We start from the raw sequence: 72,089 nt of genomic DNA, 5'->3' as shown, positions 1-72,089 counted from the left end.
ATTTTAAAATAAGCCAAAAAAAAAAAAATTAAATAGAAAAGAAAAAAAATTAAATAGAAAAGAAAACATATTCTTTTGCTTGCTTTCATACTTCTCTACCTATTTATTGGCCCCCCCACCCCACCCCCACGCCATCCCCAAAAAAAAATAAGAGAAAGAAATCTCCATATTGCACTATTTTCCTCCTCCCTGATTCCCCTTTACCTTTTTTAACCGGTCGATCACTCCTTTATATTAAATAATACTTGTTTGATATAATCATCAAATTGTACTAATTGCAATATATATGTCAATTACTTTAATAGTATCAAAGAGGGATGACTACGATGAGAGAATCTATAAAAACTTAAACGAAATTTGCAAGTTTCAATCTCTTTAATTAAGAAAAATTATACAATGAGAAGGAAAAAATAGATTGTGCAAGAAATATATTTGGGCAATTTTTTTATTCTAATAAGTTCATAAAAAAATGTATTTTGTAATTTTTGATCTAACTGTTTAGTTTGTGGCATTATTCTTCCTTTTCCTTTTCTACTCGTCTTTATCTTCTTTCTTAGATTCTTCATTTTTTTCCGTTCATCAACCTACTATTATTTTTAATGTTTTCGGGTACACAAAATCTGTATGTTATATAGTATACACTTCAACTAAGTTCAAGACAAACTTGTCAAGAGCAACTTGAAGTTTCTAACATCTTCAACACAAGATAAAAAATGATCTAAATAAGATGAAATAGAAAGTTAAAGACAAGTCTTCCGAATTCACGGAGTGTCCTTAAGGAAATAATTTCCCTCAAGTACCCAAAGTTATGGAATTTTCCTCAAAGTTATGGAATTTTCCTTTCAGGATAAAATGTCTATATCTGAGGAATATGTCAGGTAGCGCCCAGTTGCGCCCGAACTGCGGCCGCAGGTGACACTGTCCCAATTTCAGTGGCTTCTGCGCTACACCTGCATCTAAAAAGATAGATCTCATTGATCAATCATTTGACGAATCCGAATTTGAGCCGAGCGACGACGACGCGAGGTATCTATTTGTTCTTTGTCTTACTATCCAAGTGGAGATGTGTTTCTCAATATAAACACGTGAAAGTTTCTTTCTCCCACCAATCTGGAAGAATTTAGTAGACTTTCTTCATGTGAGCAGACTTTCCATTTTATTAGTGTAGACTTACTTTTTCTTCACTATTTTTTCCTCCATTTTTCATTCACATACATTTACTTTGAACACAACACCTACATATAAATGATCACATCAAAATTATTAAATAAGAAAAAGAAAAACTTCACCAACGAACGATATTTTTTTTTTTAAAAGTAGCTACACTGTTATTAAGAAGTGGAGACATAGGGTAATACAAATTAATGACATGTGACATAAAGAACTGAAATTGAAATGGAAAAAAAAATTAAGTTTATTCCAACTTCAAGTCACTTATATATACAAATAGAAAAAGGACATTTGATATTCCAAATAAATATCATATTCATTATACATTAAATTACAATGAAATTGGAAAGTAATAAAAAGGATTAAAGTTGATTAATTTTGAAATTACTGTATGGGTAAAAGAAAGTGGGTGTAAAATAATAAATAATTCCTTGAAAACGTTAATTCCTTTGATAATAAAGAAGAAATTTGGATGCTAAAGAATACTAAATGATATTCTTTGTAAAGAATAACATGAAAACGGTGTACTAACTTTTATAAATTTTCTTTTAATAATGATTGATTTTGAGTTTCTTTTTCGATAGCACACAACTGAAAAAAATTAGGAATTTATAGAATGATTAACCATATGAATTAGGTAAATACGAGAGTTGAAAGTTGTGTAATTTAAGTAGAGAATATAAATAGATTGAGATTTTTTTGTAACTCATTAGATATGATTATTGTAATAAATATGATAGCTTTTTTAATTAATAAATAAATTGATTCATAAAAAGAAGTGAAATAGGCCTCTCTTCGTGCGATATTTACAAAATTAATAACTTTAAGTTGATGGAAATAAAATAGATGAAATTTTTATGTACATTTATATGCTAAATATTTTTTATAAGCTACTATTATATCATCAAATATAAAACTTACATGGGGCTTTGAGCTCTAGGCGATAAAAGAGTTTTAAAATGAAGTGTGGGTGACACAGTGGAGGTGACAATTACTTTATTAAGGATTAAGAAAGTAAGAAAAGTTTGAAAATAACCTACAAGTTTTTTAATTTATACTTTGATCCAATGTAAAATCTAATATAACTAGAAATGGAGGAAAAAAAGGCACGTTTCTCTCTCTTCTCATTTATTGGAGTTTTCTCTCTCTTCGTGATTTTTGCTGTTCATTGTTGTTGTTGCTCTATTCATCATCTTCTTCTTTATTATCATCATCTTCTTCTTCATTATCATCTCTTCTTGTTCATCATCATCATCTTCTTGTTGTGGAACATTGTTGTTACTGCTACTATTGCTACTTGATCAAATTTTTTTAGGTCAAATTTTATTCGTATATCACTTGGGAATTACTTATAGGTGATTTTAGTAAGTAAAATTATAATTTTTAGTTCAATTTCTCATCTGGGTGTATCTGCTACTGTTGTTTTTTCAACAGTAGATAAAACATGTAACGTGAATCCAACAGATGGGTAATCTGTTGCACTGATGAGTAATCTGTTGCAATATATTGACTAATCTGTTGCAACATATTGACTAATCTGTTGCAACATATATGACTAATCTGTTGCAATAGATTACTCATCTGTTGGATTTGTATTATAGTCTTGTAACATGAATCCAATATATGGATCATCTGTTGCAACAGATTAGTCATATGTTGTAACAGATTACTCACTTGTTGCAACAAATAACTTATATATTGGATTCATGTTGCAGGTTCTATCCATTGTAGCAGTAGCAAATATACCAAATAAAAAATTCAACAAAAATCATAATTATACTTACAAAATCACCTATGAAGTAATGTCCAAGTGATATACGAACAAAATTTGATCTAAAAAATTCTAAAAATTTCAACAAGGGCACAACGAATAAGTAAACACATGAAAAATTTCATGAAACAAGTAAAGAAGACAAAAATAGTGTATCGTACATCAAATGCAAAAGGATCGAGGGGACAAACGTTTGAGTTCTCCTAAAAATATTTAAGTTCCCTGGTATTTTAATTGCTTTCTAATGGATAACCCATCTATTATAACAGATTTTCTATTTGTTTCATAATTTTCAACAGATGAATCATTTGTTGCAACATGTTAGTCATCTGTTGATTCAAATTAAGCAATTATTAGTAATAACTAAATTGATTTAGCTAAAATGAAAGATAAGTCTTTAAGATAATGGGACAAACATTTGAGTTCTCCTAAAAATACTTGAGTTCCCTAGTATTTTAATTATTTTTCAACAGATCACCTATTTGTTGCAACAAGTTAGTCATCTATTACAATAAATGCTTATAACAGGTTAGTCATTTGTTGATTCAAATTAAGCAATTATTAATAATAACTAAATTGATTTAACTAAAATTGAAGACAAGACCTTAGACAAGGGAGAAAACGTTTGAGTTCTCCTAAAAAATATTTGAGTTTTAGTATTTTAAATTGCTTTTCAACACATATTTTGTCTATTTAGTAATTTCCAACAGATGAATCATATGTTGCAACAACTTAGTTATCTGTTGCAACAGATGTCTATATCTATTTGATAATTTTCAATAAATGAATTAGTTGTTACAACAAGTGAGTCATTTGTTGCAATAGATGTCTATATCTGTTTGGTCATTTTCAACAGATATTTTTATTTGTTTGGTCATTTCCAACAAATTACTCATCTGTTGTAACATGTTAGTCATCTATTGATTCACATTAAGTCATTATTAGTAATAACTAAATTGATTACTAAAATAAAATATGAATTAATAAGTTCAATTACAGTTTCAATTAATCTCATGGTAATTACACGATTAACTAAGTATGTTCGATCTAAGTAAAGTGATCAATTGACCAATTTCATTTGAAATGATTCAAACTTAGTCATCATTAGAAATAACTATATTGATTTAACTAAAATTAAAGATGAATTAGTAAGTTCAATTACGATTTTAATTAATTTCGTAGTAATTACATGATCAATTAAGTGTTTCGTACTGAGTAGAATGGTTAATTGATCAATTTTCTGTGAAATAATTCAAATTAAACCATTATTAGAAATAACCACATTGATTTAATTAAAACTAAAGATGAATTAGTAAGTTCAATTAATCTCAGTAATTAAATGATCAATTAAGTGTTTCATCCTTAGTAGAATAATTAATTGACCAATTTTATTTTAAATGATTCAAATTAAGCCATTATTAGTAATAACTATGTTGATTTAACTAAAATTAAACATGAATTAATGAATTCACTTACAGTTTCAATTAATCTCATCGTAATTACATGATTAACTAAGTGTATTCGTTCCGAGTAGAATGATCAATCGGCCAATTTTATTTGAAATAATTCAAATTCAGAAATTAGTAGTAATAACTAAATTGATTTTAACTAAAATTAAAGATAAACTTACAATTTCAATTAATCTCATAGTAATTAAATGATCAACTAAGTATATTCGTCATGAGTAGAGTGATCAATTGACCAATTTTATTTGAAATGGATCAAATTAAGCCATTATTCGTAATAACTAAATTGATATAACTAAAATTAAAAATGAATCTACAAGTTCACTTACAATTTCAATTAATCTCATAGTAATTACATGATCAACTATGTGTATTTGTCTCGAAGAGAGTGATCAATCGACCAATTTTATTTCAAATGATTCAAAATTAAGTCATTATTAGTAATAACTAAATTGATTTTGACTAAATTAAAGATGAATTGATAAGTCCACTTACAATTTCAATTAATGTATTCGTCCTTAATAGAATGATCAATTGATAAATTCTATTTAAAATGATTTAAATTAAACAATTATTAGTAATAACTAAATTGATTTAACTAAAATTAAAGACAAGACCTTAGACAAGGGGACAAACATTTGAGTTCTCTTAAAAATATCTGACCTTTAGTATTTTAAATTATTTTCCAACATATATCCTATATGTTTGATAATTTTCAACAGATAAGTCATCTGTTGCAACAGATGTCTATATTTGTTTCATAATTTTCAATAGATGAGTCATTTATTGCAATAGGTTAGTCATCTATTGCAACATATGTCTATATTTGTTTGGTCATTTCCAATAGATGTCTTTATCTGTTTGGTCATTTTCAATAAATGTCTTTATCTGTTTAGTCATTTTCAACAGATTACTCATCTGTTGTAACATGTTAGTCATCTATTGATTCATATTAAGCCATTATATTAGTAATAACTAAATTTATTTAACTAGAATTAAACATGAATTAATAAGTTCAATTACAGTTTCAATTAATCTCATGGTAATTACACTATCAACTAAGTGTGTTCGTCTTGAGTAAAGTGATCAATTGACCAATTTTATTTGAAATGATTAAAATCAAACCATAATTAGAAATAACTATATTGATTTAACTAGAATTAAAGATGAATTAGTAAGTTGACTTACAATTTCAATTAATTCTATAGTAATTACATGATCAACTAAGTGTTTCGTCTTAAGTAGAATGATCAATTGACCAATTTTATTTGAAATAATTAAAACCAAGCAATTACTAGTAATAATTAAAATAATTTAACTAAAATTAAAGATGAATTGATAATTTTAATTACGATTTCAATTAATCTCATAGTTATTACATAATCATCTAAGTGTATTCGTCTTGAGTAAAGTGTTAATTGATCAATTTTATTTGAAATGATTCAAATTAAGATATTATTAGTAATAACTACATTGATATAACTAAAATTAAAGATGAATTGATAGGTTCAATTACGATTTCAATTTTTCTCATATTAATTACACGATCATCTTAGTGTGTTCGTTCTGAATAGAGTGATCAATTGACTAATTTTATTTGAAATGATTCAAATTAAGCCATATTAGTAATAGCTAAATTAATTTAATAATTACAATTTCAATTAATCTCATAGTAATTACATGATCATTTAAGTGTATAACATATTGCAACAGATTTAATCTGTTGCAACAGATGAGTCATCTGTTGAAAATTATCAAATAGATATACATATATGTTGCAATATATTAGTCATCTGTTGTAACAAATGTCTTTATCTGTTGGTCATTTCCAACAGATGACCAATCCGTTGCAACATATGACTATATCTATTTGTTATTTCCAACAGATTACTAATCTGTTGTAATAGATGACTAATTTGTTGCAATAGATGTCTTTATCTATTTGATCATTTTCAACAGATTACTCATCTTTTACAACATCTTAGTCATCTATTGATTCATATTAAGCCATTATATAAGTAATAACTAAATTGATTTAACTAGTATTAATAAGTTCAATTACTATTTCGATTAATCTCATGGTAATTACATGATCAACTAAGTGTGTTCGTCCTGAGTAGAGTGATCAATTGACCAATTTCATTTGAAATGATTCAAGCCAAGCCATAATTAGAAATAACTATATTGATTTAGCTAAAATTAAAGATGAATTAGTAAGTTCACTTACAATTTCAATTAATTTTATAGTTATTACATGATCAACTAAGTGTTTCGTCTTAAGTAGAATGATCAATTGACCAATTTGATTTGAAATAATTAAAATTAAGTAATTATTAGTAATAACTAAATTGATTTAACTAAAATTAAAGATGAATTGAAAATTTAATTACGATTTCAATTAATCTCATAGTAATTACTTGATCATCTAAGTGTATTCGTTTTGAGTAAAGTGTTAATTGATCAATTTTATTTGAAATGATTCAAATTAAGACATTATTAGTAATAACAACATTGATTTAACTAAAATTAAAGATGAATTGATAAGTTCAATTACGATTTTAATTATTTTCATATTAATTACACGATCATCCTAGTGTATTCGTTTTGAGTAGAGTGATGAATTGACTAATTTTATTTAAAATGGTTCAAATTATGCCATTATTAGTAATAACTAAATTGATTTAATAATTATAATTTCAATTAATCTCATAGTAATTACATGATCATTTAAGTGTATAACCTATTGCAATAGATTTAACCTATTGCAACAGACGAGTCATCTGTTGAAAATTATCAAACAGATATATACATATGTTGCAATAGCTTGGTCATCTGTTGTAACAAATGTCTTTATCTGTTGGTCATTTCCAACAGATGACCAATCTGTTGCAATATATGACTTTATTTGTTTGTCATTTCCAACAGATTACTAATTTGTTGCAATAGATGACTAATCTATTGCAACAGATATCTTTATCTATCTGGTTATTTTTAATATCTTACTAATTTATTGCGACAGACGATCAATCTGTTGCAATAGATGTCTTTAACTACTTGGTCATTTCTAATAGATTACCCATCTGTTGCAATAGATGAGCCATCTGTTATCAATCTATGTTTAATTTTGTTGTAATAGTAAATAATCTTGTGTTGTTATTTAATTTTAGTCTATGACCTTGCTCTCAACCAAGCACTTTTTTTCTTGTAATTGACTCTTTTCACTCCTGAATGCTCAAAAATCTACACCTCTCAGCATCTTAAAAAAATAGGCAGAATGAAAAAAAATAAAAATAAACTCAGTCGACCAAATAAAGATTTTCTCATTCATTACATAAAAAAAATTTACAACATTAGGTAGATCCAATAAAATAAATTACAAATGATAAAAAAATATATAACCTTATTATTATTATTATTATTATTAATATTATTATTATTATTATTATTATTATTATTGTCAATCAAAAATCCATTGGACAGTAGACCCCTCAGCCTTCGAATCTCACGAAGCACCCTTGCTGTCGTGGCGCCCAACTCTCACTCGAGTTCATGACCAGCCTTTCAAGTTCCTACACGGTGTCAAATAGAATCGCCATGTACCAAATCAGATCAGTCATATCTAGAATATGCATGAACAAATAACGTAAAACACTAAACCACATATAGTACGAACTGGTAGTTTAACAAAAAAAATGTAAAACTTAACTAGAAAATAGATGCATGTTAATAATTTTCATATTAGAATAAGAAAATAAAACATACCTCAACAGACGAACAAGAAATTTATTTTTGAAAGAGAAGTGATTGAAGATATAATGACGGTTTTATGCAAGACAAGATGCAAGAGATAGAGCTAAGGAGACCTATTTATAAAAGATTGAATGAGTGAGTAGTGCAGTGTGTTACGTAAAAAATCACGATCGTTCACCTATTTTTTTTTTAATAATTATATCTCTTAATTAAATCGAACTTGGTGACTTTTCGATTATTTAAATTAAAAAATAGATTTAAATACAAAAAAGGTGAAAAGTCATAACTTTTCATCTTTTTGGTATTTTAGTTATTTAAATTAACTAGCTACAAAATTGTGTTTATCATAATTTTTTCATATTATTTATTTACGAATCATTTTCTTAATTAAATGATCGAAAAGTCATGACCCTTGAGTTCTTCCAACAGATGATCTGTTTGTTGCAATATATGATCCATCTATTACAAAATATGACCCTTCTGTTGCAACATATGACTCATCTATTGGAGTAATTGATTCATTTTTGCAACATATAGTTCATCTGTTGCAACAGATTGTTGATTGTTGAAAAAATAAATCAGTAGTAAGATTTATTCAATAGAAATAATAAAAAATCATCATTTATCAATACACCATTTTTACCATGAGATTAATTGAAATCATAATTGAACTTACTAGTTCATCTTTAATTTTAGTTAAATCAATATTTTTATTTCTAATGATGGATTAGTTTGAATCATTTCAAATAAAATTGGTCAATTGATCACTCTACTCAGGACGAACATACTTAGCTGATTGTGTAATTACCATGAGATTAATTGAAACTATAATTGAACTTATTAATTCATATTTTATTTTAGTTAAATCAATTAGTTATTACTAATAATGGCTTATAGATGAATAACATGCTGTAATAGATGAGTAATCTGTTGGAAAAGACCAAACAGTTAAAGACATTTATTGAAAATGACCAAACAGATATAGACATCTGTTGCAATAAATGACTAACCTGTTGCAATAGCTAACTCCCCTGTTGAAAATTATCAAACAAATAAAGACATCTGTTGCAACATATGACTCATCTATTGGAAATTATTAAATAGATAAGACATATGTTGAAAAGCAATTCTTGTCTAAGGTCTTGTATTTAAAGACTTGTCTTCAATTTTAATTAAATTAATTTAGTTATTATTAATAATTGCTTAATTTGAATACACAAATGACTTACCTGTTATAAATATCTGTTGCAACAGATGACTAACTTTTTGCAACAAATAGATAATCAGTTGGAAAATAATTAAAATACTAGGGAACTCAAATATTTTTAGGAGAACACAAATGTTTGTCCCATTGTCGTAGAGACGTCTTTAATTTTAGCTAAATCAATTTAGTTATTACTAATAATTACTTAATTTGAATCAACAGATGACTAACATATTGCATCAGATGATTCATCTGTTGGAAATTATCAAACAGATAGAAAATCTGTTGTAACAGATGGGTCAACTATTAGAAAGTAATTAAAATACTAGGAAACTTAAATTTTTTTAGGAGAACTCAAACGTTTGTCCCCTTGATCCTTTTGCATTTTAATGTATGGTATATTATTTTTGTCTTCTTTACCTATTTCATGAAATTTGTCATGTGTTTTACTTATTCGTTGTGCCCCTGTTGAAATTTTTAAATTTTTTTTAGGTCAAATTTTGTTCGTATATCACTTGGACATTACTTCATAGCTTATTTTGTAAGTAAAATTATGATTTTTTATTGAATTTCTTATTTGATGTATCTGCTACTGCTACAATGGATAGAACCTACAACATGAATCCAACATATGAGTCATCTATTGCAACAAGTGAGTAATCTGTTGCAATATATAACTAATTTGTTGCAACAGATGACCCATATGTTGGATTCATGTTACAACACTATAAAACGAATCCAATAGATGAGTAATTTGTTGTAACAGATTAGTCATATATGTTGCAACAGATTACTCATTTGTTGCAACAAATTAGTCATATTTGTTGCAATAGATTACTCATCTGTTACAACAGATTAGTCATGTATGTTGCAAAAGATTAGTCATATATGTTGCAACAGATTAGTCATGATGTTGCAACAGATTACTAATCTGCGCAACATATTAGTCATATATGTTGCAATAGATTACTAATCTGTGCAATAGATTAGTCATATATGTTGTCATGTTACATATTTTATCCGTTGTTAAAAAACAATAGTAGCAGATACATCCAGATGAGAAATTCAACTAAAAAATAACAAGCATTAAAAAAATAACAAAAAACATAAAAAATAACAAACACCAACAAATCAAATTCCTCGTTTTCGTCATAACTTAAAAGCCCTAATTTTTTACCTGTGAAAATCGAAAAGAAATGATGAAGAACTCGAAGTTATTGTCACCGGAGAATGTTGTCACGTCGACTGATGGTTGAAAGTAAAAAAGGAACGGACAAGAACTCAAAACTATTTGTTGTCAGAGGTTGAAGTTGCATTAGATTGAAAGGAGAAATTTAGAAAGTTGTTGGTTGGGAGAAGTTAGAGAGAGAAACTATCGAGAGAAAGAGAGAAGAGAGATTGATTTGCAGAGAGAGAAAAGTTTTGTGGGTGTGGGTTAATTTGTATTTTTGAAAAGATTAAAAAGTTTGAAAAATATTAATCAAGTCCACAATTAACCTAATCAAGTTTTTTAATTATGTTTGACCCTTTAAGTTAGTTAATATCACCAATCCTTCATTCAAGGCTTAAAAGACACCTTTCCTTCAATTTTCTCAACTTACATGAACATTATTATTTATTGACATATATTAAAAAGAGACAAAAGAAAGAGAAATATGGGTGCTTGTATGACTAAAAATTGTAACAATATGTTCATTCACACTGCCTTAAATAATTTTACTAAATTCTAGCAAATGAAACAGTTACGATGTAGTAAAGTAAGCATTCATGATTATCCTTTATACTTAATCATGTATAAATATACTTGCAGTACTCTACAATTTTTACAATCCTCAACTCTAGTAATTATGATACAAAATAAAGATAGATATCTAACAACAATAATAAAAACAACACATATTCAATTTAATCCTATAACTTTGAGTTGATAGGAAACTGAATATATGAAAATTTTATGTACATTTATATGCTAAATATTTTTTATAAGCTATTATATCATCAAAATATAAAATTTACACAAACATTATTGATTATTGACATATATTAAAAAGAGACAAAAGAAAGAAAAATATGGGTGCATGTATGACTAAAAATTGTAATAATATGTCCATTAAAACTGCCTTAAATAATTTTACTAAATTCTAGCTAATGAAACGGTTACGATGTAATAAAGTAAGCATTCATGATTATCTTTTATTTGTAAAAATTTACTTACAATACTCTACAATTTTTACAATCCTCAACTCTAGTAATTATGATGCAAAATAAAGATAGATATCTGACAACAAAATAAAAACAACATATATTCAATTTAATCCTATAAATTCTATATATGTTTGTATTCAATGTAATCATCTATAGAATTTATTTGTACAAAGTAACATATTTAACTAACTGATGAATATAAGGAGGCATAAGCTTTAGAACACTCTTTATTATTATTCTAGTAAGAATTAAGAGGTGGTATGAAGTTGTTGACATCTTCATGTTTAATCGTTCACACTTAATAATTTTTTTAGTGACTTTTAATATTTTAAATTTAATGCTGAGAAGATTATTTTTAATTAAAAAGAATACACATGAAAAAATCAAACAATAAATGCATAAAAGAATGAAAGAGATTATTAGAGTAAAGATGGACGAAATAATGTCTTGACCCTAATTATGGATCCTCTTTTTAGGTTTGATACCTTCTTAATTTTGTTGTCTTTTTCGTTCATTTTATTTACATTGTTACTCTCATATTACCTTATTGATCTTCCTTCTCCCCCTACGTTAAAGGAATAATATCTTCTTTCAAAGTACGAAATAGATTTTCCCTTATTATTCTCGTAATTAGATATGAATTTTGAAAATAGATTGATTACTTCTCCAAATAATTCTTCTTGCCTTTTAACATTTTCAGCACTTTTTCTATAAATTTCAGCATTCCTCCTATTGCAATACCATCTTCAAAAACCTTTTATCTTCGAAGAAATGTTTGTCTCTTAATTTTTTTTTCATTTATTATCTAATATTCATATAAAGCCCGTCTAATTTGGATTCGCATTGGATAATAAAGCCAATTCAGGGTAGTACTCCGTATCAAAAATTTTTCTATACCTTTTAATTAAGAGAGGATAGAGGAGCAACCCCATTCATTACATCACATCTTTTGACGGTCACAACCTTTGTCATTACGCACAAATTTTGTTAGGATTTTTGTCCTGATTTTCTTACCAAATTTAAGTTTTACTTTTTCTTGAAAGGAAAATAAAAGTAATATCATAATTACTTTTACTTTTCCTGAAAGAAAAATATACAACTTTTTCATATTTGACAAACCTTTTTGTTGGAGGAAAGATTTTGGAAATTTATAAATAGAAGACCCTCTTCTCATACAATAACACAATATCATCTACAATGTAGTCATTTACGAGTCTTGTTTAGAGGGAGATTTTCTCCCAATAGTTTTATATTTTCTTTAATATTAGTTTTCATGTGTAGGCCAGTTGACCAAATTATACCAATAATATTTTATTTTTAATTTATATTTTATTATCTGAATTATCACCTTCTTAATTTGCAAACTTTAGGCTTCCTTATGACGCCTCTCGATTTCGGAAACCCAACAAATTTCTTATCAGGACCATGATGTAATATTTCTTTCTATTTTCTTAATGAAATCACATTTCAGAAGGAGAAGAGGCAAAGTAAAGAAGCCATATTCTCAAATCATCTTATTTTATATGCTAAAAAACTAAATTGTTTTGGAAAATAAAAGGCTTTTGATCTTCTCATTTTCCATTCACTCAAATGTGTACTTGTTTTAATTGATGTTTTAAAGGACATGATCCATCCGTATGAATAATGCACTTAATTGCTTCCATTTTTGAAAATGTTTTATAAAATAAATAGAAAACAAACATAAAATGTCAAACAATGAGATAAAATTTATCATTTCAGCCTCCACGTGATAGAAGATATTTATTATATATGTACCATTTCGACTTCCATGTAACTAAATTGGTAAAGTTTTGCCACAGAAAAAATGTACATTGAATATAATAATAGCAATAAGTGTTATGAACATACACAATTAATGGGTAGAGTTAAAAGGAAAAAATTAAAATGGAGCAATAGGCTAAAAAAGTATAAAAAATAAAGTGTGAATGATAGTCTTTGAAGTATGCCACACAGTGACGGATTCAAAAATTTTAAATCATGGGTGCTCAAATATTTTAATATGAAAATTGCTACATAGAGTGGGTGCTCAATCAATATATTTAAATAAATTACTATATTTTATACCTAAGTTATAGTGTTTCTCTAAAAAGCAATGGGTGCTTAAGCACCCATATTGTATACCATAGGTCCGCAGTGATGCCACATCAACAGACTTATATATATGACTATTTGTGAGAGAATTATTCATGCTTATTGGTAATTAAGACATTAACACATACGAGATTGAGAGAACTTTCACCAAAGAGGGAAGAAAGAAAAAGTTCAACTTCAGTTTTTTGCTCTCCGACCACGTTTGTCAGTTGATTACCATTAGATTGGGCTGGAATAATGACTGAGTATTTGTAACATTTTTTAATGTTTTTCTCACATGTCTTCTTATTTAACGTCTTAATTTACTTTGCTAGCTTTCACATCACACCTAATTATTTCGAGCCCAGCAACGACAAGCATAGGGAATAGTAAACAGCTCAAAATTGTCGTGAAATGATGAATATCGTCAAAACAATAAATAAACCTCATATGGTTTTAATTTGTAAGGGCCAAACAGGCACGACATTTGACAATTTATAACTAGTCATTGTGCTTGTAGAACTCATATGGTTTGAGAATTGAGATGGAAAAGGAGAAACACACGACGATTGACACAAGTTCTCCAAAACGTGGACGAGAGGTTCCATCAAGGATGTTGGAATAATAATTCAAAGTTGGAGCAGGAAACCAAGTTTATTTAGGATTTGATATTTATTTTATTCATGCCAAGTTAGAATTTGTTTCTCCTAAGTCATATTGGAATAAATTTTGTAGTCCTAGTTAAATTAGGTTTTGTACTATTATAAATAGAGGTGCCGCGTATTGAGTTTACTAGTTTAGGTGTAGGCACTTTGCGCGTTTATCTCACTTTAATGAGTTCAAACATTACACTAAATATGATATTTGTTTAAATAATAAAGATGAATTCAATAATTAAATTTAATATCTTTTGAATATGTAAAGACGGAGAATTTATTTATTAAACCTAATCTTTATCAAAAATATTTTAAAAAGTCGATCGATATTTATCTACCATCTGTAAATTGAAACAAAACAATACAATGATAGAGACATCAAAATAATACAATTAAATATAATCTTTACACACAAAAATCTTCTCAAAGTCGTCTGATACTCATCTACCACCTGTAAACAATAGCAAAATAATATGATAATAAAGATATGAAAATAATACAACTAAACTTAACCTTTATATTAAAAAATTCATCAAAGCCGACCAACATTTATCTATCACCTGTAAACTATCACAAAATAACAAACTAATTGAGATATTATGATAATACAACTAAACCTAACCTGTACCTTAAAAAAAAATTTCAAAGCTGATCCATATTCATCTAGCATCTTTAAATTAAAATAAAATAATAAGATAATAAATATATCAAAACAATACAATTAAACCTAATCTTTGCATAAGAAATTCTTCAAAGCCAACCGACATTCATCTACGACCTGTAAACTATAAAAAAAAATATAATAGTGATCATAAAACTTCAATTTTAATCCAATTAATTTTTTTCTGAGTGAAAATTTGACCCTAAAGAATGATTTTGAATGAAAATAAAGAAGATATATACATTCATACATACATACATACATGTATGTATGTATGTATGTATGTATGTATGTATGTATGTATGTAGGGTTAGAAAATCAAGCATCCACCAATCTAGACATGCAATCGAATTAAGTTAAATGAACATCAATCATATAACTAAGATAAAATATCACAGCAAAAGAGAGTCGAGGTGAAAATCTCAAAATTACAATACTTTTTATAGAAGTGAAGGAATCAGAAATTAAAAGGGACACTTGTTAATATTTAAGTAAGGTTTTTAAATTTCATATATTTTAAAATATTTTTTTTTAATTTTATTTTGGAAAAGTCACGTTTAATACAAATATACCTTTTATTTTTTTATTTTTTTGGAAGAAGTCACAAAAATAAAAAAGTACCAATATTTTTTTTAGAAAAAGTAAACCAGTCCTTTCTTTTATAAAATTTGACATAAACAAAAACAAAAACAATAAGAACCCTTTATTTGGGAAACAGTCCAAGGGTCTTCACACTTTTAGTGTATTATATATTATAGATATAGATTATAAATTATAGATATAGATTATAGATGGATAAATATTTTTCCATAGATATGGCAAATCGAATAGCAAAAATTGATTTGCTGAATGATTCAACTGAGCAACCAAAATTTCAAGCAAGAGGGATTCTCGTTGCAACCAGGGCTGGGCATATTTTGGTTTAAACCGAAAATTTTAATTTCGGTTTGATTTTTCGATTTTCAGATCGATTTCGATTTTCAATTTTTGAAATTCGATTAAACAATTTGGTTTTTATTTTTTCAAAAAAAAATAATTCGGATAAACCGATTAACCAAAATTCTATAAATAATTAATAATATATATTTTTTATTATATATATATATAATTAATATATAATAATATAATATAAATATATAATAGCAACCCTAATAATTAATAGGAATAGCACGTCACATACAACTAACGACATACATCAGTCCAATAGTCGAATAATCGATTGAACCATAGATTGCTGACGAGATCGTAGTCTGTACAACAACACCAGAGCCGCCGACCAGGCAACCATTGTGGGATGGAGCCTGCAGTGCTGACTGTGGTCTTTCTGGCAGCGACCAATCTTCCGAGTTCCGATTGTTTATGCAAACTTATACATAATGAAGTTATATATTATGTTAAACTAATGGTTATATCATTTAGTTTCATCTATGTTGAGTTATTTATATTTGGGAATGAAAAATATGTTTGAATTATTTCTTTTTAAAAAATAATAATTAATTTTTAATGCCCAGTTATAACAAAGAGAGGTTCACTACTTTAATCTTCAAAATCGAAATAAAAATTCGAAATAACCGAGCAGAATTTATTTCGATTTGGTTACGGTTGTCATTTTTGTCAATCCAAAAATCAAAAAATCAAACCAATATTAAACTATCAAACCAAAAAAACCGAATGCCCAGCCTTAATTGCAAATACTCTACAATTCAAAACAGTATTTCTGAAGGTAAAGATGATATTGGTAGTGTTGATTCAAAGAAGTTCGAGAAAATTATGAAAGAAATTGAAAGCTCTCACAATGAAGTCAAAAAGCCAAGAGAGCAAGTTGCAGATGCAGAGGCATCGTTTGATCTTACCAGAACTTTGGTGACTTTTGTTAGATCATATAATGCTGATGGTATCACACTTTCTATGTTCGTCTCCTCTTTGCTACGTGTTTATGGGTCATGAAGTGCACAGAGTCTCTCTAAGAATGCAAATACATTACGCTGGAAGAAAATTGGACTTGTTGTGTCACCCATTCTTAGTAATGGTAGTGGTTGCCACACCATGATTGGAACCATGTGTTGGGTTGAATGTATATGAAAAGTGTGAATGGAAAATGGAAGGAACCAAGTGGAAGAAAAAAATAGAGAAGAAAAACACTAAAATGAAAAGTGTACTCTAAAATGACAAGTTTACTAATTCTCCCACATTGGTGGGAGAATGTGACTTTCAAGTGTTTATATTAAGAAACACTTATTCCACTTGTAAGTGAGGCAAGAAATAAGAAATGTCTTGCGCCGTTGTCGCTCGCTCGCTCGGCTTTGAATTTGGATTTGGCAAATGATCAATGAGATCTATCTTTTTGGACAAAGTTTATTTGACAGAAATTTAATCCAAAAATAGAAAAACATAACTTTTCTGTGTTTTTTATCCTCCATTTGCCAGTGGTTGACACTGTTTCAAAATGCTATGCAAAAATGAAGTGATGCTTCGGAAGGGATGCAAGCTTTCAACGAAATGACACATTGTTTCATGAAATGGTATGCATGTTCGGAAAAGACACATTCTTTGGACGAACAGACATGATTTTCCAAAAAGGTCACACCTTTTAACTGATCCATTGCCACCTTTTCGAATAAGCATCTGATAGGCTATATAAACCTACTTTCATCCACATGTTTAGACACAAATTTTCTGAAATAAAAAACTCTCTTCTTGTCTTAAAAAAAATATTCTGTGTGATCAATCAAATCGTTGAGTGAGTTCATTGAATACAACAATTTGAGTTACCGTTATTGTTCGGATTGAAGGCCATTTTATCCTGGGAGGAAGATTCCATAACCTCGGGTACAGTGAGGAAAATTATTCCTTAAGGACACTCCGTGAAGTCGGGGGACTTGGCCTTAAAATTCTATTTCATCTCTTTTCTGAACATTAACATACTTCTTAGACAGATTATTCATAATCTAGTGTTGAAGGTGTTAAGGAACTTCATAAGTATTTTTGTCTTGGATTTGAACTAGTGTTGAAGTTTGTATTACTTATATATAGATTATTGTACCCGAATACATACTAAATAACAATCTTAAGCAATAAATTTTACTGTTTAAGAATCTGTATTGCTTGTTTATGGAGATTAAAGCTTTTAGCTTTCTACTCCGTTTGAACTTAACTAGTGATTTGAAGAAATAAAATTTTCATGACAAGTTAAAGATAATTTGGGTGACGATTGGAAGTCATAAAAACTTCACCGTTAAACTAGAAATAAGAAGAAAAGTTTAAAGTTGTTTAACTTTATTAGTAGTACTATGAAAATACTAAATTTACTGTCTTGTGGTGACAGGAAAAATGTCAAATGATAGTCAAATGCATAATGCTACGACTATGGCGGAAACTACCATTGCCACGACAAGTCGAGCAAATGCTCCGCAACCTATGGCACCTGTGGAGAAGCCCAAAAAGTTTGTGGGCATTGACTTCAAGAGATGGCAGCAAAAGATGTTCTTTTACCTCACCACTCTATGTCTTCAAAGGTTCACTAGTGAGGATGCTCCTGAGGTGCTCGAGGGAATCTCAGACAAAGAGCATTTCATAATAGTAGAGGCTTGGAAATACTCAAACTTCTACAGAAATTATATCTTGAGTGGTCTCCAAGATGACCTCTATAATGTTTATAGTGGAACTAAGACATTGAAGGAATTGTGGGGGGCACTAGAATGAAAATATAAGACAGAGGATGCGAGAATTAAGAAATTCTTCGTTGAAAGGTTCCTAGACTTTAAAATGATAGATAGCAAGTCAATTGACTCTCAAGTGCAGGAATTACAAGTAATCATCTATGATCTCCTAGCGGAAGGTATATCTTTAAAAAATACCTTTATTGAACAAATTGAAAATGTTCTTAGTACTCACATAAACTATTTTGTAGGTTTGATTGTGAATGATGCATTTCAGGTAGCAACGATAATTGAGAAACTACCACCTATGTGGAAAAACTTTAAAAACTACTTGAAGCACAAACGTAAGGAGATGACTGTCGAAGATATTATTGTCTGACTACGTATTGAAGATGATAATAAGGTTGCTGAGAGAAGGTTAAAATGGAATTCTACAATTAATGGAGCACATATTGTAGAAGATGACCAAAACAATTCTAAAAAAAGGAAGAAAGTTGAACATGGAAGAAATCAACCCAAGAAGAAATTCAAGGAAAAGTGCTTCAATTGTGGCAAGATTGGCCATAAATCTACGGATTGTCGTGCCCCTAAGAAAGGAACAAAAAGAACCAAGCAAATTTGATTGAGTCCAATAAAGAATGCGATGATCTATGTGCTATGCTTTTCGATGCAATTTAGTGGGAAATCCTCGTGAATGGTGATGGATTTTGGTGCCACCGACCATGTATGTGCTAACAAAGAGTTATTTTCGACGTTCGCTCCGGCTCAAGTAGAAGAAACGATCTACATGGCTAACTCCACTACCGCTAAAGTAGAAGGAACTGGAAAAGTTTGCTTGAAGATGACTTTCGGCAAAGTGTTGACACTTAACAATGTCTTGTATGTTCCGGAGTTAAGGAAGAACTTGATTTCTATTTCACTTCTAGACAAGAACAAATTCAAATGTGTTTTTATTTTTGAAAAAATAGTACTTAGTAAAGGAAAAGTGTATGTAGGAAAAGACTACCTCAATGAGGGCCTATTCAAAATGAATGTAATGAATATTGAAATCAATAAAAGTTTAATTTATTCTTACTTGCTTGATTCTTATGATTTGTGGCATGAATGTTTAGGCCATGTTAATTACAAAACATTACGAAAACTGATTAACTTAGCAGTTTTGCCAAGCAATAAATTAAAGTGTCAAACGTGTGTGGAATCAAAGTATGCAAAGCATCCTTATAAGTCCGTTGAAAAGAATTTCAATCCCTTAGACTTAATGCACACTGATATTTGTGATATGAAGTCAACACCATCACGTGGTAGGAAAAAGTATTTCATAACTTTTATTGACGATTGCAATAGATATTGTTATGTCTATTTGCTAAATAGTAAGGATGAAGCAATAGATGCATTTAAGCAATAAAAAACTGAAGTTGAAAATCAGTTAGAGAAAAAGATAAAAATAATAAAAAGTGATAGGGGAGGAGAATATGAATCTCCCTTCACCGAAATATGTGTAGAGAATGGAATTTTCCATCAAACTACGGCCCCGTATTCACCTCAATCTAATGGAATTGCAGAAAAAATTGAACTTTGAAGGAAATGATGAATGCCTTACTTATAAGTTCAGGTTTACGGCAGAACTTGTGAGGGGAGACTATTCTTACAGCCAATCGCATACTCAATAGAGTTCCCCATAGTAAGACACAATCAATTCCTTGTGAAAAATAGAAAGGAAGGAAACTCAACTTGAAATATTTCAAAGTATGGGGGTGTCTAGCAAAGGTCCAAGTTCGTATGCCTAAAAAGGTTAAGATAGGACATAAGACGATGGATTGTGTGTTCATAGGATATGCTAAAAGTAGTAAAGCATATCAATTTTTGGTTCATAAATCCAAACATTCGGATATTAATGAAAATACGATAATTAATTAAGATAATGCTGATTTTTTAAAAAATATTTATCCGTATAAAATTAGACATGAACAGTCTAGTGGGGGGTCTAAACGACCTCAATATGAACCAAGTGAGAATGTACACAGTGAAGAAAATCCAAGATGTAGTACACGTCAAAGAACGTCAATCGTTTGGTTCAGATTTTGTAACATTTCTCTTAAAAAATGAGCCTCAAACATTTAAAGAAACGATGTCATTATTAGCTTCATCCTTTTGGAAAGAGGCAGTCAATAGTGAGATTGATTCAATTTTAAGTAACCATACATGGGAATTGGTTGATCTTCCTCCAGGAAATAAACCTTTAGGTTCTAAATGGATCTTTAAAAGGAAAATGAAAGTGGATGGTACCATTGACAAATACAAGGCAAGACTTGTAGTAAAAGACTTCAAATAAAAAAAATGCCTTGATTACGTTGATACATACTCGTCGGTAACAAGGATAACATCGATCCGAATGTTAATTGCCTTGGCGACGGTATATTATCTTGAAATCCATCAAATGGATGTGGAAACCGTATTTCTAAATGGAGAATTAGAGAAAGAAATTTACATGGAACAACTTGAGGTTTTTGTGGTTCCAAGAAAAGAAAAATAAGGTGTGTAAACTTGTTAAGTCACTTTATAGACTAAAATAAGCACCTAAGCAATGACATGCAAAGTTTGACCAAACTATGTTGGCAAACAGATTCAAGATAAATGAATGTGATAAATGTGTTTATATTAAAGACACTTCAAATCACCAAGTCATTTTGTGTTTATGTGTGGATGATATGTTGATCATCAGTAGAGATATTTCAGACATAAATGCAATGAAACGAATGCTCGAGAGCAAGTTTGATATGAAAGATCTTAGAGTTGCGGATGTGATCTTAGGAATAAGAATCCATAGAACTCCACAAGGGTTGGCATTGTCACAGTATCATCATATCAAAAATGTACTTGACAAATTCAAGTATATGAAATTCGATATTGCCAAGACTCCATTGGATGTGAGCTTTGCACTTCGAAAGAATGAAGGTAAAAGTGACTTGCAATTGGAGTACGCAAAAGTATTGGGATGTTTAATATATATAATAAACTGTACACGATCAGACATAGCATGCACTATTAGTAAATTAAGTCGGTACATGAGTAATCCCAACAAAACTCATTGGATGGAAATGAAAAGAGTTTTGGGGTATCTTAAATAGACTCAAGACTATGCCTTGCATTATAATAAATATCCCGTGGTAATCAAAGGATATAGTGATGAAAATTGGATCACCAGATCGAACGAAGTAAAATCCATAAGTGGATATGCATTTACTATCGGTGGAGGAGAAGTCTCTTGGAAATCATCTAAACAGACTTGTATTGCTCGCTCTACAATGAAATCTGAATTTATTGTATTAGATAAAGCCGGTGAAGAAGCAGAATGACTCCGGAATTTCTTGGAAGATATTTCTTATTGGCTCAAACCAGTGGCACCAGTATGTATACACTGTGATAGCCAAGTGGCAATAGATAGGGCAGGGAGCATGATGTACAACGGTAAATCTCATCATATACGACGGAGACATAATATCGTTAGGTAACTTCTCTCTAGTGAAACTATCACTGTTTACTATGCAAATTCAAAGGATAATGTGTCGGATCCACTTACAAAAGGCCTATCTAGAGAAGGAGTGGAAAGGACATCCAAGGGAATAGGTTTAAGGCCTAGGACAAGTAGCATGATGGTAACTCTACCTAGCAGACTAGAGATCCTAAGATCTAGGTTCAAGGAGATCAAACACTAGTGTTGAAGGTGTTAAGGAACTCCATACGTGTTCTTGTCTTGGACTTGAACTAGTGTTGAAGTTTGTATTTCTTATATACAGATTCTTATACCCGAATACATACTAAATAACACCATGGACCGTGAAGTTAAGAAGTGTAAGTATACACGTAAAACAAGTGCAAAATCTGTACTTGCGTGCTCAACCAAAGGAGCTTGATGTTAACACGGAGTAGATAATAGATACAGACAAGAACATATCAACCATGTTTCAGATCATAAGGAACAAAAAGAGAGTTAAGCTTGAGAATCTCATACTACACAAAAAAGCTTTACACAAAGTATAGAGAATTTATGTTGGGTTCATAGTAGATGAAAGAAGTGTGAATGGAAATATGGAGAGTAAAAGAGTGGAGGGAAGGAGACACAAAAATGGAAAGTGTACTCCCAAATTGAAAAGTTTACTCTTTCTCCCACATTGGTGGAAGAAGAGAACTTGAGGGTGTTTATATTGAGAAACACTAACTCCACATGGATAGTGAGGTAAGAACTAAATGATGCCTAGCGCCTTCGTCGTCGTCGCTCGCTCGGCTTTGGATTTGGATTTGGATTTGTCAAATGATCGATCGATGAGATCTATCTTTTTGGACAAATTTTATTTGACAGAAATAAATAAATTCAATCTGAAAATAGTTTTTTGAAACTCCATTTATAAATGCATGCAGTGCATTGCTTCACTGGTTTGAATGAATTGGTGCCACTGTTTCATGAACTGGTGTACATTTTCGAACTGATGTTGCTGTAGAAGGTTGCACTGCTTCATGAATTGATGTACTATTTTCGAACAGATGCTACAGAAAGTTGTAATTGTTCAACAAAAATACACTCTGATTCACAAAGTGACATACCTGTTCGGAACAGATGCACTGTTTAGGATAAACAGACATGCATTTTCAGGAAAAAGTCACACCTCTAAATTGAACCAATGCCACCTTTTCGAAGAGGCATGTTATAACTATAAAAATCTACTTTCTTTCATAGGTTTTGAGTATGAAATTTTCTGAATTAAAAAATATTCTTCTTATCATCAAAATACTCTGTGTGATCATAAAAACCGTTGAGTGCATTCGTAGAATCCGACTATTTGAGGTACCGATATAGTTGGATTGTTGGCCATTTTATCTTTGGAGAAAAAATTCCACAACCTCGGGTACAGTGAGGGGAATTATTTCCTTAAGGAATCTCCGTAAATTCAGACGATTTGGTCTATTCAATTTCTGTTTCATCTTTATTTTTCTGAAAAATAAATACACCTCTTGGAAAGGTCATTTTGATTTTGTGTTGAGGGTATTTGATACTTGATTGTGTTCTTGTTTATACTTGAACTCGAGTTAAAGTTGTTGTTGTAATATACAGATTCTGCATACCTGACTATAGTATGGGAAATAACAATCTTAAGGAAATAAGACTATTATAGAATCTGTATAGCTTATTTTTGGAGATTAAAGTTTTTACTTTCTACTCCGCCTGAACTTAACTAGTGATTTGAAGTCATAAACACTTCATCACAAGTTAAATATCATTTGGTTGACAATTGGAAGTCATAAAAACTTCATTGTTAACTAGAAAAAAGAAGAAAAATTTAAAGTTGCTTAATTTTTATAAGTAGTATTCTAAAAATACTAAGTATTTTTTGTCTTGTGGTGACAGAAAAATGGCAACTGAAAGTCAAATTATGGATAAAACAACGTCTGTGGGGGCAACTAATATTGCCATATCAAGTCTCACAAATGCTTCGCCAACAATGGCACCGGCAGAGAAGTCCAAAAAATTTTCGGGCATTGACTTTAAGCGGTGGCAGCAAAAGATATTCTTTTACCTCACCACTTTATGTCTGCAACGGTTCACTAGCGAAGACGCTCCTGAGGTGCCCAAGGGAACCTCGGACAAATACCGCTTTGTTATTGTAAAAGCTTGGAAACATTCGGACTTCCTTTGCAGGAATTATATTCTGAGTGGTCTCCAAGACAACCTCTACAATGTTTAAGTGGAACCAAGACATCAAAGGAACTGTGGGGGGCACTTGAACAAAAATTTAAGACGGAGGATGCAGGAATTAAGAAATTCCTTGTTGCACGGTTCCTGGACTTCAAAATAATAGATAGCAAATCTGTTGTCTCTCAAGTACAAGAGTTGCAAGTCATCACACATGATCTCCTAGCAGAAGGTATATCTATAAAAAATACCTTAGTTGAATAAATTAAAAATGTTCTTATACTCACATAAACTATTTTGTAGGTTTAATTGTAATTGATGCTTTCCAAGCAGCAGCGATAGTAGAGAAGCTACCACATTTATGGAAAGACTTCAAAAACTACTTAAAGCAAAAACGCAAGGAGATTGACTGTTGAAGATTTTATTATTCGACTGCGTATTGAAGAGGACAATAAAGCTGCCGAGAGAAGGTCAAAAGGGAATTCTACAATTAATGGAGCACATATTGTAGAAGATGACCAAAACAATTCGAAGAAAAAAAAGAAAGTTGAACATGAAAACAATCAACCCAAAAAAAAGTTCAAGGGAAAATACTTTAATTGTGGCAAAATTGGCCACAAGTCCACAGATTGTCGAGCCCCGAAGAAAGGCAAGAAAAATGATCAAGCAAATATGATTGAATCCGACAAAGAAGGGGATGATTTGTGTGCTATGTTCTCAGAATGCAACTTGGTGGGGAATCCTCGCGAATAGTGGATAGATTCTGGTGCTACCCGCCATGTATGTGCTAACAAAGAGTTGTTTTCGTCATTTGCTTCGGCTCAAGCAGAAGAAATGATCTACATGGCTAACTCTGCTACTACTAAGGTGGAGGAAACAGGAAAAATTTGCTTATAGATGACTTCCGACAAGGTCTTGACACTGAATAATGTGTTATATGTTCTGGAGTTACGTAGGAGCTTAATTTTTGTTTCACTCCTAGATAAGAATGAATTCAAATGTGTAACCGTTTCTGAAAAAATTATAATTAGCAAAGGAGAAATGTATGCAGGGAAAGGCTATCTGATCGAAGGACTTTATAAGATGAATGTAATGACTGTTGAAATAAATAAAAGTTCAAATTCTTCTTATTTTCTTAAGTCTTATGATTTATGGCATGAACGTTTAGGCCATGTTAATTATAAAACGTTACAAAAACTGATTAACTTAGAAATTTTGCTAAACTTTGAGTGCAATAAATCAAAGTGTCAAACGTGTCTGGAATCGAAGTATGCCAAGCATCCTTATAAGTCCGTTTAAAGAAATTCCAATTCCTTAGACTTAATACACAAATACATTTGTGATATGAAGTCAACACCATTACATGGTGGGAAAAAGTATTTCCTAACTTTTATTGACTATTGAACTATATATTGTTATGTCTACTTGCTAAATAGTAAGGATGAAGCAATAGATACGTTTAGGCAATATAAAACTGAAGTTAAAAATCAGTTAGACAAAAAGATCAAAATAATAAGAAGTGATAGGGGCGGAGAATATGAATCTCCCTTTGCGCAAATATGTGTAGAGAATGGAATAATCCATCAAACTACGGCCCCATATTCACCTCAATCTAATGGAATTGCGAAAAAGAAAAACCAAACTTTGAAGGAAATGATGAATGCCTTACTTATAAGTTTTGGTTTAACGCAAAACTTATAGGGGGAGGCTATCCTTAAAGCCAATCGTATACTCAACAGAGTTCCCCATAGTAAGACACAATCAATTCCTTACGAAAAATAAAAAGGAAGAAAACCCAACTTGAAATATTTCAAAGTATGGGGGTGTCTAGCGAAGGTTCAAGTTCCTATACCTAAAAGAGTTAAGATAGGACCTAAAACGGTGGACTGTGTGTTCATAGGATATGCGAAAAGTAGTAAAGCATGTCAATTTTTGGTTCATAAATCCGAACATCCAGGTATTAATGAAAATACGGTAATTGAATCAGACAATGCTGAATTCTTTAAAAATATTTACCCGTATAAAATTAGACATGAACAGTCTAGTGGAGGATCTAAACGACCCCGAGATGAACCAAGTGAGAATGTACATAATAAAGAAAATTCAAAACGTAGTACACGTCAAAGAACGTCAACTTCATTTGGATCAGATTTTGTAATATTTCTCTTAGAGAATGAACCTCAAATATTTAAAGAAGCGATGTCGTCGTCAGACTCATCCTTTTGGAAAGAGGCAGTCAATAGTATGATAGATTCAATCTTAAGCAACCATACATGAGAATTGGTTGACCTTCCTCTCAAAAATAAACCTTTAGGTTCTAAATGGATCTTCAAAAGGAAAAGAAAGGCGGATGGTACTATTGATAAATATAAGGCAAGACTTGTAGTAAAAGCCTTCAAACAGAAGGAAGGCCTTGATTACTTTGATACATACTCATCATTAACAAGGATAACCTCAATTCGAATGTTAATTGCCTTGGCAGCGGTATATGATTTTCAAATCCATCAAATGGATGTGAAGATCGCATTCCTAAATGGAGATTTGAAGGAAAAAATATACATGGAACAACATGAGGGTTTTGTGATTCCAGGAAAAGAAAATAAGGTGTGTAAACTTGTTAAGTCACTTTATGGACTAAAACAAGCACCTAAGCAATGACATGCAAAGTTTGACCAAATCATGTTGGCAAACGGATTCAAGATAAATGAATGTGATAAATGTGTATATATTAAAGACACACCAAATCACCAAGTCATTGTTTGTTTATATATGGATGATATGTTGATCATCAGCAAAGATATTTATGATATAAATGCAACCAAACGAATGCTCGAGAGCAAGTTTGATATGAAAGACCTTGGGGTTACAGATGTGATCTTAGGTATAAGAATCCATCGAACTCTACAAGGGTTAGCATTGTCACAGTCTCATTATATCGAAAAAGTACTTGACAAGTTCAAGTAAATGAAATTCGGTATTTTCAAGACTTCATTGGATGTGAACTCTGCACTTCAAAAGAATGAAGGTGAAAGTGACTCACTATTGAAGTACGCAAGAGTATTAGGATGTTTAATGTATATAATGAACTGTACACGACCAGACATAGCATGTGTAATTAGTAATTAAGTCGGTACATGATTAATCCCAACAAAACTCATTGGATGACTATGAAAAGAGTTTTGGGGTATCTTAAATACACTAAAAACTATGTGTTGCATTATAATAAATATCCTGCGGTACTTGAAGGATATAGTGATGTAAATCGGATCACCGGATCGAACAAAGTAAAATCCACAAGTGGATATGTATTTACTATCGGTGGAGGAGAAGTTTCTTGGAAATCATCCAAACAGACTTGTATCGCTCGCTCTATAATGGAATCTGAATTTATCCCATTAGATAAAGCTGATGAAGAAGCAGAATGACTCCAGAATTTCTTGGAAGATATTCCGTATTGGCCCAAGCCAGTGGCACCAGTATGTATACACTGTGATAGCCAAGCGGCAATAGGTAGCGCAGGGAACATGATGTACAATGGAAATCTCGTCACATATGACGGAGACATAATACTGTTAGAGAACTTCTCTCTAGTGGAATTATCTCTATTGACTATGTAAAGTCAAAAGATAATGTGTCGGATCCACTTACAAAAAGCCTATCTAGAGAAGGAGTGGAAAGAACATCCAAGGGAATGGGTTTAAGGCCTAGGATGAGTTAGTATGAAGGTAACTCTACCTAGCAGACTGGAGATCCCAAGAGATAAGTTCAAGGAGATCAAACAAAGTTGTGTCTGACAGGTTCAACATTGTCAATTACCCAACCCATTCTCATGATGTAGACAATGCATAGTAAACTAGGATAAGACTTAAGGTGAAAAGTATTTTAATGACTATCTAAATTTGGCAAATTTCAAATAGTTTAATCTACAGGATTGAACGTTTAGAAATCACCTATGTGAGGGTGAAGTGAAAGCCGCTTTAAAGAGAATGTTAGTAAAGACCTATTCTCTAAGCTCTCATGAAACTAGGACGTGTTCATGATTGAAAAGAACAAAACCGTGAGAACCATAATCGGTAAAAGGCTGGTTGTGTGACATGTGTTGTCTAAGTGTACATTAAAGCTCGATGGTTCAAAGATATCAAATCTACCGATTGACCGAGTGGATCCGATGCATGTTCACTACGGAAAGTTCAAAGGAAAACACACTTATCTAGATGCAATCAGTCTTTGCTTGATGATCACATACTTGTTCGTAAAAGTTTTACAAAAAATAGCCATTGTATGTGGGGGATTGTTGGGTTCATAGTAGATGAAAAAAGTGTGAATGGAAATATAGAAAGTAAAAGAGTGGAGGGAAGGAGACACAAAAATAGAAAGTGTACTCCCAAATTGAAAAGTTTACTCTTTCTCCCACATTGGTGGAAGAAGAGAACTTGAGGGTGTTTATATTGAGAAACACTAACTCCACATGGATAGTGAGGCAAGAACTAGATGATGCCTCGCGCCATCGTCGTCGTCGCTCGCTCGGCTTTGGATTTGGATTTGAATTTGTCAAATGATCGATCGATGAGATCTACATTTTTGAACAAATTTTATATGACAGAAATAAATAAATTCAATCCGAAAATAGTTTTTTGAAACTCCATTTATAAATGCATACAGCGCATTGCTTCACTGGTTTGAATGAACTGGTGCCACTGTTTCATGAACTGGTGTACATTTTCGAACTGATGTTGTTGCAGAAGGTTGCATTGCTTCATGAATTGATGCACTGTTTTCAAACAGATGCTACAGAAAGTTGTAATTGTTCAACGAAAATACACTCTGATTCACGAAGTGACATACCTGTTAGGAACAGATGCACTGTTTAGGATAAATAGACATGAATTTTCCGAAAAAAGTCACACCTCTAAATTGAACCAATGCCACCTTTTCGAAGAGGCATGTTATGGCTATAAAAACCTGCTTTCTTCCACAGGTTTTGAGTATGAAATTTTCTGAATTAAAAAACATTCTTCTTGTCATCAAAATACTCTGTGTGATCATAAAAACCGTTGAGTGCGTTCGTAGAATCCAACTATTTGAGGTACCGATATAGTTGGATTGTTGGCCATTTTATCCTGGGAGGAAAAATTTCACAACCTCGGGTACAGTGATGGGAATTATTTCCTTAAGGAAACTCCGTGAATTCGGACGACTTGGCCTATTCAATTTCTGTTTCATCTTTATTTTTCTGAAAAATAAATACACCTCTTGGAAAGGTTATTTTGATCTTGTGTTGAGGGTATTTGATACTTGATTGTGTTCTTGTTTATATTTGAATTTGAGTTGAAGTTGTTGTTGTAATATACAGATTCTGCATACTCGACTATATTGTGGGAAATAACAATTTACTCGCACTATCTTTCCTAGTGAAAGATGGACGGATTGTCATAGACCTGGATGAAAATGTCTCTCACTTTCTTCCTCCAAGGAATTGAATGGTCCTGCTGCCTGTTTAGTTAAGTCTGGCGAGGTTAAATACAGCCACTTTATCTTCAAATTGGATTTTGCTGACTGGGAGTTGATGAAGAAAGCAGTACCAGAAGGAGAAGAGCTGATGCCAAACAGAGACATTACAACGGGTCCAGTCTTTACTGAAGCTAATATACCAAACAGTGACATCTCGGCGAATCCAGTCCTTAATGAAGCTTATAAACTGGTTCCAGTTGATGATTCTCAACTAAGATTACGTGTCACTAGGGTCAAGAAACTGTCAAGGAAACATGGCAAGGTTTTACGTGAAGTTTCAGACGTCGATAACTCTCCTGAAACTGGTTCACCAAAATTTGCAATGGGGGCCTGAAGAGGAAGCTACTATAGAAATATAACTGTCCATTGGTTGGGGAGATGTGTCTTTATTCTAAATAGGCCATTTTTCTGTTCATAGGATCGATTTTTGCTGGCCTTATTTTCTGGTCAGATAAAGGTTGAGTAGTATTTCTTTTTTAGAATTATTGCAGTTTGAATGTAAAGCTATTGGATCTTAGGCTTTCCATGTAAAGTTATTCCATCATCAATCCTTCTTGGTAAAAGAAATATATATATATATATATATATATCGGGTGTTGAAGAGAAGTGCTTCAACTATTGGAAGTTGGAGAGAAGTGCTTCAATTATCTGAAGTTGGAGATAGAAAAAAATTGTCGAAATGCTACAACGCATGAATCAGAGGAGAAAATATTATAAACACAAAAACCTTGAAGTTGCATACATTGCAAAGGAAGTGAAGACTTTCATTTGCTCTATGGAGAAGCGACAAATTTCATCTTGTGACCAAAATGATGTGGAGAAGAAAGAGGATGAGCACTTCTTTTAATTCGTCTCTTCACTACTCTCTTCCTCCAGATATCCACCTTAGCATTACTTTATTTAACCTACACTTCATCTACTGAAGAACTAATAACTCAAACTACAAAGCAACGAGAAGTTGAAAATTACAAACAGCTGCACAATTCTTACATTTATACTCTAGAATAGTGAAAATTCTGAGCATTCATTCTTGGTAGATTCTGGTCTCGTGCGTTTCAGACAAGAGTGTAACTTGATACGGAAACCACCGCAGGAGAATTAACAGAGTGAATGTACACAAACTCGAGGCTTTTTCCAGCTGATAAGGAGTTGAGCCAGGCGGGAAATACGTAAGTGTCACCATACTTTGAAAGACCCCATAGAGAACCATAGAGCTGAAATACCGAGAGCTGCAATTTCTTCAATGTCTTAGAAGACTTGTTAGTTAATATAGCGGAATATCTGTAGTAAGTTTTCCCCTCGTGAACCCATGAAGCTGTTTCCCTTTGCTCAATAACAATGTCTGAAGCTGCAGTATTATGTTAATTCACTTAGATTTCTCATTAAATTTTGTTATAGCAACAATTTATTTTCATCAGTAATTAGGGTTGATTTCTCATAAGGTCACTCAAGTAATAGTTATTATCTCAGAAAGCTACTTTTTTGTTGAAGAATATCGTAATCAAGAAAAAAGACAATTTTCTGAGATAATAACCATTAATTAAGTGACCATCTGAGAAATCAACCCAAGCAGTTCTAACCGTCAAAAGAAGAGCTAGGTAGGGTACCTAGGGCAGGAGTTACTTTTTGCTCTGGATCTGGTTTTGGCTGAGGAATAGCAACTGCAAGTAGCAAAGAAAACTACTTGTTAGCAACAACTTCCAAAACATAGAATTAGCGGTAACAAATGGGAGGGTCGGATCAGATTTGAGTAGGTTACAATAGGTCAAATCAATAAACATGTCACAACCCAACTCGCCTAAAGTTTGCTAGGGCTAGAATGGTTTGGGTCAAGATGGATCAAATAATGGATCATAATCCAATCTGCCCAACATGACCTGAACTCCTTCCTTTTCATTTTGCTCTTTCAAAAAAATGGTAAAAACTAATGTATTTTTCTCAAGTTATTAGCTTAAATTCTTCCAAATTTACATAATACCTAATCTCCATATCTGATTTTCTATGTTTGAGTTTTGATTGCATTTTTATCCGTCAAGTTAAACTATTTTGCTCCCTTTTTACCCAATAATTTAATGCGTCATTCTGGATTCAACCTGTTGGATCAAGACAATAAATGAGTCGTAGCTCAACCCGTTTAAACTTGTGTGTCTCACTAAAAAAGGGGCTACCTCTTGTTAGAATTAAATCAGTGGGAGAAAGACGGGCAATGAACTAAGAATACCTGGAAGGAGCTGACTATATTCACTTTGACCGCCATGAAGTCTTGCTAACACACCAATCAAGGCAGCATTGTTATAGGTAGCTGGTTCAGTTTGCTCATAGTTGTCTCTTTGATCAGCGAAGTTGTCATAGGCATCAGGTCCCCCAACAATGGCTCCGGTTAAAAGATTGGGATCATTTGCCTTTCTGGTATACCAGGTAGCATAACCTCCGCGGCAGCTAACAAAAGTAGGATCAACCTTTACAGAGACGATGGAGGAACCTCTGTGATGAACTTGTCTCGGGTAATTTTTTCCATATCCCACCATGTAACTTGTGGCTCTTGGATTATCTCCAAGAAGGTAGTCAACCTAAAAAGATAAAAGATGATTGAGAATTTACCCATAGCACGTACGCATTATTGTGTCAGGACATGAATTTTACTTGCTAAAGTTATAATTTCAGCAAGTGAAAACTGTCATTACACTTGATATACTCCTCAAGGCTCAAACAAGTATTCCAATATTCACTGCTATATGCAAATTATGAACTATTGCTTATTGCCAAATAGTCAGGGTCTCGTAGGGATCCTCTATTTATATTAGTCACCCCATTTTACATGTCTTACTTTCCTTTTCAGTTTATTTTATAAAGAACATCACTTTCTATATTTAGTAACTCTTTAACTCCAATGTCCCACATGACCTATTTAATACCTAAAGTACGGTACACAAACTTTAGCTTTAGACCACAAGATCCAGTAGTATTCCTTAATTTTCTTAAACTTCCTATCCAATCAAACCTAAGGAACTTAAAATGAAACGGAGGGAGTACATATATTTACCTGTAACTTGGCAAATGCCAGGAGCTCGGATGGTGATACCGAGCCGTATGAACACTTGAGAGATTTTCTAGCAGACGCCAAATAGTCAGAGTAGACAGTTGCAAGGAATGAAGCACTTGTGACAAATTGCATGTTGTTCCATCTTTGCCTGAAAATGAGGCCTCCTGGACTCTTGTGTATGTTTTGGTTACCCTTTCCAAGACAGGCACACATAAAGTTCTCAGCCTTATCCTGGTACTTCTCAAAGACAGCTGAATGGTTACCGGCATTTCCTTGCATCAGGAACTGCAATTATATACTAAAATAGGTTAATGTAGATAAAAATTGGAGAAATTACTAACAGATTCTGGATAAATTTTGGTTAGCCAGGTACTATATGTATGTCCATTTTGTAGTTATCATGGCACCTACATTGTATTATTCAAGAATGTTATGAAATAAAGTGTGGGATTTCAGGGAACTGACCTTAGCAGCAAGAGTTTGGACACCAGCATACTTGACGTCCCAGCCAAATTCAGTCATGGACCAACCGGTTCCACCAAGTGTATCACCATTTCTCCCGAGGTAGTTCAAGTAATATTGCTTGTTAGATGCCTTGTACAGCCAGGCAGCGGCCCACAGTAATTCGTCCTGTTAAAATCAAAATTCCAGAAAAAAATTAAAAATTGAAAATTAAATGTTGTGAGAATGACAAGATGTATACAATTGAACAACGAGATTGAGTAGTATCTCTTCATGAAATATAATCACATACCGCGTACCCACTGACAGATCGGTAGTACTTCTGGGCCACAGTAATACTGCTATCATATTTACCTCTGTATTTGTCCGCAAACTCGAATAGCTGAGAACAACAGTAAACCAGAATATAATGTTACGGAAATGCAATGTAGTGTGCAACCAAAATAATAAGGCAGAGGTGATATAATAGTTGTGGGGATTTAGTATTACATATTATAACATGTTACTATTTATCTTACTTTCAAGTTACTAATTTCACTGAAAAATTACAAACAACTTATCTTTTAACTGATCTAATAGTATGTATATGTTATCTTGTATATATGATTTTTTTCTGGATATTTTATTATCTACGTCGCAATAGCATCAATGCTAACTTTAGGCCAAAAGAGTATAAAATTTTTTCCATGTTCAGTATTTCTACTGAGGACGGTAGGATTATTAATGCAAGAACAGGACACCCCACAACAATCCCACACTGACAACATATAGCCTGTCAAAAGCAGAGCTAATCGTAACTACCTAATAAGTCCGTCCCCGCATTGAATTAATGAATACATGACATATGTCTTTAAAAATCTCGTTACTGAAAACAGCCTCTCTAGCCCACAAGTACGTTATTATTTTTCTCTTGACAGTGATTAAACTTTATGTTACTCTTTTAAAGCCAAATTCTTCACTTCATGTGAAAAATCGAACTAACCTGATAGGCATGACTTATGAGCTCATTGGCGTAGGCAGGGTTGCCGTTCCGAAAGACGATGGAAGCAGCTGCCATGGCTGCTGCTGTTTCCCCAGCGAGATCAGATCCAGGGCGGCTTGGATCGATCCTGTAAGCAGTTCTTGAAGTAGTCATGTCCTCTGGTCTTTGCCAACAATAATGATCTGTGGTACCATCTCCAACCTATACATTATATTTATTATATTTAACATATAACGCTAACTGCTATACTCAATGGCGGAGCCAAGATTTTCATGAAAGTCTATACTCCTAATAATCATATAAGTCAAACATTTCAAATTGTCAAAATTATATAATAGTATATTATATGCCTATAATCTTAGTTTAAAAGTAGAGCTTTAGTCCACTGAAAATGACACTTGGTACATATACCAGATTTGATAATACTAGTGAAACAAAGTTAAAGATGGAGCAGCAGTGATGTGCCAGTGGGAAATAACAGTAGGATTGAATTAATGAGTTTAATTTTTATACATCGCCATTGTAACATAATTTTTTTACATCATTAGATCATAGATACAACGATAAGCTTCATCATAAAGTAAGATTTTGAAAATAAGACATGTTAAATGCTATATAATAAGTATAAACATATGTTCTAGTAGTGTTTGATTTTGATTTGTCAGAGAGTTTTAAGAAAGTTAAGAATACTCTTGAATTTTGAATTAAAGATATTTAGAATGTACAGAATGCTATTTACCTGTATGAATTTAAATATGTATGTAAAAGTCGAAATTAAAAAATTATCGAAAAAAGAAAAAACTCATTAAAAATAAACAAATTGAAATAAAGAAAATAAGAAGTAACATGATAAATGTGAAAATTATTTAGATTGACAATATGTACTTAAACTTTGAATTAGTTACCTCTCCATATAGGACATCTGGTTCAGGGTGAGCTTTAAGTAGATAATCAGTACCCCACTTAACAGCATTCATTGCATTACTAAGCTCTCCACTTTCACTCATTTGGCTTCCATACTCTATGATGCTCCATGACATCATTGTAACAGTGAATGCCATTGGCAGCCCGAATTTCACATTATCCCCTGCATCATAGTATCCTCCTACTAGATCCACCTGCAACACAATGCTTACCAAAATTAGAACTCATTTTTTTTGTATAATCATAGACGGATTTAGAATTTTTATAATGTGACTTGATCACCGAAAAAATAGAAGAAAAAGAAATGTCAAGTGGGAATTGATCTCTATCACTTTAGGTTAAAAAAAACTTAATTTTCAATCAAATGCATTATTTACCCTTTTTGTAGTATGGATGCACACAATGTTATTAGATAAATTTTAATATGTATATGAAATATCTAATTTGATGGAAAAACCATGAATTGGCATGCATCATAAATTGCTCTACAAATCAGTTTCTAAGTTCAATAATAGCGGCTTAGATGCACTAAAGCTTCCGCTATGTATAGGGTCTTGAGAAGAATTAAACCAGAACAGTTTACTATATGCAGATACAGCCTTACCTTGCATTTCTGCAAGAGACTGTTTTCACGACTTGAACCGATAACCTCCACTTCTAAGTACAATATAACTGTAATATTGAAATGTTGTTATAACGAATGACTGTGTGACAATGTAGATTAAAATGTGAACAAACATACAAATGTAGAATAGTAACTTACCCCACTAGCTTTTCCATCATGAAGACCAGAATTACCCCTCCATTGAACTCTCTGATCATGAGGAAGGTAACCAGATCTTTGAGCCTCATAAAACAGAAAGCTCTTGCTAAGTGCATCGGCATAATTATGGCTACCAAATGCAAAATTAGAAAATAGCCACATTATAAGAAGCATAGGAATCAGAAAACTTTTCATCATATTGATTTTTACTTGTTTTGGCACAATGTTATAAATGTTTTTTAAAACAGGCCAATGAAGGTAAGCAAAAATGTTGATAAACAAGTTTAGAATTAAGGGGAGACAGAGAAGAAAGAGTGAGGGTTGGGGAGAAGGGAAAGAGATTGAACTCGGTATATATGGTGGAAGGAAGAGAAGGCGACAAAATTTTAATAAATGGACAGTGTCGAAATAATGCAAATTTGGTTTTATTTAAAAATTACAACAACACATATTGGGCAGAGGATACAGTGTGCGTAAATCTTACTCCAACTTAGAGATAGAGAGAGAGTTTCTTGTAGACCTGTGGCTTAAAGAAAAAACAATTCGAAGCAGTACGACAAAAAAATAACACATGCAACAACAACAAACTCAGTGTATTCCCACCTAGTGGGGTCTGGGGGTAAGATGTACGCAGTCCATACCTCTACCTCTAAAGAAGTAGAAAAGCTGTTTCCGATAGACCCCCGGCTCAAGGCACGAGATACCACACAAACACATAGTAAAGCACAGAACAAGATTACATAACATAAATACGGCATCCATAAGTAATATACAACATAGGAAAGCACACAGATTCGTAATGAAACATGGAACACGGAATCATAACAGGAATAAAACCCCCCACCAAGTAATTCCCTACACTAGCGATCCAAACTGGCCCTAGTCCTCTGCCCTAATTCGCGTCCTCCAGACCTTCCTATCTAGGGTCATGTCCTCGGTGAGCTGTAACTGCTCCATGTCCCGCCTAATCACCTCACCCCAGTACTTCTTCGGCCTACCCCTACCCCGCCTAAAACCATCCAACGCTAGCCTCTCACACCTACGGACCGGGGCATCCATGCCCCTCCTCTTCACGTGTCCGAACCATCTCAATCGGGATTCCCGCATCTTGCACTCCACTGGCGTCACACCAACCTTCTCCCGGATAGTCTCATTCCGAACTCTATCCCCTCTAGTTAGCCCACACATCCAGCGCAACATCTGCATTTCTGCCACCTTCATTTTTTTGATGTGGGAGTTCTTAACTGGCCAACACTCCGCTCCATACAGCATGGCTGGCCGGACTACCACCCTGTAGAATTTGCCTTTAAGCTTGGGCGGCACCTTCTTATCACACAGCACCCCCGACGCGAGCTTCCACTTCATCTATCCCGCCCTAATACGGTGTGAGACATCCTCATCAATCTCACCGTTACTCTGAATCACGGACCCGAGTTAAAGAACAACAAACTACAGAAATAACGTTATGGGAGAATAAGCTAGACAACATTTTACCAGTTAAAAATTAAAGAAACAGAAATAATGTCATTGATACTTCATAGTTTCAGCTGAGGGAAGGAGGAAAATGGTTGTGACTGTTGAAACAGTGGCATGTGCTCTTGTTCGTCCCCTTTTTTGCTTAGAAGGGTCGGCGCTGAAATTTTTATTTCCTACCAACACAATTAGGGGTGATAGTTTTTTTTTATTCGGTATTTATTAGAGTTTGATTAATTTAAATTTATATTGAGAAATCCTACTATAAAGATAAAACACTCTCTATTAAAGATAATCTCATATCTAGAACTCGCTAAACACTCTCTATTAAAGATAATCTCATATCTAGAACTCGCTCCCGAAATCTCAAAGAGAGAACAAAAGTTACCACTTCGTCACAAGTTTTGGTGGTGATTTACTTAGTAATCATATAGTAGTAGGAGTATATTTTATTTTAATTTTACTATTACATGTTACTTTATTAGTTTTTGCCCATATTGCTATTTTGCTAATGTTATTTATCGAATATAATCTCTAGTGCCCTGTAGATAAGATCATAAGAATTTAAAATCAGCCTACACAGTGATGTAACCAAAAAAATTATGGAAGGTGTGTAAAATTTTAAAAAGCAACTACAAATTCGTTTGATCATGGAAATCAAAAACGTATTTACTTTATTTGATATTTTTAAAATGAAAAATAGAGTTAAAATTGCGTTTGACCATAGTATTTTCAGATATTTTTTTAGACTTTGGATATATTTTTTTTATAAAGTGACAAAAAAAAATTGAGTCTAAAAGTTCAAAAAATTAAAAATTATGAAAATGTATTTCTTGATTTTCATGGCCAGACAAGAATTTCAAAATTAAGTAAAAATATATTTTAAAATATTATGAATAATATTTATGGGCAAACACCTACTAATTTTCATGTTTGGTGCTTACTTCCATCTTGTTCAACCAGGTGACTTTACCATGCGCACCATTGAGGGGGTCCTCACTCCTCAGTAGGGGTGTACATATGTCGGGTTGGTTCGGTTTTTCATTAAAATATAATCAAACCAACAATGTCAGTTTTCTAAATCTATAAACCAAATCAAACCAATATACAATCGGTTTTTATATTTCGGTTTTAATCGATTTTTTTCAGTTTTTTGGTTTTTCGATTTTTTTCTTGATTTTTTTACAATTATAATATGATTGAAGAAAAAATTAAATATTTTCACTAGAAAGATTAAAAAAAAAAAACAATGGTCATAGAGTAGTTCCAATTAAAATTAAGTTGGTAAATTACTAAGACGTTTAAACTACTATCTCTCAAAGTAATATTATGTGGATATTCAGTGGTTCAATTTGTAAGTCACTAGTCACAATAGCTTGTGTGAAAGTTTCCTTCACATAAAATGTGAGCATAAAGAAGAATGAAGAATTGGAGACAACTTATTTAAAATTTAACTCCATAAAATAATTAACTATAACATAATTCCACAAGAAAAAAGAGAAATAAGATAAACAAACCTAAATCAAAACTTGACGAATGGGGAGAATGAGAAAAAGTAAGATGAAAGTAAGATGAGGAAATAATGAGAACTCTCTGAAAACTTGAAAAGTAAAATGTAAAGTGAAGCAATTGAAGAGTTATAGGTTTTTATATTAATATTGAGTTTTGTATTAATATGTTACTAATGGATAAGTATTAGGGAAAAGGACAACAATAGCACCTAAAACTAAAATAATATCATAAAAATAGCACTCAAAATTAAATACCCTATAAATAGCCTCAAACTAATTTCACTAGCTAACCTTCACTGTCATACGCTTAAACATAATCGAAAATGTAGTTAAAGTAACTTTCTCTTTCTTTCTTTCCTTTTCATTCACAATTTCCTTTCCATTCAAACTCCCAAACCTCCATTCTTTTACTTTTTTCGATACTTCAATTAATCTTTCTTATTTCATAAATTTTGTATAAAATCTCAAAAAATCTGCATTCAATTTGCTTCCTATAATTTTTTTCCATTGTAAATTTGCTCAAAATTGATACAAAATAATGGCTTCAACTTCAGTTTTAGTTTCAATAATGATAAAATAGGGAGGTCAGTGGATATCTGATGTTGAATTTAAGTGTATCAATGTGGTATAAAAGAGTATCAACTGAGTATAGGGATTGCATGTGCATGCAAAGAATTCCCTCTCCCTTTTTTAAAAAGTATATCAATGTAGTATAAAAGTGTATCAATGTGACATAAAAATGTATTAAATGGGTATAAAGACTGTATATGCATCCATAGGTTCCCCTTCTCTTTTTGTTTTAAAAGTGTATCAATGTGGTATAAAAGTGTATCAAACTGGTATAAAAGAGAATCAATTGGGTATAGAGACTGTATGTGCATGCAAAGGTTCCCCTTCTCTCTTTTAAAAAATGTGTATCAATCTAGTATAAAAGAGTATCTATTGGAATATTCTTTTTTTTTTTTTTATCTTTACATGCATCAAAACATCTCCGACTCACCATGATTGAGTCAACCTCTAAGAAGAACATCTCCGACTCACCGTGATTGAATCAGCCTCTGAGAAGAACATGGACCAAGATATGGCTTTTCTCTTACCTTGAGACCTCATTATTTTATTTTTTTCTTCTTCAAGTTTAAAGAACTATGACATTACTTCAAGTACAAACCTGTATGTACCGATTCTGTAAAATAATCATCATTAACAACAAATTTGAGGTCAAAATTGACCGTTTTACCCGTTAATTTTAACTTTCCTTTATTTCCTATTTTTTACTTCATGTCCATAGTTTTCAATGCTCCAATGCAAGAAACAACAAATCAACTTTTGATATTGATCATAAAATACAGTAGATTGATCGATGCATAATAGAGGAGAAAAAAAGAAGATTTGAGAAAGTATATTTAGAAAAGAAAAGTGATTTAAGAGTAACAACTATAAAAAACATTTAATTTCCTTAATTGTGTAAGGAGAGTGATTTTGGGCTAAGTGGCTAAAAAAAGGAAATAAATTGGGCCGACTGGCTCCAATTGTCCATATTTTCATAGTGTGAGCTATTTCTTTTTAAAATGGTCAGTTCACATTCTTTTTCCTAAGTATTATAACTAAAGGCCCAAGAATATATATATCTATTTTCTGAATATAAAAAAGTTATAAAAGTAATTAGAAAGTAGATTATAAGTAATATTTTTTTACGTATCAAAAATTAAAATTATATATGTATTATGTCGGTTCGGTTTGATTTTATTTTTGCTAATACCAAACCAAACCAAACCAAGAATGAGCGTTTTTTTTTTTGAACACCAAACCAATCAAACCAAACCATAAGTCAATTTTTTTCCTCGGTTTGGTTTGATTCATTGGTTCGGTTTGACTTAAAGATTTGGTTTGTACACCCCTACTCCTCAGTAACCCTTTCAATAAAATATTACTACGATCAAAAAAATATCTATTAAATATAATCTTTTCATATTTTTACTTCTATCTTTTGAATTTTCTTGATAAAACTTTTGACTCTATCACTACATATATTCTATTTTATTAGGTCCTATTTATAAGATATAGTAAATATATAATTGTTGTTATGGTATTCTCACACCCCTTTATTACCAAAAAGATTATTTTAAGTTTTAAAGGATTTTTATCATTAAGTGATAAAAAATGAAAATTTATTTCGAAAAGGATTATTTACATTTAAACTCAGAGTTGCCACTTGGCATAAATCGAGTGTGCTAAGTCACCTTTAGAAATCCTTTTTCAAAACAGTTTGATTCTAAAAACTGATCCACGAATAGAGATTTCGGTTAAGGAATTCTGTTGACTGAGGGAAGGTGTTAGGCACCCCTCAATCCCGTGGATCGACCACGATCGCTTCGTGGAGTATATTGGCTAGTAGACACTACGAATGCATAAAACACACAAAACAGTCAATCAAACAAACCAAACAAAACAAGTCCAAAATATAGTGTCCAGTCCAATTTGTTACAAATCGAAATAAAATGCTGAAATTAAAACCTGAACTATTCTATCTATCCCACACTATGCTTTACCCGATGCCTCGGGCCTTGATCACAAACATCCTTTGCATACAAGATTCTTCGGGGCATTTTCTGGTGAATAAATACAAATGACCTCAGGGCATTCCCTGGCAAAATGAATACATTTTGTGAATGCGAGAAAAACAGAATCATTCAACAAACATTCAATAATCCATAATCCCTAAGTCTTGCCTTTCCAACCTACCGTTTGCCTATCGATGCCCGATCTAAGACATCATACTAACAAGTTCGATGAATTTAACATCTATTTCAAATCAAACAAAAGCAATTAATCAACACAAGCTGATATTCACTTTTACCGATTTTTAATTTCTTCTCCTCAAATAGCTTTTCAACGGGAATTTTTTATATGAGACATGGTTATCCAACCCATACCAACACCGAGTTCATACCACAATCAATTATCCATAACAAGTAACATCAACGTCAACAAAATCACCCAATCATCATCATCCAACACACAATCATAGAATCAATTTTCCAAATTTAAGATGTAACAAAAGGAGAGAGTTGAAGAATTGAACCTCAATTGTCGATTTCAATATATCAAAGATAGAACATGCCCAGAATACCTCGATTCGAACCTTGACATGAAACAAAATCCAACTCAATATCAAAAATTGCAATGCGGACAGATTTAAAAATCAGCAAAAAAACTCAAAATGGACGACACCAGCTCGATATCGAATCCCCCAAACACGAATAGGAATCAAACACAACAAAAGATCTCAATTCGAACCCCAAACCATCGATTTCCAACTAACCTTGTACGAATCTCACCGAAATTGAAACTGGGTTTATGGTTTTTGGCTCCAGCGAACTCAATAGCAATGAGAACAAAAAAAAAGAATGAGCTGTAGCAACGTTTTTCGGCTAGTTTTTCGGAGATAGCTTGCCAGAAAAAGGGATCCCTCAACTTCTCTCTCCGCTGTTCACTTTCTCTCGCCTCTCTCCCTTAATTTCTATGTTTTTTTGTTCAGTCTCAATTTATCGATCGTATGTGTGTGTGTGTTTGTTCGATGGTGTTCGTGTGTATTTTTTCTGGTCAGCTGTGTGTGTTTTCATCTGTGAGTGGGTGTGTGTATATTGTTGGCTTCTATTATCTATCTATGTGTTGGTGTATGTACCGTGTGAGCATATGTGTATTGCTCTGAGTGTTTAATTGTTTTTGTTGTTTTTCCATAGAAATACCAAATGGAAGGGTGTGACAGGTAGTGTATGTCAATGAGTGGGTGGAATTAGGTAGGGGTAAGGGATAGGTGGGGTAGGGTAAATAGGTAAAAATTAATATTGGGTTGGATAAAATTACGTGTCAACATTATGTCCCTCATTGGATGTAAACACAAAGTGTTTCAGACAAAAAAGTAGATAATGAGTCAAAATTTTGAGTTGACCATTATTCAGAAGAAAGAAACATAAGAAAGGAGGGAAATTAAGTCTTGATTTGGTTATCCTACCTATTTCGAGTTATGACAGAGTCAAGTCACATGTAGTTCCAAGTTGGAAAGAAATGACTATACCAAGTTGGAGAGTTGAGTGAGGTCCCGTCGAGGTTTCAATCCGTGGCCCTGTCATTACAGAAAAATAAAAATTACAATTAAAATATATATGAAATTATAAAAGTCCTATCTATGCATCATCTCTTGATTCTTGTCTTGAGTCACGGATGTTTTCAAAAAGGACAAAAGATTTGCTTTTCTTTGGGTTGAACTTGAAAATAATCTCTTTCTCCATAGAAATTTGGTGTTGGAGATGACCTCAAAATCGATCATGTTCTGCAGGTGGTATTTCTGAACATGAACCTGAATTTAAAATTCTATACTCTATTCTCCAAGCGGGCTTCTGACTTGCAATTTTTCACCTTGTTGCTTGTTTTTTCCATTTCTCCACCCTATTCTCCAGGCGGGCTCCTGAGTTGCTATTTCTTCAACTTGTTGACTTCCAATTATATCACTTATTCTTCAGGCGGGGTCCTGACTTTCAATTTTATTACCCTATTCTTCAGGCAGGCTCCTGAAATCAAAGTCAAAACTAGAACAAAAATTATCCCAAATAAAGATTATGATAAAGAAAGATTCCATTTTTCAGAAAAAAATAAAACCCCATTTTACAGGAAGGTTCTAAACAAAAAGTAAAGTCCCATTTTTCAGGAGAATCCTGAACAGAAAGTAAATTCTCATTTTTCAAGAGGGTCCTACACATAAAGTAAATTTCCATTTTTCAGGAGGGGCCTAAACATAAGGTAAATTTTCATTTTACAGGAGGGCCCTCAACAAAAGGTAAATTTTCATTTTTCAGGAGGGTCTTGAACATAAAATAAATTTTCATTTTCCAGGAGGGTCCTGAACATAAGTAAATTCCCATTTTCCAAGGGGGCCCTGAACAAAAGGTAAATTACCATTTTCCAGGAGGGGCCTGAACATAAGTAAATTCTTAATTTCTAAGGAGGGTCCTGAACATAAAGTAAATTCTCATTTTCCAGGAGGGTCCTAAACATAAAGTAAATTTCCATTTTTCAGGGGGTCCTGAACATAAAGTAAATTTTTATTTTTCAAGATGGTCCTGAACATAAAGTAAATTCTCATTTTCCAAGAGTGTCCTGAACATAAAGTAAATTTTCATTTTTCAGGAGAGTCCTGGACATAAAGTAAATTTTCATTTTCCCGGAGGGTCCTGAACATAAAATAAATTCCCATTTTTAAGAGGGTCCTAAACAGAAAGTAAATTCCCATTTTTCAGGAGGGTCCTGAACAGAAAGTAAATTTTCATTTTCCAGGACGGTCCTGAACATAGAGTAAATTTCCATTTTCCAGGAGGGTCCTAAACATAAAGTAAATTTCTATTTTTCAAAAGGGTTCTGAATAGAAAGTATTGTCCCATTTTCCAGGAGGGTCCTGAACATAAAGTAAATTTTCATTTTCCAGGAGGGTCCTGAACATAAAGTAAATTTTTATTTTTCAGGAAGGTCCTGAAATAGAGTAAATTCCCATTTTCAGGAGGGTCCTGAATATAAAGTAAATTCCCATTTTTTGGGAGGGTCATGAACAGAAAGTAAATTCCTATTTTTCAAGAGGGTCCTGAACAGAAAGTAAATTTTCATTTTTCAGGATGGTCCTGAACATAAAGTAAATTTTCATTTTCTAGGAGGGTCTTGAACATTAAGTAAATTTTCATTTTTCAGGAGGGTCCTGAACATGAAATAAATTTTTATTTTCCAGGAGGGTCCTGAACAGAAAGTAAATTTTCATTTTCAGGAGGGTCTTGAACATAGTAAATTCCTATTTTCAAAGTGGGTCCTGAGCATAGAGTAAAATCTCATTTTTTAGTAGGGTCCTGAACATAAGGTAAATTTTGATTTTCTAGGAGGGTCCTGAACTGTCACGCCTCAAATCCTATTGGGGCGGACTGACACCCGTAATCGAGGAGGCCCGGGAGAACCAGCTCATAACCTTATATTTCTCATGCATACCTCTATGACAACCCAAAATTCGAACAACATCATGTCGCATATAAAAGAAAATAATCACCTGTATAAGCTCGAGCACACATATATATGTATATACAATACTTGGCCGTTGGAGCCTCACATCTATTAACAAAACATCACCTTGACTGCACATTAGGCCTACAAAGCCTCTAGATAATACACAGAGTTTAACTAAGGTCGGGACACACCCCGCCATATAACTAACTTCTATACAATACCAAAAGTGACTGGATATAACACAAAAAATCCTGAAGCAAACTGAAACTCACCAAAAGCAGCTGGATATCCTGGCTCCTACTTGTGCGGTATATGAGCTGAGGTACCTGTGCCTGCAGCATGAAATACAAGTCCCCCGTGGGGGACGTCAGTACGAAATATGTACTAAGTATGTAAAGCTGTAGATAATCACATATGATATAGGAGCTCAATAAAAATCAGAAACAAGTGAATAAATCGTAATAGGAGTGGACCACACTTACTAGAACTTGTGACAACCTGTACATTGTATTTATTCAATCACTTTACCTTCGTTCTTATCATCTTTGTAATCATTACTATACTGTACTGTGACCATTAGGCTGCCTCCAGTACATATCAACTGGGATCGACCCATGATAGGCTTATGCCCCTGGGTACCACCCATAAACACATAAATGGGGATCGACTCATGATAGAATTATGCCCCTGGGATACCACCCGATAAGAGAGAACTTCCATCACTTAGTTCAATTAATCTTTAAGATTGTTATTTCGGTCGCCACCGCATTTTGATACTTTGAAATAATGATACAGAAATAAGAGACATATAAATAGACCATCAATGCAATAACAATGAAGTAAGAACTCATTAGAACATCAATGAAGTGTTTTAGAGTCATCAATTTCATAACAATGAAGTAGGAACTTATTGGTATATCAATGAAACCTTTTGGAGTCATTAATAGCACATGGATCTTGTTTGAGTAATCAGATACCTTCTGACATTTATTAGTGCAATAAACATGTAAGATTTGGAAAACAAGTAAGTATTGGAATGTCTTGACATCTTGTAGGGTGGAAACAAGTTCATTGGTAACGTAGGACATCATACAAAACCATTATGGATCACATGTTACTGAATAACTTTGGAAACTTTCTTAACAGGACAATTGTTCAATTTCATGCCAAAGATATGGTATAGAGTATGCTTTACATACCTAACTATCAACCTTCAATACTAGTCCCAAATGGACTTCCCGTCTTTTCGGATTACTTATCTACAATGAACATATATGGTAATCTAGTATTAGCAACCAAACGTCACAATTCAATTATTTGAATTCACCAAACTAGTGGTTAAGTAGTAAGCCTTAATTACACCATAAAGGGTGTCACTTTAACCCTCTTATACTCCAATTACATTCACATGCCATGCATATTCATACATCATCCTCCAATATCAAGTTTGGATTCATTTATCCTTCCAGCCAATCCATTAAACCAAATTGAGTCATAGACATAAATAATCATCAATTCAATAGTATATCACCATATCCACCTTCCATAACTCAATTACCATATCCACCTTCCACAATTTAATACAACCAAACCATGCAAAATAGTCTATAACCCTATTTCCATCACCTTTCAATAACAACCAATACATATAATCCTCTATCACGCATATACATATGGAAAAGAACAAAGGCAAACAATATTCATACCTTAGAATTCACCTCTTGATTATACAATCCCGTTTGCACAAATAATAGGTGTCGTTCGAAGCTCTCGAGATGACAAACGCAGTTATCGGATTACTTTGGAATTTCTACGGTTGAATCAAAAGTACTTTAAAGGTCAAATTTGGCTAGGGTTTGTTCTTCCTCAATGATTGATGATGAAAATGAGTTTTTGAACTCATATACATGTATATATACTCATATTCCCGTCCATAATTTAATAGAAAATGACCAAAATGCCTTTAAAATTTAAATAATGTCAAATCTGTCCTTTGATGGACTGTTTTGATAAGTTAAAGTAGATCGACCATAACTCTTTGCTCCGATATCGAATTTGGGTGAAATTGGTATCTTTGGAAGGATTATTCAAAGGGCTTTCATTTATATAAAGTAGGCCACCCAGTTCATCCTGTACAAGGATTATGGTTGTTTGAAGTTAACCTTAAAAATCTGTTTTGATAGGCTGAAGTAAAACGAGTATAACTCCTTACTAAGATATTGTATTTGGATGAAACCAATTGCATTGGAAAGAAGACTAAAAGATATTTCTTTTCATAGGTTGTAGCTCTCCCAGTTCATTATATTAAGGTAGTTATGATCGTTCAAAGTTGACCCAAAAATTCAGCTGGCAGTAGTTTGTGTGCAGGAAATTTTCCTGCACATTTACTATTCCCAAATATCTCGGCCACCATTTTCTAGTTTCGAACGTGTTCGATTATATCCGAAACCTATCTATTTTTAGAAATATTTATATCGTTGGAAAGGTTATTCAATAACCTTCGCATGGAACCATCGACGGGCAAATTCCGGTATAAATAAAATAAAAAATATTAATTCCATATAAATAAGACCAATACACGTACTTGAATACACCAATACACGTTCTTGAATATGGGGTGTTACATGAACATAAAGTAAATTCTTATTTTCAGGAGGGTCCTAAGCATAAAGTAAATTTTTATTTTCCAGGAGCGTCCTGAACATAAGTAAATTCTCATTTTCCATGAGGGTCCTGAACATAAGTAAATTTTCATTTTCTACGAGGGTCCTGAACATAAAGTAAATTCTCATTTTTCAGGAGGGTTCTAAACATAAAGTAAATTCCCCATTTTTTAGGAGGGTCCTGAACATAAAGTTAATTTTCATTTTTAGGAGGGTCCTAAACATAAAGTAAATTCTTATTTTTCAGGAGGGTCCTAAATATAAAGTAAATTCTCATTATTCAGGAGGGTCCTAAACATAAAGTAAATTACCAAATAACATAAATTAAATTTTTTTTAGCCCCAGTTTATCATCAAAAGCTATTGCGGGTGTCAAACCCAATCACAACTAATTGCAACAATGCATAATGCAAAGATGAATCAAGATTCTGATCAACAAATACACCTTTTGAGGGTAAAATAAAATGATTGAGACCAACAGTCTGTCTCTTAAGAGTGAAACTGCAAAATACTTGCTAAAAGTGCATCTTTTCGGATTAGCGACTCAAATTAGGAAGTGCACCTCCTAGCCGTGAGACATGAAAGACCAATATTAGAGAATGTGTCTCTTAGGGGTACAAGATGATGAGTTTTATCATAATTGTGATTACCAAACCTATACAGCATCATTGCTCTTGCGTTTGCAGAAACGAGGAATTGCACCTTTGAATATTCGCGCTTTGAAGCCTTTGATTTGAAGGTAGCAATTGTTCCTATTTCATACAAAGAAAACTTATGAGTTTAAACTTGGTGGTTAGCTTAAGGCTTTGGCTTTTGAGACGATTGCTCTTGCACTTCTGGCATTTAATCTTGCTTTCAACTAATGGCACATCACTACCTTGCTACACCATTAATCCAAACTCAGGTTATTATGAGTGATTTTGAAACAAACATCATTTCTCGGTTATGCTATGTTTCAGAAAAATTCCTTGAACCTTGGTATTTTCATAAACCCCCCCAAACTTGCCTGTTGACAAAACTTTCTGCATGCCTTGTTTTGACTCACAATCATGTTTCTTTCATGTACTGGCCTTTTTCGTCTTGCTTTGTGCAATTGAAGAAGTTGGTAACAAGTTTTGAAATCCTTTCTCACTTGTTTCGACATGGACTTGACTCAAAGACATGAGAAAAAATGATTTTTTGTTCGAATGGCAAACTCAAAAGAGCAAAAATAGAAATATAAAAAAGAAAGAAAAGACAATGTTTGTCCCTTTTTGAAAATAAAGAAAAGAAAAAATTATCTAAAAATTACAATCAATTCTAATGATTATGCCATGCATTTTGAATTAAGCTGCCTGATCTTTTAGTCTGAACTTTCCACCAATTGTTGTTAAATTAATGACCCTAAAATTGAGTTGCTTTCTTGGGTCAATTCCACTTATAGATCTCATTCTGCTAGTGACACCTTGAAGGGTTTTCGCCAACGGACCTCTCTCATTTTTTTTCTTTTAGCTCATCATTGTCCTAAGGTAATAAGATTCCCTTGTTTTCATTTCTCTTAGTCTGAGTGTTTGTGAGGATTTTCGCCAATGAGACTCTCATTTTCATTTTTCTTATCTTACCGTCTTCTTATGGTGCCCGTAAGGGTTTTCACCAATAATACTCTCTCATTTTTATTTCTCTCAACTTACCATCGCCTTATGTGCCCGTGAGGATTTTCACCAATAAGACTTTCTAGTTTTTATTTCTCTCCTAATTCCTTATGCTACAGAAGACAAGTAGTACCTAAATGCATCATCACATCCATTGCATGCTTAGCCTTAACATTTTCAAAGATTGATCTGAAGGTCTTTCTTTGGTTGTAACTTGGCTTTGGGATATGGTTGGAAAGAAAGGATGACATGAGACCCAAATGACACTTTAAGTGGGGTGAGACTTACAAATTTTGGAATCGACTCAAATAATAAAAATTAACTCATTCCCCAATTTCTTTTGACTGGGCAATTCTAAATTGTTTATTTGGTTGGACCGAACCCAGAGTAGGGTTGCCTACGTATCTCACCCCCGATAGAGGAGAATCAGGTCAAACATAGTTCAGACAGCTTGTTCTTTTGTTTGATTATGATTTTTTTCTTTTTTTTCTTTTATTGACTTTTTCTCTTTGAAATCTTTTCTAACTCTATTTTTTTAACACTCCTCTTTTTTTTGACACTTTTTTTCTTTTTTTTTTCTTTTTTTTCTCTTTCTTTTTGTACTTTTTGGACACTATTTTTTACGTGACATTTTTGAACTTTACTGACTCTATCTTGATTTCAAAAGAGGGGTATGAAAGAAAATAGAACTAAAGCTCAAGCGGGGTAAACAAAGGATGACAGCATATTTGGATAGCAAAATGAAATGTCTTCATCACATCGATCCTTAAAATGCAAGTACGTAACATGAAATATGAAAGCGAGAGATGCATGACATTTTTAACAACACTAACATGACCTAAGCAAGTGTGTCACTACTTTTGCACCTCTCCAACATACCACTTCATCATTGTTGTACATTCCTCACATCGAATTACTCATGCTTTCGTGGAGCTAATTTTCTTTCTGTTCCTCTTGATATATGATCACACATCCATTGTTTGACCTAATTGAGACATGTATTTTAATTGATGACCAAGTTATTATTATGATTCTTAAAATAATTGCCTTAATTTTCAAAGAAGCCTCCAACTTGGTCACCAAATGTCTCAACACTCTACCGATTTCTCAGATGCTTTTTTTTCTAACTTTAGCCTCTAATTTAGAGTTTCATGATTAAACTGAATTTTAAGATCTGACCAAAAATTCCACAAGCATGTCATAACACTAGACCTAACATAACATGTATTACATGAAAAAAAAATAAACAAACCACTTAAAAATAAGACAAAACAACAAGGGACACCATATTTTATTGAAAAGAAAGATAGAAGGGTTAAAATGAAAATAACAGAACAACAAAACAAGATAGATTACAAACTACAACCCTGAAATAATTCAAAAAAACAAAAAGAAAATCAAAATAAACTACCAACAATCCATCCAATTAAGGAAAATGGTGGCTTCTCAATCGCTGAGTTGGACATCTTAGCCACTGATTTGCACATCATCATGATTAGAGCTTTCCTCGCTATTAACATCCCAAAGAGAGGAGTAATCATGCCTCACTGTATCAATCTCTAGAACAAATTGGAACACAATTTTTCATTTAGTGTGATAATATCCCTAGGCTTCTGCCTCTTTACATTGTTTGGCTTGGATAGAATATCGAGCCTAGAAGGACTTTGACACGTTTGTGGCATTGGAAAATAACTCTGAGGAATCGGTGTTGCCCTAAAATAAATCTTGATGCATGTTGTGACGTGTCAACAAAAATAAGAAATTGTGCATGTGACACGGAGGCAAGCTAGAAAGATATTCCAGATTATTAATAGGAAATGGAGGAGGCAGCAATCCATCAGCCCAAGATCGATGCATTTCTATCCTTCACTGCCTCAAATTTTAAATCTTTTCATTAGTTCCTAAGTTCTCATTTCCTAAAATCTCTATCTGATTTGTGATAACAACCTTGGTATTTCTGTTGGCCATAATTAACTTCCTTTGGGACTTGGGTTTATATAAAGGACCATCCAGAATGTCACAAACCAACCACCTTAAACTAACTGACAAAAGATAGCAAAATGCGTCAGAGTTCAATATTTTCTCAAAATATTTTTCTCCTTTTTTAAAAAAGATGACCGAACCCAAACCTACGTATCTCACTCCCGAGAGAGGAGAATCAAGTATGCGTAGTTTGTGAAGTTTGACCATAAAATGACAAATTAAATTCTCTTTTCTTTCTTTTTCTCTTTCTTGAAACTTTAAAAGAAAGGAAAATAACAAATTATCAAAAGAAATTGACGAAAATCTTTTTGAAAATTTTAAAGTTTAAAATCTCTATGCAAAATGAAACCTATGATTACCAAAGAAAAATTTTTGAGGCTTCGATTTTTAATTATATACGAAACTGAAACTTGAACTATTAAAGGAAAATCTTTTTGTGGTTTTCTTTTAAGGATATATATGAAACATCTACTCTAAATGAAGAGTGAAGAAAATCTTGCATTTTTTAAATAAGATCACCAAACTCTCGAAGGGCTGCCTACGTATCTCACTTCCGAGAGAGGAGAATTAGGTGTGCATAGTTTGTCCAGATTGGATAATTAAATAATAACGGACAAACTAAACCACGACTTGAGAGACACGACAAAGACTAACAATAAAAAATGTCAATAAAAGCTTTTTTGAGTTTTCAGTTTGACACTTCACATAAAAATGACACCAACAACTATGAAAGAAAAAATCCTTTGATATTTTTGTTATATGAAAGGTACAAAACTTCTACCATTTTTTTTTTTTGAATTTTGCTTTTATAAAAAGCTCCTATTGAAAAAAATCTTTTGAAGTTTTCGAACTGTGAATGTTTACTAAAGAAACAAAAGAAAAATCTTTTTGATGTTTTTATTTTTCAAGAAAATGAGTGCAAAAGATAAAACTCTTTTTGATGTTCTTGTTTTTCTTTTCTTTTTCTTTGAGAAAATAAGTGCAAAAAGTAAATAACTTTTTGAATTTTTGGATTGTGGAAAATAAAAGCTATAAAAAATCTAAAAAATGACGACTCTTTTTTTATTTTGATTCGCCTTTTCTCTTTTCCCTCTTTTTTTTTTTCAACATTTTTTTGCCTCCACACTTTACTTCCAAAACATGATTTCCCCAAATCGATCCATCAAATGACCCCGTTACCCTCAAAGATGCAATAATTAGCACGTAGGAATGCTTTAGAGGTGAGTCTCCTATGTAGGATCAAGTGAGTCCCGCTAGGTCTCAATATGATACAAATAAGCATGACCTAAAGGTTGACCTACTTTGGGGTTCACTAACAAGGTTGTTCGGGGGAACGTGTGGTCGATAGTAGCTGCGAAATCTTTCGACCCACTCCATACGTCCGACGGCTCCTCCTCCTAAAATAAAGGTGACTCAACTAGAGTTCGTGTACACGACGTGCACTCCGGGACTTGTTGCAGAAAGAATTGACCCGGGTTATGCAAATGATGCCAGATATAAAGCGGTAACACATAAAGAAAGACTATAAACACGTAGCAGTAGGCACTCAACAATGATAAAATAAATACAAATGATAATACAAAACAATGTTTATACACCCATAATTTCAAACTAAGCCGATCCAACTCCAAAAAATAAGCTCAGATTCTGAAAAATCCTCAGCAGAGTCGCCAAACTGTCACACCCCTTTATTACTAAAAAGATTATTTCAAGTTTCAAAGGATTTTTATTATTAAATGACAAAAAATAAAAATTTATTTCGAAAAGGATTATTTACATTTAAAATCAGAGTCGCTATTTGGCATAAATCGGGTGTGTCAAGTCACATTTGAAAATTATTTTTCAAAATAGTTTGACTCTAAAATCTGATCTACGAACAGAGATTCCGATTAAGGAATTCTGTTGACCGAGGGGAAGGTGCTAGACACCCCTCAATTCCGTGGTTCGACCGCGGTAACTTCGTGAGTATATCCTCTAGTAAACACTATGAATGTATAAACCACATAAAACACACAAAACACTCAATCAAGCAAACCAAAAAAAACAAGTACAAAATATAGTGTCCAATCCAATTTATTACAAACTGAAACAAACATGCTGAAATTAAAACCTGAACTATTCTATTTATCCCAAACTATGCTTTACCTGATGCCTCGGGCCTTGATCACGAACATCCTTTGTGTATAGGATTATTCAGGGCATTCTGCGGTGGATAAATACAAATGACCTTGGGGCATTCCCTGGCAAAATAAATACATTTTTTGAATGTATGAAAAACAAAATCATTCAACAAACATTCAATAATCCATAATTCCTAAGTCTTGCCTACCCAACCTACCATTTGGCTATTGATGCCCGATCTAAGACATGATACTAGCAAGTTCGATGAATTTAACATCCATTTCAAATCAAACAAAAGTAATTAATCAACACAAGCCGATACACTTTTACCGATTTTTAATCCCTTCCCCCCAAATAGCTTTTCAATAGAAATTTCTTATATAAGACATGGTTATCCAACCCATACCAATACCGAGTTCATACCACAATTGATTATCTATAACAAGTAATATCAACCTCAACAAAATCACCCAATCATCATCATCCAACAGACAATCATAGAATTAATTTTCCAAATTTAAGATGAAACAAAAGGAGAGAGTTGAAGAATTGGACCTCAATTGTCAATTTTAATATATCAAAGATAGAACACGCTCGAAAAACCTTGATTCGAACCTCGACATGAAACAAAATTCAATTCGGTATCGAAAATTGCAACCTGAACAAATTTAAAAATCGGTGGAAAACCTCAAAATGGATGACACTAGCTCAGTATCGAATTTCCCAAACCCAAACAAGATTCAAACACAACAAAAGATCTCAATTCGAACCCCAAACCATTGATTTCTAACTAACCTTGTACTAATCTCGTTGAAATCAAAATTGAGTTTATGGTTTTTGGTTCGCCGGAGCTCCGACGAACTCAATAGCGATGAGAACAAAAAAAAAGAATGAGTTGCAGCAATGTTTTCCGGCAATAACTCACCCGAAAAAGGGATCCCTCAACTTCTCTCTCTCACTGTTCACTCCCTCTTGCCTCTCTCCCTCAATTTCTTTGTGTTTTTTTTTGTTCACTCTCAGTTACCCGATCGTGTGTGTTGTGTGTTTGTTCGACGGTGTGCGTGTGTATTTTTTCGAGTAGTTGTGTGTGTGTTTTCGTCTGTGAGTGGGTGTGTGTTTACTGTTGGCTTCTATTCTTTATCTCTGTGTTGGTGTATATGTCGTGTGAGCATATGTGTATTGCTCTGAGTGTTTAATTGTTTTTTGTTGTTTTTCTATAGAAACACCAAATGAAAGGGTGTGAAAGGTAGTGTATGTCAGTGAGTGGGTGGAATTAGGTAGGGGTAGGGGATAGGTGGGATAGGGGTGAGGGTAGGGGTTAGATAAATGAGTAAAAATTAATATTGGGTCGGACGAAATTACATGTCTACAGGTAGTTAAAGTAATTCATGTATATTCTATTTTATTAGACTCGAATGATGAAATACATTAGGTATATAATTGTTGTTATGGTAGTTAAAAGTAATTCATGAATACTTATAATTAAGGAAAAAGTCATCAAAATCACCTTAAACTATACCCGAAAAGTCGAATACACACTTAAACTATTGAAGTGACCTAATACACACCTGTACTATCGAAAAATGAATTTAATTTCACCCTGACGCACATTCAACCAGTCATATAATGGGAGGTGTGTTACACTCGCCCGCCACATCAGCACCACGTCAGCGCTATATCAAAAATCTTATAAATTTTCTTCTTCTTCTTTTTCATTCTTTTCCTTTTTTTCTTTTGTTAGTTATATTTTGCACTAATTTATTCCTAATTAACCATTAAAATTCTCCAATAATTATATCTTCTTCATCAATAAACCATCTCACCCTCTCCATCTCTCATCTCATCGGAAACACCATATACGCTGTCAGCCGGCCACCACCATCACCGCTTATTTTTCTCTTCACTACCAATAGCAACTCCACCATGACACCACTTCAATTTCTTCTTCTTCTTCTTTGCAATCCACCACCATTATCATTATCGAGTTTTTCTTCTTCATCACCTTCAATTTCTTTTTGTTTGGCACCCACCACTAACAAAACCGTCATCAATATCTACACAGTAACTTTTCTTTAAAACCTCATTCTCTTTTCTTTTAATTTTATTGATGATTTTTTTTCTTAGAGTTTTATAGAGTGGGAGAAACTAGATTAATAAATCGATCAGTAAGTTGGTGAAAATTTTAAATTTATCATTAATATAATAGTTATCTTTAATTTAAACCCTAATTTATGAGATTTTAGCAGAAAAAAGAAGCAGAAAAAGACTGAACAAGTAGGATAAGACTGAACAAGTAGGATAAATGAATACCACATTGAGTTTGCCAAAAAGAATTCTCAATAAAGAATAATGAAAAATTTATATTTTTCCGATAAGATATTGATTCCTCATCAAAAAGTATTTTTTTCCCTTGTAATTGATTATATTTAACTTGTAATAATTTCTTTTAATAAAGTGGGTATAAAATTTTTTCGTGAAAAGAAAGAATAAAAATAAAATCTGAAGGTTTGTAAGATATACATATGAAGATTTGTAATGATATTGAGATAAATGGGGTGAAAGATAATTAAAATTTTCTCAAAGGATATGCTAAGTTTGTAGTTTATGGTGAAAATGATGTTGTTGGGTTCTATTCAGAAAAAAGAAAGGAAAGTGACGAAGATATAAGAGTAAAGAATAAAGTAAACAAAGAATTAAGAAAGAGAAAAAAAAGGTGTGAAAATAACAAAATGAAAGAAATAAATTACAATAAACGTACCTATTTTTTTTATCTTTATTTTTTATGTCACATCAACTTGTAATATGAAATTAAATTCATTTTTTGATAATATATATGTATATTAGATCTCTTTAATAATTTAAATATATATTTAACTTTTTAGATATAATTTAAGATAATTTTAATGACTTTTTCTCGTAATTAAATTTATTACAGGTCTGGACAGACAGTATGTACAAAGTTAAAAGTAGGAAAAGGAGTTTGTAGCAGAATAGTCACTGTTCCCATTGGTCTAAATTGATTGACGTTTTGCCAACGAGGCCATGTGGTAAAACTTCTAATACGGCCAAAACTTAGAAAGGCTAAAGCATCCATGTAACTGTACGTGGACATAGTTTATTTATTTGTCTATGTCAATGGGTACTTTATATCGTAAATACAAAAAGACTAGGGAGTTCTACACTTGTCAATTAATGGGGATTTACTTTCGAGATGAGAGATGTTGTTTAATTTTTTATGCTTCTTATACTATCTCCGAGAAAGTTAAGTGGGAGGTAACAAAATAAGTCTTTTAATTAAAAATAACGATAATTTTGATCAGCTAAAGTCACCACTTTATTTAAATTGTGATTATATTAATTGAGATGTAAAGTATAATTTTTAAAAATTTCTTAATTTTTAAAAAAGTCCTTAAACATCAAATTTCAAATTTTAAAATTTACCTCATGTTCTTATTTTTCAATCTTTCTTCTTCTTTTTCTTTCTTCCCATTTTTTTTTTTTTTTTTTTTTCTTTTTTGATTTTTCTCTTCTTTTTTTTTTTTTTTTTTTTTCTTTTAATTTCATTCTTCCTTTTTAAATTTTCATGGACTATTTTTATAAAAAAAAAATTAAGAAGTTTGAGAATAAATTTTTGATTTCTTTTAAAAATCAATGAATAAATCATTTAATAAATTCAGCAATTACGAGAGTTGCTTTAGCAACTACGAGAGTTGGTTCAGCAACTACGAGAATTGGTTCAACAACTAAGAGAGTTGGTTCAGCAACTACGGTAACTGCTGCAACAACTACTATTAGTTGTTGTGTTACAGTAACTGTCGAAGTTGCTGCAGGGATCTTTGTATAAATATGGGATAGAGATCTTTGTGTAAATAGTAAAACTTGAGAATTTTAAAATTAATGTCATTAACTCTAATCTTAAAATTGTCACATCTACTCAATATTTAAGACTTGTGTTACTCTTTTTTAGTTTTGAAACTTTTTATCACCCTTAATTAATTTACCCTCCTATCTCAATAATGAAAGGTAAAGTGTAAGCTTATAATTAGAGGTGGTAAAATGGGCAAATTAATTAAGGGTGACAAAAAAATTTCAAAACTAAAAAAGAGTGATACAAGTATTAAATATTAAGTAAATGTGACAATTTTAAGATTAGTGTTAATGACACTAATTTTAAAACCCTCAAGTTTTATTATTTACATAAAGATCCTTACACCTTATTTACACAAATATTCCTACACCATCACCACCACTCCTCCTCCACACTCTTTTTATTGCCGCCGCCGCCATTTCCTCTTCCTCCACTATCACTATCACTACCATAGCCACCTCTTTCAAAATCACCATTATTTCCTCCGTCTACATAACTATCGCCTATTTTTCTTCTTTCTCCTCTTCCACCGTCGCAATCAACACCACAATAAATGTCATCTTCTCATTCGGCGTCACTACCAGCACCACCATCTACATTTTTACCATAATATCACTTTTTTGTGGGCTCCTCCTTCAACCAAATCTTTTTCCAGAAATTAAGTATTGAATTTGCTGCAGCAACTTTGATTGTTGCTGCAACAACTTTGATTGTTGCTGCAGCAACTTCGATAATTGTTATAACACAATAACTAATAGTAGTTGTTGCAGCAATTACCGTAGTTGCTGAATTATTTCTTCATTCATTTTTAAAATAAATCAAAAAATTTCTTTTCAAACTTTTTTTTTGAATAGTCCATGAAAATAATAAAAAAAAAGAACGAAATGAAAAAAGAAATTAAAAAAAAGAGAAGATGAAAGAAGAGAAAAATATAGAGAGAGAAAAAAAAAGAAGAAGAAGAAAATGGGGAGAAAGAAATTGGAGAGAGAAAGAAAAAAAAGAAGAAAGATTGAAAGATAAAGAAAAGGAGGAAAATTTTAAAATTTGAAATTTGTAGTTAGAGGACTTTTTATTAAATTTAAAATTTTTTAAAAATTATACTTTATACCCTAATTAACTTAATCATAATTTTTAAATTAAAGACTTTTTTGTCACCTCCCATTTAGTTTTTCTGGTAAAATTAGCTTATAAAATTTAAAATTTGTCTAAATTATTTAAATTTGAGTTCTTTTTTCTTTAGTAGAAATGAAAGGACAAAGAAAAAGAAAAGAGAGTGATATCTCACTAGGGGTGGACGTTAAAATTTTTAATTAGGTTTTCAATTATGAAAAAGTGTATATCTATCACTTTGAATTGGTTCAATTTTATTTTTTTTTTCAAATTTGATTCGATTTTTGTAAAACAATTTTTCGTTGTGGACCTTACATAACATAACAGTCACAACTTTAACCAAAAAAGAAAAACATAACAGTCACAATATTAATTAATTCATTAAATACATAAGTCATAACAATATTACAATCACAATAGGCAGGCAACAAAACCATATTTGAAGTTTTGAACACTTGGACACTTCATGTGCAACAAAATGTGCTGGCCACAACAAAATAACATACATGTGCAGCAGTCAAATAATTAATTTCCTTCTTAAACTTCATCGATCAATTCAAGCTATGTTATGTAAGTTGAAATAAATGGAATTTATGAAATCATTAACGGTTCAACATTAATAATGTTGCAGTAAAACCAACATGGGTTGTGTTGCAATGGATGAGATTGCTCTATCCTTAACCAGGGGTCGAAGGTTCGATCCTGGGTATGGAGAAAACTCTGTTGGGAGCGCTGCCAGCTTAATGGGCTCTGCAATGTACGATCCGGATTAGTCGGGGTTCCAATGCGGACATCAAACACCGGATGAAAATCCAAATAAAAAAAATAATGTTGCAGTAAATATACATAATAAATGAATAATTAATTACTTAGGAAAGAATTTCGTAATGAAAAAGGTTTCTTAGTAGGAAAAGTTGTCTTTCCTATTTCTATTAGTAAGGCTTTTGTATCTCTATAAATAGAAAAGACTCCTTTCATACCATAACATAATAACATCGCAATGTAGTCGTTTAAATAGTTTTGTTTAGGAAAGATTTTCTCTGAGTAATTTTTATATTTTGTTTAATACTATTAGTTTTTCATATGTAGGTCGTTTGACCAAATCATATCAATATTAAAATATTTTTTAGTATGTTTTCTTTGTCATTTGAGTTATCATCTCTATGTTTCGCAAACTTTAAACTTTCGCATGACGCCCTCTCGATTTTGAACCCAACAATTACGCAGCATAACATACATGTGGAGGCTTAATAAGAGACAAATAAACTTGAAAATTATTAGGAGATTATTTTGACAAATTAAGTGATTCAGAAAATCGATATCCCGACAAACAACACTCCCCCTCCATTTATTTAAGCCTCTATTCCTGGCACTGTTATTTTTTAAAACTCAACACCGACATGGGCAGGCACAAATTAAGGAGTTTTGGATGGTAAGATCATCATCATATTTTCCTCATTGTCAAAACATTACATGTTCCTAATTCCAACCTCACTTTCACACACACAGGAAAAAAAATGTTTGGTGCACTTAAAGTTATTGCTATATGTGAAGTTCAAAAAAAGCTAAATCGTAAGGATTTATTGTTCGGTGACCTTACTACATATTTCTGTAAAAAAAATTATTTTCGTGGCTCAAACCAGTGAACTCCTGATCACATAGGGGTAAACTTATGCCAAACTTTGTGGTGCTCCAATACCTGTTAAATCCGACGTAGAGTAGGTATAAATATATAAGAAATGAATAAAAACTAGTAAAGGAGTAAAAAAACATCCTGAAAATCAAGAAGATAGTTGGATATTCTGATTTTCTAGCAGAATCTTACAACTTTAGGTGTCTATATATGTGTTCGAACCACGCAAACACTTATTACCCCTAAATTCTAAATCCACAATATTAATGATATAACACCAATTTTATTAGTTACTCCAAAACACTCTTCGGTATACTAAGCAAAGGAGTAATAAATGAAAAATGGGTATCCCAGTCAAAAAAAAAAAAAGAGGGGTCCATAACATTTTGTTTTCTTTTTTTAACTCGTGCCAACCGCAATTAACGGCTTCAACAAGAAAATAAAATAAAATAGGTATAGCCTATATATAGATTATTATTTTTGTTTTGTTTTTAACAGTGTTTTGCACATTTTAAAAGCATGAAAAGGACACGTCACGAGTATGTCGAAAAGACAATAAATACCACGGGATAGCCGGATGACGCCGCTTTTGTGACGGTCACGGCGTTTGTGCTTCCTAGTTTTGGAATCTACTTACAAAACACCGTTAGATGTATCATTATTTTGCGAGTATATCTAAATTATGATGTGTTTATATTTTTTATTTGAACTATTACCATTATTTAGTAAAAGAATACATCTTAAAGTTGACTTGATCACGTTTGAGTACAATTGTCAAAAGGTGTGTGGTAGCTTAATTCGCCTATAACATTTCGTTCAAGTAGAAGCTGCTGCAATAATTTTGAGGTGTATTTTTATAAATAGTTAATAATAGTTCAGTTTGAAACATAAACACATAATAGTTCAAGTAGAAAGTTGGCAAAAACTTGATATTTTAGATGCGTTTTGACTCCTTTTAGAATTAATTTCATTAATTATGCATGTACGCATCACGATTCACGCATATGCGTCAAAATGTGTTTTGATTAATAGTTAATAATAGCTAAGATAGTAAATATAAACGCCTAATAATTCAAACTGGAAATTTGCAAAAAAAAAAGATGCTTTAGTTATATTTTTAATAATTATCTCTAGCTAGCTTAAATTAAATATTGGCATCTCCTACTTATACTCGTTTTCCATCGGATTACATAATAGAAGTGTATATACAAACAAATTAGCGTATTTACCTCGATTCACTTTTTCCCTTTTCATACACACCGATGTACTTCCAAGACCATTTCTCCTCTTCTTCGTTCTCATTTATTTTTGCTTAATAGTTGTACCAACTTTTTGCTAATTGAGCACTCACACGGGAGTAGTGGTTTCATATTGGCTTTTGGAGGCTCGAAATCATTCTGAAAACCAAACTAATTAAGAAGAAATTAATTAATGAAAGACCAATAATGCAAATCGAATCTTTATTTGCCTTTAATTTGTCAAGGTATTATTTTCCCGTTTGTTTTTACTTGTCACATTTTGTTTTGATACACATATTAAGAAAAAATAATTAATAACATAGTTACTTTATCATACTATCCTTATTAAATGGTGTTTAAATTGTGTCTTGAAATTAATTTAGAGAAAAGACAATTAATGCTTAGGATAAAATAGGAAAAAATTGTCTTGAAATTAATTTAGAGAAAAGACAATTAATGCTTAGGATAAAATAGAAAAAAAATTGTCTTTTAATTTCTTGATATGTCAATAATGACAAATAAAAGTAGAAATACAACTAGAAAATTAGTGACAAATAAAAACGAACAGAGAGAGTAACTACGAGGGTATGTTGTTTTTCCACTTGAAACACTTTTCTACGTCGATTGTTTTTTAACTATGGAATTAAACCACATCATTTGACTTGCTATTGTACTCAAAATTCAATTCTCCAGAGCATACTTGGTGCGTAGATTGAAAACATTGTTCAGAAAAAAATTAAGTAAAAAAAAAAAACTTTTCTTAAAATATTTATACGTGACCATCATAAAATATTTATGACAGTACGATAGGGGTAGTGGGGGTTCAGGGATGTTAGATAGATAGTCAAGATGTGGTATTGGGAAGGGTGGTTGGAGATGAGACAATGACCTAGGGATGTAATTTATGTAACTTGTTTTTCCTACAAGCATTAAGGAGATCATTTTCCTCGTTTTTAAGGAATTTGATTTCCTAATAAAGTGTTATTCAAAACATTTTGATCAATTAAACATAAAGAAGTGAGTGTCAATCTTCATCTACCTATATGCCATATATACCTTAAATATGAAGCTTAAAATTATGTCATTTTATGTGATTTTATATGCGAGAATGTGAAATTGAGATTAAAAGTTTGGTGACCGGGGGGGATGGAGAGGGAGAGGGAGAGACAGATTCAAGATTTAAAATTTGTGAGTTCCTCATATTAGATCAAAATAAATTCAAATAGTATCTAAGGGGATTTGAATCCACAATCAAGATGTCAATAAAACTTTTACAAGTTCCTCTAGTCCACTAGACCAAAAATACACTTTGTTTATGGATTTCCAACTTATAATTCATATATATATGTACTAGATTTCTTTGTATAGATGTTAGATCAGCATGAAAGTTACTGGGTTCCTGAGAACTCTTACCCAGACCCTAGATTCGTTTCTCTGTGTGTGGGGGGGGGGGGGGTGGGGGGGGGAGAATGTAGTTTCAAGAGAAGATTTAGGGAAAGAGATACCTTCAAAACATAAATGAGAAAAAGAGACATCAATTTTCTTTTTGATTTATTTTTTAGGGTTTGGGGAGAGAAAATAAAAAAGATGCGGGTGCATAACCATTTGAAATTTTTTAAAACTTATTGCCACTTCTTAAGTATTTATTAATCACTTTGGGGAGAGGAGGAGGGGGGGGGGGGCATGTAGTTTCAAGAGAAGATTTAGGAAAAGAGACACCTCCAAAATTTAATTGACAAAAAGAGACACCAATTTTCTTTTTAATTTATTTTTAAGGTTTGGGGAGAAAAAAATAGAAAGATGCGGGCGTCAGTCCATTTATAAATTTTTAAAAGTTATTGTCATCCCTTAAGTATTTATTAAATACTTTTCACCCCTTTTTTTTTTTAAAATACCCCTCTATTAGTTTTCTCTCCCTTCACCTCTTCGTCTTCCCTCTGTCTCTTCTCAAAGCTCTATTTTTTATTTTTTTCTTCTCCAAAATTTAAATTTCGTTCATCTTTCAATTCAGGTAAGCTCTCTCCATTTTTCTATTAATTTGTGCTCTATATTAATTTTTTTTATGCTTTTTTGCATTTTTAGTTTGTATTGATTGAGCAGATTTTGGATAAAAAATTAATATTTTTTGAGAAATGAGGCTTGATTTTGTTGAAAATCTTTGTTTTAAGTTGAAATTCGTTTGATTATTGATGAATGTTTGTTGGGTTTTGGTTATCATTACTGATTGCATGTTTAATTTTTTTTTTTTTAAATTTTCATTGATAATTGTGCCTAGATTTGTCAATGTAATGGTGTTGTAGATTCCTGTTCTTGTGGTTGGATTCTTACATTGTTGTTCTGTTAATAGACCGTCCGGTTGATTAGATATGTTTGATTTTTAATTGTTCTTGACTATAATGGTTAGAGCTATCAATATGGGTCAGTCCGGTCCATCCGGGCTAGCCCACATGAGCTTTGAGTTTGATGGGCCAGGTCGGATCGGTCCATCAAAATGATGGACCAAAAAACACCAAGCCTACACCATTACTCTGTGGGCTGCGGGCCTCACGGGCCAACCCACTTTTTATAAGTTAATATTTTATAATTTAATTTTAGAATGTTAATAAACATAAATATTATCTAACAATATTACATAGTGTTAATACTTGTTAATCATATCTCCAACACCCTAAAAAATACTTCTAATAGCGAAATTAAATAACTTTTGATATGATATCCTTCGAACCAAATAAAAATACTAATAAGCAATCTAAATAGTTGTATGCATTTGACTTACGGACCGATCCACGGGCTAGCCCAACCCACATTGCTTAAGCCCCACGGGCCACGGGCTTATCCGGGCTGGGCTAAAATGCCCTGTTCTTAAATGAGTTGCAAAAATTAAAGTCATCATCAGCTGGTTCATCGATGATCATCAATTCATCAGTATTGATGGAGGTATGTTCTCGAACAATTATTTTAAGGAGCACCACTTTAATATTGTTATCATCGCGGACAACCCTCACTGATGAATACTTATTGGAGAGTTGTATACATGAATTAAGAAGTATTTAAGGCCTACAATAAACTATGATATATGTTTATAAAGCGTGACATAAATTTTATGATAGAAAATACTGATAATATAAAATATACAACTTCGATAATAAAAAGATAAAATATTATTTTGGTTTTCTTCTTCGTCGTCTTCTTTTCTGTTTTTCTTAATCTTTTTTTTGACATAGGCAACAACATTCTCCATTGTTTCCCCCAATCTAAACACATGCTTTTCAAGATTTTTGATCATCGATCTCTTTTCTGTTGTTCTTTATTTGCTTGTCCTCACATCGTAAGAGACATGCCTCAAACACAGACTTTTCCCCAAAATCTTGGTCATCATACTTGTCCTTACCATCCATCGATGAGGTAATCACAGTCACACCATGAAAGTTTGTCTTCAATTCATCGATGAATGAGTCATTTGTCTTTATACTTTATCAATTTTTTTTTCTGATATGACAATTGATTGTTCAATTATTTTTTGTACGTAGAATATTAAAATGGCTAGAGGTAGGGGTGAAAAGATTAGCACTGAAAATAAAGGCAAAGCTGAAAAAACTGAAAGGGTTTGGAAAAGAAAAAATTAGGTAGTCAATGAGTCGGAGAATGTGAACTATAGTGATTAGGGAGTTCAAGTTTTTAGTGAAGATGGTTAGAAATTTGAGTGCAGGGTATAAAAAGAAGATGAGGAAGTATTGATCTTGCCTAACTATGAAAAGTTTATTTCTAGTGAGAGGTACGACCTCACCACAACCATGAATAATGTTGGATTCTCTCTGATTAACATATTTATTAGGTCTCAATTGAAGTTGTTTTATGATTTTAAACAAGTCGTGATTGATCAACGTCTCAAGTCAAGGTTCAAGTTTTGACTGCTTATGGGACTTGTCATAACATTTGAAGTTCAATGGGCAACTTCTTTGCAATACATTTCTTCATCGAGTTTAGGAGGACAATCTGTTGCATGAAGTGTGGTTCTGCATCAATGACAGGTCGACATAATTTGGCTTGAAAATTTTTTAAGTAATCACAGGATTAAATTGTAGGTAATATCCCCACGATTTAAAAATTCTCAAAGTCATGAAGGAGGATGAAATTTTTTTCAATAGGGTTGCAAGAAAGAAGAGTGTTACTGAAAAGAGATTATTGAAGCTTGTTAGATCTATGAGGTTGGACAACGAGGACAAGTTCAAATACTGCTTGATTTGATTCATGCATTGAATATTACTTTCAAGATATGAGTTGAAATACATTATAAATATGGTCAATAACCTGAGCTTCTTTGAAAGATATCCTTGGCGGAAGGAGTCATTCATATTGAATCTAAACTATTTGAAGAAGCGGATAGATTTCACTAAGTAGAAGAAAACATATGTGAAGAAGAAAGTTTCATCATACGCGCTCTATGAATTTCCATGGGCAATTCTGCTATTGATTATTAACCCTTAAATTAGTTTGTCCTATGATGGCATTCATTTATGATATATTGTAAACTGATTTATTTATTTATTTTTCTGTTTTGACCATAAATTTGGATATACAAAGTGGTTCTCGATCTTGACAGAAAAATAAAAAATCAAGAGAAGATCCATTGCTTATTCTCTAATTGCTCGAATAGCGCACATCAAAAGATGATAGTCTAATTGAAGATGATCCATACGTGAACGAATGGAGCACAAAAGTATAAATTTTTTTATTATCTACTAATAAAAAAGAGTTTCTTAATAATTATATTTGAATGTCTGTATCTAGAGAGTGTACTCATACCTCGTTTCAATAATAAATAAAATGAAGTAGAAATACATAATAAAATCACGGGCGAAGTGAATGACTCATTCATCGATGAATTGAAGATAAAATTTTATGGTGTGACTATGATTACCTCATCGATGGATGGTAAGGACAAGTATGATAACCAAGATTTTGGGGGAAAGTATGTGTTTGAGGCATGTCACTCATGATGCGAGGACAAGCAGATGAAGAACAACAAAAAAGATATTGATGATCGAAAATCTTGAAGAGCATGTGTTTAGACTGGAGAAGACAATGGAGAATGTTGTTGCCTATGTCAAACAAGAGAGATTAAGGAAAATAAAAAAGAAGACGACGAAGAAGAAGACCAAAATAGTATTTTATCTTTTTATTATCGAAGTTGTATATTTTATATTATCAGTATTTTCTATCATAAAATTTATGCCACGCTTTATAGACATATATCATAGTTTATTGTAGGCCTTAAATACTTCTTAATACATGTATACAACTCTCCAATGAGTATTCATCAGTGAGGGTTGTCCGCGATGACAACAATATTAAAGTAGTGCTCCTTGAAACAATTGTTGGAGAACATACCTCCGTCAATACTGATAAATTGATGATCCTCGATGAAGCAGCTGATGATGAAGAGAAAAAATAAGCGGTAAAGTATGAAGGAAAGAAGAAAATAAAGAAAGAAGAAAAAGAAAAAATGAAGAAGTAATTGTCGAAGAACAAAATAAAGAGTAAGATGTAGTAAAAATAGAGAGATTGAAGAAACAAATATTGCCGAGAAAAAAAAAGAGTGAAGAAGAAAAGAAGAATGTTGAATCATAGGAAGAAGAGAATGAAAAAGAACAAAACAATGAAGAAGTAGCGAAAGAATAGAAAGAAGAATACATGAAGGAACCAACAGAGGAAGATGAGAATTAAGAACATGAAAAAAAGAAGGCATCAATAGAGGAAGATGGAAAGGAAGAAGAAGAAAAGAATAAAACAATAGTAGAAGAAGATGAAGAAATGAAGGTACCAACAGATGAAGAAGATAAGGAAGAAGAAGAAACGAAGAAAGCAATAGTTGAAAAAGAAAAGGAAAAGGCATTCTGCGAAGTGAATATAGGTCAAATTCTTAAGGATTTTGTTGACGACACCAACAACGTCCTTGTTCGAGACAAGACAATTGAGGCATCGAAAAATAATTTATAACTTTTATTTGGGTGTGATATATTTATTTGGTTGGCTTTTAAGACAATATTTCTTTTATTTGGTGTTACATTTATGAGGTTGGGTTTGAGACAATGAAGTTTTTATTAGAAAATAGTGGAGACTAACAATTTAAATTTTTTTAGCTTTGAATGAGTAATGATGAACAATTTTTCTTATTAAACTGGTTTATGATAATGTGAATTTTTTAAATATATTTATTATAAATATTTTACAGTCTATCTAATCAATGTTAACATTTATAAATAATTGTAATCATCGATTAAAGACTCTGAATAAAAGGTAACACACATATAATATAAATCTTGAGTAGTCAATTAATAAAAAGTAAGAAATATACAATAAAAAAGTAAAATCTGCATGATACATTTAATCCCACTACACCCCTGTTACATATTTTCAAAAAGGCAATACTAATAGTAAATCATACAACATAGTTTTTAGGATTTTCTCTTTTTCTTCAGCCACAACCAACCTTTATTTAAGTTGATCCTTTTCTACTTCACCGTCTTTCAATAATTCTTTCAAGTGATCTATCTTGTATTTCGATTCTCTTTATAGTGTCATAAGCATATTTTTATTTTCTTCAGATTCTCTGAGCCTTCATAATATTTCAAACCTTGCAGCACATTGAAATTTTGATTCCTCGAATTGGGGAGTAATCCACTTAAAATAAGAGCATCCAACATTATTTTAAAATAAAGATGACAAATTAGATGATTTTATTACTTAATGCTCATAAATAATATATAATTTTTTATTAAAAAACACATCTTTCAACTGCACAATTGTAAAATTTTAGATTTGAATCTTTGTTAGTTCGTGATATCCTCAAAATAATGAAATTATCGTAATGATAAATATAAGTATTTTTGAATGTTTGAGATGACAGAAACATTGTTTTTTATTGAAATAAAATGATAAATAAATGAATAAAAGAATATGAAAGAGTTCAAAGAGGTTTCATTTATTTATATTGTAGGGCTGACAAAAATGTAACTATTGAAGACTTGAACTTGTACTAGTTGACCGTTAGGGCATTAGCATTGACTACACTAATGATTTGTCATTTGCATCAAAAGTGGTCAAAACTAAATTTATGTGATCTACAATCGATATTCGTGATTTATTCTAGACCCCTCCTTGTACGATCTAAAAGAATTGTAATTTTAAATAAGTTGCAGCTGGAGCTTTCTAAAATTAACAGTGTTTAAAACATTCAATACATAATAAACTATGCAATGGTATATCATCTACTTATGACATAACTAATTGAACATATCTTCTAGTGTATTATAGAATAATTTATGTATCGATACGAGACTGCTCGAATGGTCAAGGCTCGACCGATTGAGTCTATTCTCAAGTAAGATGTAACTAAAAAGGAAAAAATAATTAAAATAAAATAAAAGTAGGTTAATAACGTCACTCAAACATTATAAAGCAATTTAGTTACATCTATTGTGACTCTATATCACTTTTGAACATGTTCAAATGATATTTAAGGCATGCATTTGTCCTAAATCACTATAATAGAACTAAAAAAGGAGGAAAATAAAACAAAACAATTAAACATCATTCAAGCATTGCAATATAAATAAATAACATAATATGAGAGTACACAACAATTTGAAACCATATCTAATGAGTGAAAGAAAGAGTTTTGTTTGTGAATGCTCATATGAGAACAAGTAGTCCTTCTCAAAGCATTCGTTTATTTAAGAACATGTAGTCCTTCTCAAAGAATTCGTTTGTTCTGAGTAACTGGTTGTTACTACCATTGCTCTTCCTCACACTCATTTGATCGGGTGTAAAATTATTGTGTATTCTTATATGATGATATTTAGTTGTTTTGCATTGCTTGGATGATGCTTAGTTATTTAGTTTATTTTTTTTAGGGTCACATCTTACTTGTCAATATATTCACATGGTTGATGCTAGACCTAAAAATATATCTTGTATATATTACGTTTCTAGAGTGGCATAGACCTTTGGGTCTATTGTATAAATAAAACTATGTCGTTTTATTAACTATTGAAACATAGAGAAATGGACATTGTCTCCTTAGACGTGAATTACCAATTCCAAGATTTAGGAATCTCTTTTCATACACCTAAAAATTTACCACCGATCATTACGTATTCTACCATAGACATGATATACCTAGAGGATAATATTGAATATATTAAAGTAGATCTATGTGTCTAGACTTACTAAACCACAATCGTTGTTTTCTAATCAGATCTCCATACTGTATTGGATCAAAATCAGCCTGATTGTGTTTTTGATGAGCAGTAGAATAATACAACAGATTATAGCTTTGAAAGAAGCTAAAAAGTGTTGGAATGTAGCTAATAAAGGTAGAATCTCTTCCAAAAAAATGATAGTGATTTTGAAGATTTTTGACTAAAAATGACAAAGAATAGAGAGACAAAAGAAAACTAAAAATAATGGAAAACAGTTGGGAGAGCGGGGGTGAATTTCGGACGATTGCAAGAAAAATTAATGAAAATTGCCTGAAAATCGCAAATAGGAGGAAAAATTAGCTTGTTTTGGAAGATTTGGGATATATATATATATATTTTTAAATTTAATTTATAATATTTTTATTTTTGGACATAGGATAAAATGTATTTTACAAAATCGTAACGATCTATTTCGTCGTAACTAAATTATTCCATGATAAATTAATGAAAAATCTTATTTTTCATTCCTCAATACTAACTTGAGCGCAAAATCGTCATCATTTTATTTATTGTGTCACCACAAGTTTTGTTGTAAAGATTTAAATCTTTCAGTGTGGCTAGATAGACTCAAACCTGATAAATTTAACTATTCATGAGTTCCAACATCAATACTTTAGGTTAGAAGTTCTTTAGATATGAATTAAGATCGTACAATATCCCTAACACAAAGTTAAGTTTAAAATTTTCTTTTCGATAGAGTTTTGATATGGGTTTCTATTGGAGACAACTTCAAATGATCATATCTCATAGAATATAAGGGTCTAGGGGTCCCAACACCCACCAAATAAATAAACTGTTCATCAATATGAATTTGAAGTAAGAAGTTATGATTGTTGTATTGAACAATGTCCAAACTGAAATGGGAATTTCACTGTAGCAAGAATTCTGATGGTATTTAAATCAATTTTAGTCGTGTTTTAGGTCTAAAAAACCCAAAATTTATTCCCTAACCCTATAGAAGTGCTTTCCCAAAGATGAAGGTGAAAGTCCTTTGGTGAGGCAAGATTTTTCATTATTTTTTTCGTCTTTTAATCCTTTAACATCTTAGAATCCTTAGAAAAACCTTTAATAGTGGATGGTGTTTTTAATATGACCTAGAGTTGATTCTAAATTATAAATTAAATATTTCTAACATGAATTTTGTAAACTAGAATATGAATTTTGATTGTTAGGAACCATGGATTCCATAAAGATGAGATCTTTAACATAAAAACTCTATTAATGGAGATGGGTTAAGCTTGAATGAGATAGTTAATGGCTAATTGATCTTGAAAAATAATATAGACCTTGAATTGAGGTCAGAACTAATGGGTTTGAATCTCTAAGATGTTTGTTTGAAGAGTAATTATTTATTTGCTCTTATTATTACTTGACTTTTAGATGATTGATTATCTGAAAGCATGAAGGAACGGAAAAACCATCCTTATTGCAGCTTGCTTCTTCCAAAAGTTTGGCATTCAGGTAGGTTAGTTTAATGAGTAGAAGATTGTGTTATTTCATAATTTTTATAATTTAGAATTAATTAAAAAAACATGTCTAGGCCCGCGTACATGAAGTTGAGGTGGACAAAGACATAAGAACTTCACATTAATTCCAAAAATTATGTTATTAATTAATTATGTGGTACTTCTGTGATACTATGTGTTATGTGCCCGAAAGAAAATTATTTGTGGATAAAGTGTGCAAGCATGATGTCACTAAGTTGTTCTAGTGATGAATCTCGTTGAGTTATAAAGATATTAAGTTGTCTATTGTGCAATAATGTGATGATGAAAATTACTGTAGGGTCAAATATTGATGAACATGATAATATCTAAGGGATAAATGCCTTGAGTCATTATTCGAATTATATTATGTAGAAAGAGGTAGAGGATAATGATATGCTTGAATGTGCTATTACAGATGGTGATGTAAGAACCTATGTTGCTATATTTAAGAAGATAGTGGTATTTTAATAATTAATGAGTAATTAAGGCTCCAATAGTGACTTTTATGCTTAAATGTTAAATTGTGATTTATTTTATGATATTCTTATTTTTGTATTGATAAAACTTCTCTATCTATTGGATGCCCATGAGATGCTAAATTGGTTATAATGATGATTTATTGAATTGTGCCTATGAGAGACTTGTTTGATAATGATAACTCCTTGAAGTAATACCATGAATAACTTATTGATAATCATGATGAATTATTGAAATAATGCCCATGAGAGGGTCAACATGTTGTTAAATGAAAGAACTTGATTGAATTGCCTTATAATTTTAAGTTCATATGTAAATTTAGTTTGTCGTATTGTATCTTGAGAGATAGTGTGAATTTGATAAAATATATATGATATGATTATAGAAGATTCGGTACCACGCTGGTACAAATAGGGATACTGATTACTTATTTATGGAGGATCGAGTACCACGTCAGTATAAATATGGATATTGATATTACTTATTTATGGAGGATCGGGTACCACGCCGATATAGTACATGGACTTAGATTGTCCCCTACAGGTTATGACTAGTTGGAAAAAAAAAATAAGTCCCTTACAA

At 31.9% G+C, this 72,089-nt stretch overlaps 1 protein-coding gene, 1 long non-coding RNA gene and 1 pseudogene across 2 annotated transcripts; 2 read left to right on the top strand and 1 right to left on the bottom strand.

Moving 5' to 3' along the window:
* The first annotated feature begins 16,729 nt into the window (after positions 1 to 16,729).
* On the top strand, positions 16,730 to 30,167 carry LOC107850421 (annotated as a pseudogene).
* A 358-nt stretch (positions 30,168 to 30,525) lies between these two features.
* LOC107851575 (endoglucanase 6) lies at positions 30,526 to 36,386 on the bottom strand. The gene is made up of 9 exons (XM_016696638.2): positions 36,008 to 36,386; positions 35,226 to 35,438; positions 34,321 to 34,521; positions 33,631 to 33,720; positions 33,342 to 33,506; positions 32,877 to 33,161; positions 32,055 to 32,403; positions 31,441 to 31,494; positions 30,526 to 31,181 (listed from the first exon to the last, which is right to left on the bottom strand). Exons 1-9 carry the CDS (start codon positions 36,203 to 36,205, stop codon positions 30,889 to 30,891), a joined length of 1,848 nt encoding a protein of 615 aa, XP_016552124.2. The 5' UTR covers positions 36,206 to 36,386; the 3' UTR covers positions 30,526 to 30,888.
* LOC124889342 lies at positions 34,378 to 56,619 on the top strand. The gene is made up of 2 exons (XR_007048255.1): positions 34,378 to 34,507; positions 56,366 to 56,619. It is a non-coding gene; the product is annotated as an uncharacterized LOC124889342 (long non-coding RNA).
* The last annotated feature ends 15,470 nt before the right edge of the window (positions 56,620 to 72,089 follow it).

This window comes from Capsicum annuum, chromosome 12 (genome assembly GCF_002878395.1).
Source record: "Capsicum annuum cultivar UCD-10X-F1 chromosome 12, UCD10Xv1.1, whole genome shotgun sequence".
Lineage (NCBI taxonomy): Eukaryota > Viridiplantae > Streptophyta > Magnoliopsida > Solanales > Solanaceae > Capsicum > Capsicum annuum.
This window is presented reverse-complemented; position numbering and strand designations above follow the sequence as displayed.

Excerpts from the sequence above, each read along its gene's own strand:
- LOC107851575 (XM_016696638.2), bottom strand. The coding sequence starts at position 36,205 with ATGATGAAAAGTTTTCTGATTCCTATGCTTCTTATAATGTGGCTATTT. Across the intron at positions 32,404-32,876 it reads TGGCATTTGCCAAGTTACAG|GTTGACTACCTTCTTGGAGA; the intron begins GTAAATATATGT and ends TTATCTTTTTAG. Across the intron at positions 31,182-31,440 it reads AAAAGTAACTCCTGCCCTAG|CTTCAGACATTGTTATTGAG; the intron begins GTACCCTACCTA and ends ATAATACTGCAG.